At 40.8% G+C, this 57,098-nt stretch overlaps 2 protein-coding genes across 3 annotated transcripts; both read right to left on the reverse strand.

The window, feature by feature from the left end:
• Positions 1–871: 871 nt before the first annotated feature.
• Positions 872–31,027, reverse strand: plcg2 (phospholipase C, gamma 2). Its single transcript, XM_070830261.1, has 33 exons — positions 30,919–31,027; positions 21,211–21,402; positions 20,150–20,299; positions 19,173–19,266; positions 19,044–19,091; positions 18,630–18,714; positions 18,235–18,315; positions 18,091–18,134; positions 17,884–17,956; positions 17,324–17,425; positions 16,975–17,093; positions 16,271–16,356; positions 15,992–16,109; positions 15,452–15,620; positions 15,225–15,320; positions 13,565–13,651; positions 13,249–13,418; positions 12,551–12,751; positions 9,691–9,813; positions 9,416–9,596; positions 9,190–9,258; positions 8,978–9,087; positions 8,742–8,838; positions 8,572–8,644; positions 7,452–7,624; positions 6,208–6,310; positions 4,854–5,057; positions 3,506–3,645; positions 3,264–3,372; positions 2,981–3,148; positions 2,104–2,192; positions 1,822–1,988; positions 872–1,731 (listed from the first exon to the last, which is right to left on the reverse strand). Exons 2-33 carry the CDS (start codon positions 21,392–21,394, stop codon positions 1,689–1,691), a joined length of 3,756 nt encoding a protein of 1,251 aa, XP_070686362.1. The 5' UTR covers positions 21,395–21,402; positions 30,919–31,027; the 3' UTR covers positions 872–1,688.
• Positions 31,028–32,095: 1,068 nt separating this feature from the next.
• Positions 32,096–43,913, reverse strand: meak7 (MTOR associated protein, eak-7 homolog). 2 transcript variants are annotated; one of them, XM_070831098.1, is made up of 9 exons: positions 43,851–43,913; positions 40,781–40,964; positions 39,721–39,984; positions 39,417–39,561; positions 39,110–39,321; positions 37,523–37,709; positions 35,868–35,986; positions 33,909–34,088; positions 32,096–33,410 (listed from the first exon to the last, which is right to left on the reverse strand). In XM_070831098.1, exons 2-9 carry the CDS (start codon positions 40,949–40,951, stop codon positions 33,282–33,284), a joined length of 1,407 nt encoding a protein of 468 aa, XP_070687199.1. In that variant the 5' UTR covers positions 40,952–40,964; positions 43,851–43,913; the 3' UTR covers positions 32,096–33,281. The 2 variants fall into 2 exon arrangements, with proteins under 2 accessions (XP_070687199.1, XP_070687200.1); XM_070831099.1 differs by lacking the exon at positions 43,851–43,913 and having other exon boundaries at positions 40,757–40,879.
• Between the last annotated feature and the right edge of the window lie 13,185 nt (positions 43,914–57,098).

The raw sequence follows: 57,098 nt of genomic DNA on the forward strand, positions 1-57,098 counted from the left end.
TAATTGGGACATAACACGGCACCTTTAACTCTTACCCTCCCGCTCATGCCATTGCAGTCCTGTCAGATGATCGATAGACAGTAGAACATCCTAGTGTGTTTGGCATACTGCAATTTGACATACTGTGTATTGGAATATCCGCTATTACAAGTCCAAATCCCTGCTGTTAGAGGGCAGATTTACCATGTTACCTTGCATCAATTTAATTGAATTAAAAAGTGAAATGTAAATCAAACCAATGTGCTGTTAATGGTAGAAATACGGAACAAGTTGTTGATAAGTCGGGTGTGTACCATCACAGGTGTCGCTAGGTTCAGCTTCAGTCCAAAACTAATCTGTGGACTATGGACTGTAGTGATATAGTGACTTTCTAGTCTTCCTGACCACTTAAGGCACTATCACAAGTAGGATTCAAATCCATGCCTTCAGGGGAGATTGTGGCCTGATCACAGTGTCTCAGATGGAAATATGCAGGACCGGATGATTGATCAGCCTAACAAACTTTGGAGTGAAGCTGGACCTATTTTTTTTTACAGTTTTTATAGGTACTGCACGAGGAAAGTGCCAGGTGGTGTCCCACTGCCCTACTTTAAAAAGTGGCAGGGCAGATAGCTTACTCCTGATGTCCTGTTTTACTTCCGTAGCCAACTTTGTTTTTTGTATTTGACACTTTTTCCACCAGAAGTGTTTTTTTTTTCAGTGATACACATTTACATCACACAGAAATTAATACAGCTCAAAACCACAGTGAAATACAATAAAATATATGGATATTGCGCCACGCCAAGTCTTTGGACAGCCTGCTAAATTATTAGCCCTTAAAATCCTACACAGCTTTAGGCAAATAGAAGGATAGAACAGAGATGTCAGGCATGGTTCATTAATTTATTGACTCAATTCATTCGAAAGTCAGAGGATTAATGGAAAGCTATAAACATCATTATGCTTCAAAGAAATACATGACATGTTCTCATCACACTGGATTAAGTCACGTTTTCATGAATCTGACTTTCAAAGATACAGCACATTACCACAGAGATAAAACGTCACACTGATGAAAATACACAGCAAAACAACTTTTCTATGTCATCAGACTCACACACGGTGTGTCACGCTCAGTTGATTTAAACTCAGGAGTATTTGAAAATGGACATAAAAGAGATTAATTCAACACAAGCTCCCTGGCAGAAGAACAACCTGCTGTACTGCAGTGAAACGATTATTTCAGTTAGAGGACAGTCCTCCTTGACTGAAAATAAATATCAGTGTTTCCCACCTCGAACATGATGCAGTTTGATTACAGACTGAATGCTGAATTGTCAACAACTACACTTCTGCAGGGATCCCGCAGACAAAATGTCAAAACTCCACATCATATTTGTCTTTGAATGATTCATCCTCCCTCAGACTTATTGGTTTCCTACATTTCCTGGAAGGTTTTAGAGGAATTGAAAAATTAAGGAACTTGAGAAAATTTAAAGACTACAAGTTTTTTTTTATCTTAATTAAACAGGGCAGGATTGGATTTTTCACATTTTTGTTATGAAAATGAAAAAAAATAACACGATTGGAAAACACGAATCCTAACAAATCACTGATTGAGCAGAGAGGTGATATTAACTTAGTAGTCTATAATTCTCCACCACTCAGGTAGGTAATATATGGACAGGTGAGATCCTGCTGAGTCTTCAGGAGTAGAACTTACTGTTGTTTATCTTCTTTTCTTTTGTCCTGAGACACAAAGAAAAGAAATAATTAGGGACTTAACACGTTTGATTTCATCGATCCACCTAGTTTACTCCCTGCGAGTCTGAGGCTAACCTCTGTTTCTCGGTGGTGCTGAACTCTCTCATGAGGTGGTTGTGTTGGCGAGGCGGGGCGGAGCGCTGAAGATTGGTGTGTGTGTCGTACAGGAAAGGTTCACTGCTGAGCTCAGCCTGCTTTTTCTTCAACTGGCTGGAGGAGGAGTACAGCTCCTCCTCTGCTTTCTGAGTGACAGGACTCAAAAGGATCACAATCACAGAACACCTCCATTGCAAATGTATGTATAATAAACATTGACGTGCGATCTGTGTGTGTGTGTGTGTGTGTGTGCTTACTCACCCCTGCGGGCTGTACATTGATGTAGACCAGCAGAGAAGCTAACTCTAAGTTTTCACTGTAGCCGTTCTTTAGAGGTATAGAGCGATAACCTGTTGAAACCAGAAACATGCAATCAGCTCCGCGTGCAAACAGCCTGTCAAATCCCATCCAGATAAACCTGCTCAGTGGCCCCAGGACGAAAGGGAACTGTGGGCCCCCCGCTGTCCTGTCACACTCACACTTTTACATTCATTTAGCATTCATCAGGCACCCTGCAGACTACACGCTGGGCTACTATCCTGCTCCACGTTTGCTGTGTCAGTAAACTTGTGTTAATATGATGAAAAACAAATTAAATTTAGAATATGCACCTTTTAACTATCATACCACAACAATAGCATTAAAAATAGATGTCATACAATGTTGATGTGTTCATCAGCGTCGACTTTCAACATTACCATTTGCTCGGGACAAAATCAAGCTTCATGAGCAGCGGCCCTCACAAAGCTACACCCTTCATCAAACTAGACTTGCTTAAGATATGAATGCAGAATGTCTGCCTGCTTTTACTGTCAAAGCCAAAGTTATATTATTGTTGTGTCATAATACAGAATGCTTATTCATTTTGCAGCAGAACTTCAATGAATTAACTATTTCGTGCAAGTTTCTACAGTTGATTTTTATACTGTAGTGAAACCAGTGGAAGATACTGAAATAAAATTCCAAAACACTGTTGCATTCTTTTAAAAACAGCTGGAGGTGATACTATATAGTGTGTACATTGCTGGGGTGAAAGTATTCACACTGTGTTTCAAATGAAGGTAGGAATATTTGACATCCTTTGACTTTACTCGTCACTCACAGCTCTGCCGCTCTGACTGTATGTGTGTGTTCCCACCTGAGCGGATTCCTTTGACAGGAAACGTGGCCTGAGCTAGAAAATTAGGATCCGAGAACATGTCCTCCTCGTTGACCACAAAGCGCAGGTAGGTGAGTTCAGGCTCATACACGGTAAAGACGACAGGCTCTGCTGGGGCTTTCCACACCGGGTTCAGACCATTATCACCTGCGACCGACATAATAGTGTTCAGTGTTCATGTGATCACAAAGAATCTCTCATTTCTTCCTCTTTCCGTCATGTACCTTTGACTTTCCCCCTCCCCGTTTCCCTTTTTTCTTACGATAGACGATGGTCTTAAACCTCTCTTCTGTGTGTCCACACAGCTCAATCTCCACAAATGGACTGGCGATGCTGCGGCCGGGTTTAGGAAGATGCCTGGCAGCAATAACCTGCAGATGAGAACTGCAGTTACACATTTCTCTCTGGACCAATGAGCAAAATATTAGCGTGTTTCTATTCATCCAGAATGTTGGAGATGTATGAGTTCTTCTTAAAAGTGTGCATGATTGTGTGAACACGTACCCTAACCACAATGTTGTACTTGACCACCTTCTTCTCCTGCTGAGGGTCGTAGCTGTCATAGCGCATAAGCTCTGGCTGCAGCACGTAGCCTGTGCGTCCATTCAGACTGAAGAGGGCGCTGTTCAACTGGGTGTATTTATCTGGGTGGACAAACACAAACGATATGCTTCTCTACTAGACAGATGAACACAGAGGGCACAGTTCTACCAAGCCTTTGGGCAGCAAGTGGTGAAATTACTCCTCCAGAAAGGATGATGGAAGTAAACTGGTTACTATAGCTGATAACATTAATCCAGATAAAACACTAAGGTAGTAAAGTACGGTCTGCTCTGCCTCCCAACTCAAGCTCTCCCCCTTGGCTTGCATTTTCATGAAAGTCTCCACACCAGGCCATTCCACATTTGCCCACAAGGTAAGGTAAGATCATCAATCTCCAGTCAATTTAATTCAAATGTGCAAATGTAGAAAAAAAACAAAACAGAGAGAAAATTTAGAAAATTTGAAAAAGAAATCTTAAAATATTGCAAAAAGTTGACCTCAACATCCACTGAAGAGAGAAAACAGTGTCAGATAAAAGAGCAGATCTATGTGGAGTGAAGAGGAGACTGTAACCCTTCTCAAGCTGACATGAAACAAACAGAAAAGCCTCATTTCCAATGTGTTTCTACATTGTTTGAGGTCTAACAGGTGCTCTTTACATTACGTCATCTCGTTGCACCCTTTTCTTCTACAATGACACCTGACTGGAGATTTGGTGCTTACCTATTGCTTATCTTAATGAACCAACTCCTCATAATCACATAACGATGATGGATGGAAACAAGTATTCTGTCAAATTTTCTTTCACTGAAGTTTGGTTACATTTTACATTTGGTTAGAACCCGAGCTACTGTTGTGCTGCCATGGGCCTGTTTCACACATTCTGACATGTGCCAGGTGCAAATAATAAAATGAATGATGGCTGAATTCATTGAGCTCTGTGACTTATTGGGACACTTGATTAGAAGAGCCATCATTATATTATATTATATTATATTATATTATACTGTATGGTATTGTATTGTATTATATTATATTATATTATATTATATTATATTATATTATATTATATTATATATGGATAGTGGATGTTGCCTCAACTCATACAGTGAAGAACACAATACAGTGATGCCATGATTGTCATTTCTGAAAAATCGGGCACAGAACACCCATGTGATCATGAAAACACCTCGATACAGATATAAACAGATAAAAAAAAATGAACCCCCATAGAGTTCATGGGTATCTACTACATGGACATTTAGACAGATATAAGTTATGGCTACTCAGACCAGATAAATTACTGTACCTGCAGTTTGGAAATTGAGAGCCACCATGTGACAGCCAACAGCCCACAGTGGATAAGGGTCATAGTTGGAAGACTCCACACGCTGGCCCTTGGGGTAGATCCGACTGAGAGCCTTCCGGTTGTACTGCAGGAAGTCCTTGGTGCGGCTTTTTCCTGGCATTTTGTTCTCGACGAAGGAGCGGATCTCTTTGTAGCTGTAGCTGTCTAGAAACAGAGACAGGAGCAGTGATTTGGGAGGTCCAGAGTCAGTTTATCATCATTTCAGGCTGTATAAGTTGATAACAGCAGAAAGAAAACTGCACAGAAACTGTGGGTACTTTGTGGTTGCATTGACTATCTTTAGCTTATCATGTTGTTAGTTATTTCTAGTTAACATTTTTCAGCTGATGGTGCTAGCTGGTGATGTTTGGGCAGTTGTCGTCATAGGTCCAACTCAACAAAACACAAGATTTTGAAAGGGTGCCCATCTGATGAGCCTGTGGACTGTGCTTTAACTATCACACAACCTCACCTTGAAACTATATTCTAGATGCCACATAGCCTATACTAATTATATTGTAGTAGCAGGTGGTTTGTGCAAATAACTGATAAATATGTGACAAACGTACTAGATCAGCAGAGGTTAAGACTTTACAGACTAACACTGTGATGTGGATGTAGGTCATGTATTCAGTGCATTTCCAAATTCAGACTGGCGTAACACAGGAAGCTGCCGAGTGTTTAGGTCTTTCTCTTTGGTCACATCCTGTTTGTTGAGTCATTTTGAGTTGTGGTGTAAGAAGAGTAAAAGTAGAGGTGAGGTGCCTCAGGTCAAAGCAGTCAGTTTTTCCTCTACGAGCAGGAGGTGCTGCTGTAGAATGCATGATGGAGGCAACGGGTGCATGTGTCTGCATTTCTCCATTACAGCTGAACTCCTGACTTTCCTGACTAACTATCAAATTGATCTTGATCAAACTACATACTGCAGATGAAATATGAATCAAAGAACATTTTCACAGTTTTACAATATATTTGGATTAAAAAAAAAAACCTGTAGTTTCACTGCCTATTTTGTCACTGGTCACCTTCATGGCAATGTATTACGTTTGTTAATACAATGGAGAGAATAAAACATTTCTTTGAGTATTTCATATTTCATTGTTTAAATTTTGGTAAATACACTTAGCTCTGATGTGTATATGTATTTAGACATTTTCTGTCATGCTAAAGCTAGCTTGCTCTCCAACTTAACACAGTATATATATTTCCACTGTCTTGCTGTGGTAAGGTTTGTCAGTGCAGGACCTTGCCACACTATCATCGAGCTTCTCTTCACAGGCCTTTGTGTTCAGTAAGCGCATCTGCATGTGTTTACCGAAGCGGTCCTTCTCCTTGCTGCGTGGCTGACAGTAGACCACCAAGTCCGACATCTCCATGGCAACTTCTGCCTTCTTCTCCACTTCCTCCTGCTGTCTGATCTGAGTTTGAAGAGAAAATAAACCACTTCCTGTTTGTATAGTGCTACTGACAGACCAGTGTGTGTGTGTGTGTGTGTGTGTGTGTGGTGGTCTTTCTTTATTTTTATTATTTTCTACATTGTAGATTAATACTGAAGACATCGTAGCTATGAAGGAACACATATGGAACTATTTAATAAACAAAAATGTGTTACACAAACCAGAATATGTTTTATATCTTATATCTTTTTCGCCTTTATGACTTCATTTTTGGAATTTCTTGCCTTCTTCATGTGTTTGAGACCATCAGTGGTGTTGTGCAGAGGAAGGGTTGGCACACAGTTCTACTGTTCTAAACCATATTATGACCACTGAAGAACCACTCAACAAGAACCTTGAGTGTTTCCATCAAATGCTCTCATGAGAGTCGCCCGAGGAAAGAAAGACCGTGAGCTACCTCTGCTACAGAGGATACGTTCATTGCAGTTACCAGCCTCAGAAACCACAAATTAACAGCGCCTCAGATTAGAGCCCACGTTCAGAAGAGAGGAGGAGTGAATCAGGACTTCATGGTTAAATTGCTGCAAAGAAGCCACAACCCCCCCCCCCCACACACACACACACACACACACACACACCGTCTTTATGAGACACAGAACAGCTGAGCGGATGGTTTCTAGACGTGTGGTGTGTAAATCACTGTTGGTGATTTATTCAAAATTCAAGGCACACTTAAGCAGCAGGGCTACCGCAGCATTCTGCAGCGACACGCCATCCAGTCTGGTTAGTGGGAACCATCGTTTGTTTTCCAACAGGACAATGAGCCCAAACACACCTCCACGCTACGTAAGGGCAATCTGACCAAGAAAAGTGATGGAGTGCTGCATCAGATCACCTGGCCTCCACTTTGTGGCTACTTTGAAGAATCTACAATATATACCTGGCAACTGAAGGGGCAGAACGAGACACGGATAAGTCAGAGCAACAGTTAAATAAGATGAAGATGTAAAGACAGTCAAACCACTGAGGTCCCACAGAAAAAAATGGTTCCCAAAATATTTAGAGCCAAATTGCATAACTTGTGTTACAACATGGTTTCGATGTCCCCATGAGGGTTTAACCACTACATATTTAACACGCCATGATATACTGATGTACTAACCTCTTGTTCCCTGTTGTACTGCTTGTTCATTTCTCTCTGAGTAATGTCCCAGGCCACCTGGTACCATTCAAATAACTCCTCCAGAGAGCCTGCTGCCAGGTCAAACTGCAGACTGTCCTGCTCCATGTCCTGCAGGGTCAACACGTGGGGCTTCCCATTTTTACCATTCTTCACTAGAAACAAGGAAAGCACAATGAAGATGGATTAGAGAAAGGATACGAAACTTTTAACAGGCAATGCAAATTCGAATCCCGAATGGGATTCAATTTCTTGACAGATGAAACCATAGACAGCAAAATTCATGACTGCAGCATGAGCAGCGGTCCAAAGGTAAAGACCTAATTCTTTAATCTGGGAATAGATAGCTGGAAATGGGAAAATGGGATAACTGGCTAACCCCATTTGTTGTTCTTGATTATGCTCAGCATATGAGAGTTGACTATAGTGGTGATTCCTTTAAGCTGTGGGAGGCTTGCACGCCGCATTATATGTTGTTCTGTGCAAGTCCACTTCTCCTCGAAAGTGGTGGTAAATGCAAAGTTAACATGACCCATAGCGTCACAATGGCCACATTTATGGGAAGTTAAACAGGTTGAAATATACTGGTCCTGTCTGCATCTCCACTGTGACCTGCACTATCTATTAAAGGCAAATTGCCAAAACACCTTTAAAGGTCTAAAGGTTTAAAAGTCTTTAAATCCTTTGGGGGAGTGGAGAATGCTTTGATGACCAGGTTGCAGGTTCATGTGCATAAAACAAAAAGGCAAACTCTGTAGTACTATTACAAGCACACGGATGCTGCGATACACACTCCTGCCAATCTTTTTATGCTACTCTGCTGATGCACAGATTGTGGTAGTAGTGCCAGGAAATGAAGCAATGTGCCAGCAAAGGGAAGAAGAAGAGTTTTTCTCTTCTTATTTCAAAAGGGTCATGAACAATATACTAGATGAAATGGCTTTAGACTTGTTTGTTGAACAAAATCAGATTTATTTGAGTTTTTTGTTTGTTTGCAGGCGTTGCCAATTCAACTACTAGGAAAAGTAACAACAGTGTACGAAGGATAGCAAAAACGTAAGTCTGAACTCAACCTTAGGGGCATGACACTACAATAACTCACAGTTTTGGATGTTGCATTTGAAGATGTCCACAACACCTTTACACAGTTCACCTAGCGGGTTGTCTTCCATGTCCTGTTTAAAGACAAGTCACACACAAAGACATTATTTTCAGTCAGTCTCTATGCTGATTAACCTCAAGTCAAACAGTGACCTAAACTCTCATCTTTACCTGCTGTTTGGTCTCAGGTTTGGTGTTGTTGGACACTTCCTCTACATAGTTAGATGGGAATAACAGCTGCAACTTTCCGCCATGGTCACCTCTCCACCTGTAGTGAACAGAAATAGGAGAACAATGCACAGTCTTCTCTGTTCTTTGTGAGGCCATGCGGGCCAAATATATGCAGCGTCACTGATCACGAGTCCTTGACATAGACTGCTGCTGTTCATACATGTGCGTGGACTCACCAGCCATCATTCTCCTTTGACACATTGTGTATCAAAGTTCCTTTACTGAAGCTGAGCTCATCGTGTCTTTTAGCCTGATAGCTGTATACGGCCCTAACTGTACTTTGAGGCTAAAGGAAACAAACACACACAATCATGAATGCATGTATCAAAGAAAACTGCACAAAATGACAGACAGCTGAAGTTGATGGAGTACACTAATGTGTACACACCAGTGAGGGCTCAATCTCGTTGGGTTCCACATACGTCTTCACGTCGTACAGAGAGGCACAGTCTCTCTCCTGTGAAGCACAACACACTATTAGGTGAGTGAGTCTGTCAGATTGAAATATCTCTGCAACTATTGGATGGATTACCGTAACATTTCGAATAGTGCTAAAATGACAGAATTTCCTGAACATCTTGTCTGATCTCTGCATGTCTCCTACAGTCACTCACTTTGCTGAAGCGGTCCACCAGCTTCGGGGTGACCGGGTAACGTAGCTTGATCTTGCGATACAGCGGCTTCTTCCTGAAGTAGCTGACCAGATCCACCAGGCTCTCAAACTCCGTAGTGGTTCCTAGCAGGTACATGCTGCCCTCCTTCTGGATCCGGCAGTGTTTCACCTTACCATCTCCTCTGAAAGAGAGAGAACTTGATCAATAAAAAATACATAAGTAGTAAGTAGTACACAAGTAGGCAAAGAGAAATAAAGTCATAAGTGTCACTGCACCTAAATGTGATGGCAAAGGAGTCTGGTTCTCCCTCTCTCTGTCGGATGAGGAAAGCTCCATCTCTGGGAATCCTCAGCAGGTAATCCTCAGCCTGACCTCTGCTCAGGTTACTGTAGAACCACCTGTACAACACACACACACACACAAGGACAGTAACATTATGTGTGTGTGATTCTCTGTCTGTGTATATATATATATATGTTTATATACATATACCCCACACGTATTTAGTCCTGTGAATGGTATGTGTCAGATGACACTACAGTATGCTGTTATGGCAAAACAGGTGTTTATCCACATATTGAAATGGGTTCAAAATGAAGTGAGGAAGAAGTGAGGAAGAGTGAAGGGAAAGCAGTATGCTTCTGTAGATGTTTTAAAATTTAAAGTGAAAACATATTGCCCAGCAACTTAAGAACCTCATTGAAAACGTCAAAGTAGTAATGTTCCAGAAGAATAAAAGCCTCATTTAAGATTCAATAACACAAGCCTTGTTACACGCTTTGTCTTGTACCTCACACCATGTGTTTATATACTGTAAGTGTGGCATTAAAAAAACAAAAGAAACATAACGTAGTTCCTCTCCTTTAGTGGCCTAAAAGGGGATGCAATTTTTCAAAGTCTATTTACAGGTCAAGTAATTAGCTGCAGTCACACTGCTGGACAGAGTGAATTTGACCTTTTTAAATAATTTCTAATGAAGATAACTTTAACAGTTTCTGTTCATGCACGTGTGGGTGCATTCTTCTGTTAGAGTTCAAGTATGAAAAATATAGTACATTTGAAGAACAAATATATATCTGGTTTTCTACCTGAGTATTCTGACGTGGTTGTGTGCCTTCACTTCACATAAAAGATGCTCAACATAACTGGCTATAGCAAATAAAAATAGTCCCAAACCATCTAAAAGTGTGCTCTGGTTTTTACACTGCTGGAGGCTTTTTGCCCATAAATCCAGTGTTTACTTAATTTGTGTATGTGCAATGTCTGTGTTCTCTTGTGCAAACCAACCCATGATTAACCCACAATTAACCTATGATTAACCCATGATTAACCCACGATTAACCCATGATTAACCCACGATTAACCTATGATTAACCCATGATTAACCCACGATTAACCTATGATTAACCCATGATTAACCCACGATTAACCTATGATTAATCCATGATTAACCCACGATTAACCCACGATTAACCTACGATTAACCCACGATTAACCCACGATTAACCTACGATTAACCCATGATTAACCCATGATTAGCCCATGATTAACCTACGATTAACCCACGATTAACCTATGATTAACACATGATTAGCCCATGATTAACCCATGATTAACCCATGATTAACCTATGATTAACCCATGATTAACCCACGATTAACCTATGATTAACCCATGATTAACCCATGATTAACCCATGATTAACCCACGATTAACCCACGATTAACCTATGATTAACCCATGATTAACCTACGACTAACCCACGATTAACCCACGATTAACCTATGATTAACCCATGATTAACCCATGATTAACCCATGATTAACCTATGATTAACCTATGATTAACCCACGATTAACCTATGATTAACCCACGATTAACCCATGATTAACCCATGATTAACCCACGATTAACCCATGATTAAGCCATGATTAACCTATGATTAACCCACGATTAACCCACGATTAACCCACGATTAACCCATGATTAACCCATGATTAACCCACTATTAACCCACTATTAACCTATGATTAATCCATGATTAACCCATGATTAACCCACGATTAACCCATGATTAACCCACGATTAACCCACGATTAACCCATGATTAACCCACGATTAACCTATGATTAACCTATGATTAACCCATGATTAACCCACGATTAACCCATGATTAACCCATGATTAACCCATGATTGACCCATGGAGGTAAGGAGGTCAAACTGATGCTCTGAATGTCTGATTCTGTGGCCCTTTGCTGCATGCTTGCTGTATGCTCTTTCAAATGTCTAATAAAGCCAAAGGGCCCAAAACAAAACTCTGCAGATAAACTACTGACAGCTGCACATTCTGAGGACAGACAGGATACACATATGCATCATGTGTGTAAGTGATGTTCAGCCCACACATATTAGATGTGTGTTTAAGTTTTTTTTCTTCCAGTGTTGCAGTTTTGACCAGGTCTTCAGCAGTTGAGCTTGTTGCAGGTTTGGATAATGCACATGCTTGTTGCACTAAAAATATGTTTCTGCATGCACGTGGGGAGTACTACAGTTGTGTTAAGTCTGCTAAATTGTCTCAGGTGATATCACTTGAAGTTTGATGGCTAGCAGCTTGAGGCTAAATTAGCAGCTACTAGAATAACAGGCGCGAATATCCTAACAATTTGTTGGCAGCAAGTTGCTTTGTGGGTAATGTAGGCGGCAGATGATGAGTAAGAGAAATGCATGGAATTTAAAAGCCGATGTATCTGTTTCTGCTGCAGAGAAGGCCATTATGAGTACAACGGTGTTATATGAGCGTAATTCTACATCAGTGGAGCACTCTTTTAATGAACATCATTTTCTATGAGCCCTAGACCATCACAAGTTAAAGCACACCATGGCAAGTCAAATAGCTGTAAGACAGAGAGAGTAAGACAGAGAAGACAGAATGTTATAGATGTTTTTAGACAGCAGAGGTTGATGATATGATAAAAATGCTCCCTATCTGTAACGTAATACATAGAATTTACGGAAAAAAATCACATTAGGGTTTCATAACCTATCACTATCTCACATTTCATAATGATTTTAAGCATGTACATCCAGTCCCCTGTGATGTTTTAGACTCATGTTTTGTTCATATAAGACAAACCCTTCATTCAGATGCGGGTTGGGCTGCGGCACAGCATCACTGAGGCGAAGTTCAAAGTCTTGGCATCGCAGTGGGCTTTCTCCGTAGTGCTGGATCAGGGCATACACACTCGGAAAGTGCAGGTTTGGTGTAAGGAAGAAATAAGTGTGTCCCCCTTCTGAACCTGAGCGAATACGAATGTGCTGGACCCTCCCACTGCGCCTGAAACACATGCAGATATATGTTAAAACAATTCTTCTAACCTAAAAGCAATAAAAGCAAAAAAAAAACCTCTTCAGTTTGGACTTTCTACATTTCAGCTCCTGACTGAAACTATACTTGAAAAAGATGGTCATCTTTTACATTTTTAAAGGAACATAACACTGGCTTATTATATGTAGTACCTGTATAAGGGGTGGGATTAACAAAAATGAAATTGATAAAAATGAAGGTGATGCATGTGAAATGAAAAATAGTGGTGAATTATCAAGTGATTTGATAAAACATTTGTGATATGATAAAAACAGTCATGTATTATCATTTTACCCATCTTGGATTATCATTCATCATTCACAACGAAAAATCAATCAATCATTAAGGAAAGTGGGCTCGAGGGTGGGAGCAACAAAAAAAAACAAAACAGAAAAAATGGCCGCCCCTGCAACAGGACTGTATATCACACAAAGAGCTACAGTTCTCAAGTTTTCGGTTGGTTGTACCAGAAGGAGAGGGTGAAGTCTGTGGCGTAGGTATCACTCCCTCGGACCAAGAAGGTGCCGTCTCTTCCTCCGGTCTCTGTACAGTAATCATAGATCACTCGCTCAGCTATCTGCCTGCCCTCCTTCATGCGACCATGAAACCACGGCTCTGAATAGTAAAGGTCCTGGTACTGAGAATGACAAGAAAACTCTTTACTGTTAATTATCAAATCTCTTTATGATCTTATTGGACTTCTGATATTTTACAATGAGCTACTGAAAGTTGATTGATTTGAAATAGACAATAATGAAAACCTTTCCTCTTTTTTCCATTTACCTTCTTGGGATCTTCTTCCTCTTCCTCGTACTCCTCCGCATAGTACAGCTTGTCGTCAGAGATCACGCAGTAGTGCCTGTTCCACCGCTGCCGAAGAGAAAGGAAATTCTACATGCTTAGCAATATGTGCAAGCAAGGTGCTCGCACAGGGAGCTTTACAGAGATTTTAATGTATTCGTTTTTCAGACCTTTTCGAGCAACAGTTCGGAAATGACTTGCAGACGTTTAAATATAAATAATTTCTCTAGATTGATATTGTTGAAATGGAAATCTGCAGTTCCACCTACCCATACAAGATGGATTAAAGAGGTGCTATATTTTGTTAAACTTGAGAAAATCAGGCTGACCCTGTCTGGTACTGGTAGTAAATTTGAAAGGACCTGGAATCCCTTTTTATCACATGTTAATGACACAGCATGTCATATTCCTGTGGACTGAGCACTGTGTAGTTTTTGATTCTTTTTCTTCTTTTCTTTACTTCTTTTTTTCTCCCATTTTATGTTATTTTTTATCTTATATATTTACTTTTCACCTGTGGTGATGATTCATTTTGTCCTCCTGATCAACTTTTTATTTTGGAGGGGATATGTGCCAGGGTGGGGGGGTAGGGGGTGTTTGTTGTTTGAATTGTTTGAATTACAATAGCTATACGTTATTGAATGTATGACTGTAATTGCTACTTTTATATGTAAAATTCAATCAACAGAATTGACAAAAAAAATAAATAAATAATTTCTCTATATCAACAAGGGAATCCCAACAAGATAAACATACATATAGGAAGTATATGTTCATAATGTCATGTAATGTTGAGGTTGTTTCAGCGATTATCTCCCTCTGTAGATCAGCAAAGTATAAGACTATCTCTACAGACTACTGATATAGTTAGGATAATCACCATTTACAAGTATGTTTGTTGCTCTAACACATCACAAAAAAATCTGTGACACTGCAGTGACATCACTGGGAAATGTTTGTAAAATCACACCTAAAAATTAAATAGAAAATAGTCAGAGCAATTTCTTGAATGAAAACAATTGGGTTGTTTAAATCAAAATCCCTTTGATGATCATGGTAATTATGTCATGATTATGTCTCTTAACAGCGCGAGGAAGAAGAATGTGACACAACCATGTGTCCACTCTGGGTTTAAAACAGGACTTCCAGCAAAATAGTTTACCACACTAATAGTCTTATCAGTGGGGATTACAGCTGAATAATTAGCTCATTAAATCATAAATGAAGCATAAAGCATTCATTTCTTTTCTTCATGCCTCTTCACGCTTTCTTCCTTTCCTTTGCTTTGGTAGCAGGAAGAGTCTTTACTTTATTTACTGTTCCAAAACAGCACTAAAATGTTTACTTTACACATTCACCCAAGACTGATGGAAATGTTAAACATGCCAACATGTTTAAAGCTAAGATCATTCCTACACTTATGTATAGACTTATTTTCACTTTTAACATTTAGTTATTATTCCTTTTTCGTGTGAACAGACCCAGAACTAGCTTGAATACAAAGCACTTGAACCTTTTATGTTATGGTGTGATGTGAACTCTTCAGTCGGGTCAGCTTTATGATAAGAATTACTGGTTAGCATGTGTTCTTGGTGTTAAAGGTGTGTCTGGTACCCGGCCCATTTGACCCCCCTAACATTACCTCGTCTACAGGGTCCCAGATCTCCAGGTCTCCCTGTTTCTGCCCTTTTCTGAAGTCTTTACTTGTTCCTCCTCCCTCCACGCTGAGTTTTTTATGCTGCACAAAGAGGACACAGTCACAGTCATTAGTAACGATAACGTACAACAAAACAAAACCTTTTCTCATTGATATACCAATTCCACTGACACATCAATATGTATACAAAGACACGCACACATACAGAGTACCTTTAGTATGATCTTGCCCTGTAGCTGAGTGGGTGAAGGCAGCTGCTCAGCCATCTGCTCCACAGGTTCAGACAGCAGTTTGTCTCCAAACACTTCTCTGAAGATACGAGCCATCTGACGCTGCTGGTCTAAGGGGCAATGCTCCTCTATGGACAGGATCACAGGGAAGCTGAGAGAGAGAGAGGCACAGCTATCATGATGTGTCTGACCAAAATGACAATGGATGGCTGTGGGATAACAATACTAACAGGGATATGTTGAACAGCTTTACTTGAGAATGTGCAAAAAAAAAGGAAAACGTTGAATATGTTTGATATCTTTTTTTTTCTTTTTAAGAAATGCATGAGCATTATAATTTACATAAAATAAAAAATAAGTAAGCTGACATTGACATTCAGACCTGGATGTAGCTCAGTACAAACGCAGCCCCACCGGCTATAAGAGTACCTGACCAGCTATCTATGAAGGGGATTGAATAATCAGAATGTGTGTGAAAAAGTCACACACAGATATAGTAACAGTGTCTTTTGTGATTCTTACTTAGATGTGACAAAAGCGTGTTCATTAATGGCTTTGACCACGTCCTCAAACTTGATCTTGGTTGTCCTGGTCCAGCCATGGTAGATGATTGGCTCCCCGGGCCCTTCCCAGCAGTCCACTGAACGGAGTCAATACCACACACAGAACAGGTGTTGTAGATATAAAATAAAGCACGTATCTTTTTGCTTTGTACTGGGTAATGGAACTGCTAAATGCTAAATGTGACATAGAACACAGCTTTACTCTGCATGTATCACAGAGGGGCTGTTATATACTGACGTTCAACACAGCGGCATCCCAGACGCAGACAGCGTACATAAGCCTCTGTGGATGACTCGCTACGAAGCTGATCACCCGTCAGGTAGCTGTTGAAGAACATACAAAACAGATTATATACATTTCAGAAAGTTTAAGTCTTGGTCTTGTGTTGTTACCCCCGCTATGGAGGTTATGCTCCGGTTCTGTTTAGTTGTTGGTTAATTAGCAGGAAATCTGCTACCGCTTTCTTTACTGTATAATATGTAATTAAAGGCTTTATACTTTCTGATGTGCATCTGATGGCTGATATCCTGACTTTTCTCTCCAAACATCTAAAACATTTCCCATAATGGAACTAATAGACCGTCTATGTTTGTTAAAAGCCATGTTTTGCAAACTCCATTGTGTACTTTCAATTTTGACAAGACAGAGCTCCAGACCACAGAAGACATTTTAGAACTGTTTTCATGGGCTGTGTATTACTCCTACTGATAATAAATTCAAGGTATTTTCATGAATGCAGCACGTCAGGTAGCTGTATAGGAAGGTGGCACTCCCATTCTTAATCCCTCCTCAAAGCTCTTACTGGTCAATAGTTTTTTCTATCTTGGGGAGGAAGCCATCAACGAACACGACACAAGGAAGGCCCAGACAAAATGAGACGGGTAAACAGACGCTCAGCTACTCTCTGTCTTTGGAACCTGTGTGTGTGGAACCATACTGACGTGTTGTGTGAGGAGCTGATCCAATAATGGGACAGAGGGTTGTTCATGTCCAGGTTGCTGATCTCCGAAAACTTCTCATCCCACACGGAGTTCTCCTTGGAAAACAGGAAACTGAGGAACTAGAGGAGGAGAAAGGCTTGAGATTAGTCCCATTACTTTTAGCATTCTTTTTCAATCAATAATTCTGCAATCACTGAACTGCAAAATTTAGCTCAGTGTTACATGTAGTGTAAAATGCAGTGCTGAGGCCCAAGGTGGCTGACTTGATGACAAGTATGCCAATGAAAGGACTTTCACCATACAATGGACTGTATCACAGTCTGTCACACCCTTGTACATTCTATAATACCTCGCTGACAGTGAACTCGGGGTCGTTGGTTTTTCTCATGGTGTCGTCGATGAAGGTGGTCATCAGTTCTCTGACCTGATTGAGATCACTGGCCCAGGATTCCTGTGGGATGAGGGGACGTAAGAGGCAGAAGTATGTTAAATCATGCCATTTGGCTATTCGAGGTCCAGAAGTTTGAGGTCAGAATTTCTTGCATCACTTTGTACCGGTTCTCAATCATGTCTCCCCATGGGCCACAACTAAGTTTGGAGTACCTCAGGGGTTAATTCTGGAGACTGGACACCATTATTTGCTGCTATGGCTTATCATTACATATTTATGCTGACAACACAAAAGTACAGCCTTCCTTTAAAGCGCCCTGAATGATATGCTGCGTTACCTTCAGGGCTATCTGTATATCATAAGTATAATAGTATATTAATAAATCGCAGCGCTCTGTGTATTTGTCACAATACAATGACTGGGAGTAGGATTGAGGGAATGGTTGGAGTAAAACATACAAACTTAGAATAACACCTCTCCTGTCTGGTGTACTAATCATTAACTGTAGCTTATTTTACCTTTTGCTGGTAGAGGAGGAATCTTTGGAAGTCATGGAGCAGAACTGCTGAGGCATCTGGTTTATCCGTGTTACTGTATGAAGAAAAGCATACACGGACAAGCGATGCTGACAAACTACAAATGATCGTTACAAGCTGCCCCTCATTTACATCAGGGTTTGTGTTGAGATCAAGTGTTTAGCAAAGATGATAAATACGGGAGCTCACCCCAGGATAAAAGCACATGATTCCTTTTTGAACTCATCAAGTATCTGAGTTTAAAAAATAACATGAATGAAAATGCTGGAAACACATCAAACACGTGCAATAATAGTTAGTATATATCATTTAATATGATCAATTCAGACTTACCTCATTCTGTTCAAACATTATAAGGTTGTACAATTTATGAAACTGCTCAAAGTCTAGGCGATCTTTCTTTGCTCCCACTTCCTGTGAAAGCAGAACACAAAAGCACTGATTGAGACAATGACAGCACTTGCAACGTTTCTAATTTCCAATGTAGACTGTGACTAATCAGTCATTGGTAATCTCTGATATGATAGAAATTACACAGTTTTCTTTGTAGAATACATTAATAGCCCACTGGTTGCCTATTTCTATGTTGTGTATGTTTAATCATGGAGTCATGTTTTAAAGACCAGAGAGAAAGAGGTTTCCAAGACAAGTAAAAAATCTAATTAATCAATTAAAATGAATTGCACACAACAATGATGAGGACATGAACAGAAGGAAAAAAAGAGTACCAGGAATTTGTCTTTGAGGACTCGAGAGCTGGGGGCCTTGTAGTTGAGCAAAGGAAGCAGAGCCTTCAGCTCCTTCATGGAGATGCTGGGAAGGACACGCATCATGCGTACATGTGTACAACTTCTTCTACCATTAATCATATATGTGCTCTTTATTGTAGTCAAAATAAAATAATATCATTAATAGTGAATGAAAAGTGAAAGTTTTCACCAGTTGACAAAAGATGTGATTGAGATCCTTCAAGTTCCCTCACATATTGAAATTTGAGTAGTTTAGAAAGTACTGTTTCCACCCCAGAGAATTAGCACAGTAAAAAGTATTATCAAGTCATATCATACCAGTCATATGACACAATATTGATGTTATCATTTACGTACAGAGCCAGTGTGAGGGAGTAACCAAATGATACATACCTGTTTGTTTTGGTCTGATTGACAGAATACATCTGCTTCCTGAGCCAACTGGAAGCAAAAGAACACACAGAGATCAATGACTGGCTCGTCTTTATCGCTATTAACTGTGTGACTGGGCGTTGTGTTTACCTCTCTATAAGAACTGGAGTTGGAGCTGCCAGGGTCTCCTGCCTCAGCAGTTCTAGTCCTACTAGCCATTTCTGTGCCTCTTCTACCGAATCAGCTGTAAGATGAGAAACACAGACAGTATTACTGGACTAAACAGACATTCGGTGCTTTGGGATGATGAGCAGTGGCTCTGCTTTTAGAATATAATGGACAACAGATCCGCCCTATAGAATATACTTTATATACTTATACACACTTCCTGCAGCAAAAGGTGCACTAAACAGAAATGTGGACATCATCTGTCTATCAAAGTACTTGATGAAATTACAACATAAAAAAAAAATATGCAAATAGATCACACAATTACATACCAACAATTGAGAATAATGTGAGAAACCTAAGAAACGGTGAGAAACTGCTTCATCGACGGACACTTTTTACTGAGATTTGTAAGCTTAAAGTGAAACTAACAACTTGCACATTACTACATCTAACCTCAGTTTACCGGTTTGCTCAGTGTTCTGAGTCTGTCTAACACGACAAGTACGCAACTGTCTCCTGGACAATGGAATCATCCTCTCGTCATGAAGATTTCTTAAGAGAATAGTTCAACATTTTGGTAAAAGTGCACTGTTGGAGTTAGGACTTGGTTAGCGTAGCTGGAGGCTAGATTGCCCTGTTCAGAGTGTAAAACATGCAAACCATCAACTCCAAAGCTGTGTTGTTTGCTTAACCTGTATAGTCTCTGGCTTTAGGTCGAGGTTGCCAGGTTTGGTACCATGATGTTAGACTAAATCCAAAACCTGCGCTCACTGACTGCAACCTGCACGGTCGACAGACACGTTGAACAGACGTGCTAAGCGAATGAAAAAATTCCAGATGTCAAGAAATAGTTCAAACCCTAACCCTAAATACTACGGAAATCCAGTTTTGATGGATTAGAACATTGCATTTCATTTGAAAACAAGGCTAGTGACAGATATAATTAAAGATCTCACCTCCCAGACTGAGAGTGCTGAGAACGAACTGTGAGCCATGGAAGATTGTGAAGCAGGTATTTTCATTGTGTTTGTCTTTGCCATCTCTGAAGCGCTCAAAATCCTTGGAGTTTCTCCCCGGACGAACCTCTCTGATCTCGAACAGGTCCACTGAAACACAGCACACATATTTCTGGCCGTTATTATTTTTTGAAGGGCATGATTTGCCATTTGTGACAAATACATCATCTCATCTGTAGTCAGAATCACAAAACACAAGTGATTAACAGTATAATAGATGTAATGTTGGTCTTTTTTTTTTTTTTACACATGTGCAGTTAGAGTTCTTCAAGGCATTATTTTAACATTTAGACATGCTTGGGACACACACAAGGAATGGACATTAAACATTAAATCTGTGCTTAAGTCTGGTGAGTCCAAATTTGAGACTTTTGGTTCCACCTGCCATGTCTTTGTGAGCCGCAGAATAGCTGAGCGGATGGTTTCTACACCATGAAACATGGAGGAAGAGGTGTGATGGTGTGGGGGGATTTATTCAGAATTCAAGGCACACATAACCAGCATTACTACCGCAGCATTCTGCAGCGGCATGCCATCTCATCTGCTTGGTGCTTAGTGGGACCATCGTTTGTTTTTCAGTGAACCCAGAAACACCTCCAGCCTACGTAAGGGGCTATTTTGATGGAGAGCGAGAGCGTCAGATGATCTGGCCTCCGCAAGCAGCCGACCTAAACCCAACTGGGATGGTTTGGGAGGAGTTAGACCGCACAGTGAAGCCGTCAAGCGCTCAGCACCTCTGAGAACTTATTCAAGTCTGTTACAACACCTTTCCAGGGGACGGCCTCATGAAGCTGACTGAGATAAAGGCAAGGGTGAGCAAAGCTGTCATCATAGCAAAATGTGGCTACTTAGAAGAATCTAAAATATGAAACATATTCTTGTTTGTTTAACACTTTCTTGTTACTAAGAGATATTGTCACTGTGTTTTGAAATATCTTACATAGAGTACGTCGATGATGATGATGATGGTTACTGTTATTTTTCATTAGAAATATACTCACAGACACCATCGGTCCTGTCTGAGGTGCGTGTCCATGCTACCTGCCGGGTCTCCATGATGACCTGCACAGTGAGCCGCTCCGCCTTCTGCCGAAACACCGTCATGACCACACCCATCTCCAAGTCCCGTTTGATCAGAATCTTCTTGTACTCCGTCATCTCACCCTGCTGCCCCCAGCAAGCCATCTCTGCAGCTGTGACAGGACAGGAGAGACACAGAGAGTCATTCACTGGCAGCTGACAAAGGCTTAGGTTAGCTTAGTCACACTAAATATCTTAAAGGTTACATAAATGTCAATTAACTAGTCTGAGTTGGAGAAAATAACCCTCATAAAATCATCAGATATAGAGATATAGATCAGATATAGATTAATAAATCAACTTGTCATGCATCAACACATGAACTAAAATACGTCAAGGTAATGTTTTTGTGTCTTCTAAAATGCAAAATGACCACATTTCTAGTCTTAGCCGTAGTACGAACAATGTTATCAACAATATCAACAAAATTTGGAGGGATAAACTTGAACTACAGTGAACAAACTCGGTTTACAGGGTATACAGTTCCAGCTCAACCTTGAGCACCAGAGGACCACATAATTTAGCAGCAAACCATTTATCATATTATCAGATTGTGATAAAAACACTCAAGGTTTTTGGCATTTTACAGTAACATCGACAGTGGTCATGTGATGTCATGGTCATGTGACATATCTATGGGTAAAAAACAGTGGAAGGTAGGGTTTTTTTTCAAACAAGCTTCCCCCTGTAGAGCTCTGAATCGAACTAAACTTCAGGCCTGACTAGAAAGGCGCTATACAAATACAGTCTTTGGATCCCCTAATAGTGGTTACCAAGAATTTGTAGGTTCTTGTTTTGGTGTCGCTGCCATTACGGCTCACAGGATCATAAATATCCACATTTCTTTCCTTATATTTTTTTAATTATTATTATAATTTCGTAACACTAAGGTCATCCTAAGGTGATGTCTTCAAGTTCCTTGTACAAAGACAGCAATGGTCGAAAAAACCAAAGATACTATCATATAATAGAATATATGAAATGATTAATAGATTATCAAGGTGATTGATCAATCTTCTCAGTTCTGACAGGCACAATCTGGTTTTGGCAGAGAAATAGAACAGCTGACCATCCCTAATGTAGATCATACTATTTGCAGATCACACCACTTCACCTTAAAAGTGACAAAACTGTAACTAAAGGAGATCCACTCTCATACAGATACGCTGCATTCACATTTGTGGAAAATCTTACTTTCTGTGCCTTTGTGATGTGCATAACCATAACCAAGAGAAAATAGAAATAACAAAGAGAATGGGTATTTGAATTTCAACAGTAAGTATTCAGTAGCAATTAAATTTCACAATTATGTATTCTGTTGCTTACTAGAGCTAAATGGGATTGTTGGGACATTTGATAAACCACACTGATGACTTGATCTATGATGACAAAAATTCAGCAGATTAATCAATAATGAAAATAAGTCCTTAAAGACTCTCCAGCTGGTCCAGAACGCTGCTGCTCGTGTTCTGACGAGAATTAAGGTACTCTCTCAGGTTCCTGCGGATCCTGGTCCTGGCCCTGCTGATGTGGTTCTCTGGTTCCTGTGGGTCCTGGTCCCGGTCCCGCTGATGTGGTTCTCTGGTTCCTGTGGATCCTGGTCCTGGTTCTGCTGATGTGGTTCCCTGGTTCCTATGGATCCTGGTCCTGGTCCCGCTGATGTGGTTCTCCATCAGCCAATGGATGTGCGTCTGTCCAAGGCTACAGCCTGTCCGTCCTTGGGAGCTGGATCTCTCCTTCACTGTGGTGCTCCCGAAGGTTTCTCTTTTCCCACTGGGTTTTTTGAGTTTTTCCTTCCCGAAGAAGGAGGGTCATAAAGGGCAGGTGATGCCTCGGACTGATCCACCGGACTGATCCATTGGCCTCATCGACTGCTGGACTCTTTATTAGATTGTTTGTTCGCTTACACTTGTTTATTTCAGTGAACTTTGTAAAGCACTGTGAGACACTCTGTTGTGATATTGGGCTATACAAATAAATTGAATTGAATTGAATTGAACTAAGAGAAGAGATCATGTTTCTCCTGTACTGGCTTCTCTTCATTGGCTTCCAGTAAAATCTAGAATAGAGTTTAAAATCCTTCTCCTCACCTACAAGGCTCTTAATGTTCAGGCTCCATCATATCTTAAAGAACTCATAGTACCGTACTACCCCACTAGAGCACTGTGCTCCCAGAATGCAGGCCTACTGGTGGTTCCTAAAGTCCTCTAAAGTAGTGATGGAGCCAGAGCTTTCAGCTATCAGGGTCCTCTCCTGTGGGACCTCCTTCCAGTTTGGGTTCGGGGGGCAGACACCCTCTCTACATTTAAGAGTAGACTAAAAACAACATGTCTCCTAGACCCCATTCCTACTGGACTACTTAAAGAGGTCCTGCCCCTAATTAACACTGGATATGACAAATCAGTCTTTACTAACAGGCTACGTACCACAGTCCTATAAAGTAGCAGTAATTAAACCTCTCCTGAAAAAGCCTACTATTGATTCAGGTGTGTTAGCTAACTATAGACCTATATCCAACCTTCCCTTTCTCTCCAAGATCCTGGAGAAAGTTGTAGCTAATCAGCATGTGTAATTTTCTAAACTCTAATAGTCTATTTGAGGATTTTCAGTCAGGTTTTAGAGCGAACCACAGCACAGAGACAGCACTGGTGAAGGTTACAAACGACCTCCTTATGGCATCAGACAGAGGACTTCTCTCTGTCCTGGTCTTGTTAGACCTGAGTGCTGCTTTCGACACCACTGACCATCACATCCTGTTACAGAGACTGGAACAGTTCATTGGTATAAAAGGAACTGCATTAAGCTGGTTTAAGTCCTATTTATCAGATCGATTTCAGTTTGTACATATTAACAATGAATCCTCTGTCCACACTAAGGTTAGACATGGAGTTCCACAAGGTTCAGTGCTTGGACCAATACTCTTTATCTTATGTATGCTTCCTCTGGGTAATATTATCAGGAAGCACTCCATTAATTTCCACTGTTATGCAGATGATACACAATTATATTTATCAATAAAGCCAGATGAACACAATCAGTTGGCTAAACTTCAAATCTGCCTTAAGGACATAAAGTCCTGGATGAGCAGCAACTTTCTGCTGCTAAATTCAGATAAAACTGAAGTTATTTTGCTTGGCCCCAGACACCTCAGAGACAGCTTTTCTACTACCATAACTGCTCTGGACGGCATTAATCTGGCCTCCAGCTCCACTGTGAGGAATCTGGGAGTCTTATTTGATCAGGATTTGTCCTTTAGCTCCCATATTACAACAGATTTCTAGAACTGCCTTTTTCCATCTACGTAATATTGTCAAAATCAGGCCCATCATATCCACTGATGATGCAGAAAAATTGGTCCATGCATTTGTCACTTCTAGGTTGGACTATTGTAACTCCTTATTATCAGGCTGCTCCTGTACTGGCTTCTCTTCATTGGCTCCCAGTAAAATCTAGAATAGAGTTTAAAATCCTTCTCCTCACCTACAAGGCTCTTAAGGGTCAGGCTCCATCATATCTTAAAGAGCTTATAGTACCGTACTACCCCACTAGAGCACTGCGCTCCCAGAATGCAGGTCTACTGATGGTTCCCAAAGTCTCCAAAAGTAGTGCAGGAGGCAGAGCCTTCAGCTATCAGGCTCCTCTCCTGTGGAACCTCCTTCCAGTTTGGGTTCGGGGGGGCAGACACCCTCTCTACATTTAAGAGTAGACTAAAAACCTTCCTTTTTGACAAAGCATATATTTAAGGGCTGGCTCAGGCCTTAGACCAGCCCCTAGTTATGCTGCTATAGGCTTAGACTGCCGGGGGACTCCTATGATGCACTGGGCTCCTCTATTCTCTATCCTCCTCTTCCTCTCCATCGTTATGTCTCATGTCAGCCAAATGTCTGCCTCTAACTTGCTATCTTCCCCGGAGCCTTTCTGTGCTTTCTCATCTCTCAGGTTCCTGTTGATCCTGTGGATCCTGGTCCTGGCCCAGCTGATGTGGTTCTCTGGTTCCTGTGGATCCTGGTCCTGGCCCTGCTGATGTGGTTCTCTGGTTCCTGTGGGTCCTGGTCCCGGTCCCGTTGATTTGGTTCTCTGGTTCCTGTGGGTCCTGGTCCTGGTTCTGCTGATGTGGTTCTCTGGTTCCTGTGGATCCTGGTCCTGGTTCTGCTGATGTGGTTCCCTGGTTCCTATGGATCCTGGTCCTGGTCCCACTGATGTGGTTCTCCATCAGCCAATGGATGTGCGTCTGTCCAAGGCTACAGCCTGTCCGTCCTTGGGAGCTGGATCTCTCCTTCACTGTGGTGCTCCCGGAGGTTTCTCTTTTCCCACTGGGTTTTTTGAGTTTTTCCTTTCCGAAGAAGGAGGGTCATAAAGGGCAGGTGATGCCTCGGACTGATCCACTGGACTGATCCATTGGCCTCATCGACTGCTGGACTCTTTATTAGATTGTTTGTTCGCTTATACTTGTTTATTTCAGTGAACTTTGTAAAGCACTGTGAGACACTCTGTTGTGATATTGGGCTATACAAATAAATTGAATTGAATTGAAATTGAATTAAAAACCTTCCTTTGTGATAAAGCCTATAGTTAAGGGCTGGATCAGGCCTTGGACCAGCCCCTAGTTATGCTGCTATAGGCTTAGACTGCCGGAGGACTTCCCAAGATGCACCCCCCTCTCTCTCTGTCCAACCTCCACCCAACACAGACCCTGACAGAAAGCTGCCCACCTCTAAGCCCAATGCTGTTCGAGGTTTCTTCCCGTTAAAGGGGAGTTCTTCCTCCACTGTTTCCTAATATAATATCTGATGCTGCTCATGTGGGGATTCTTGAATCCTTAATGTTGAATTCCTGGATCGTTGGGTCTCTCTCTAATTAAAGAGTTTAGTCTAGACCTACTCTTTGAGGAAACTGTTGTGAATTAGCGCTATATGAATAAAAATTGATTGATTGATTGAAATGAATCAATAAGAAGCCTTAAAGAGGTACCCCAGTGATTCAGTGTTATACTATCATTGAGTTGAGGCACTCACAAGAGACAGATTAAAAAATAATGGTAAAAACTGAAAGAGCAGGGGCGAAAATATCCTGACTTTTACTATCTTGTATGAGTCAATCTCTGGATCCTACATTTCCCACAATGCAACCAAGCATCCATTCATTAGACCTTCCCCGTCCAGTAAAACTCAATGCCACCTCTCTGGCTGATTATGCTCTTCTAGTTAAGCTCTTATTTAGTTTAAGGTATTAATGTTTCTTTTGTGTAAAAATCTGTAGAGAAAATATAAAATGAAAGGCATTCTGTCACCCCCTTACCGGGGGTGCATACACTGTGAGCCCCCTGCTGGTGTTTCTGTGTGTCCTCTCCAGCAGAGTGCCGTCATAATTGTCATTCACTTTTCCTCACACACGACAGCAGTGCTAATATCATATGCAAATGTTAGAGCTCAGATACATATCTTATTGTGAGCATGCTCCCATTCAGCCTTGTTCATTTTATTATCAGTCTCTGGCCTTTATTTAACATAAAGACAGTAACAATGTCTTCTGTATATCAATCATTTATTTATACCTATATTACATACTGTATTAATCTTCATATTTTTGAGGGGAAAAGGATGATAGGTGTTAATGAGGATGGTTATTATAATATAAGCTTATTTGAGTTGGGTAAAACTGATTGTTCAGATGGGTGTTGCTTTTCAATTGCACACCAACAGCTGCAGTAAGTTTACAACAATTTGGCTTCTCATGACAAGGTGCACTTGTACCGCTCAAATGGTGCAGTGACGGCATAAAAAGCATAAAAGTTGATTAGAAATATTGGGCCCACATATAGTACTTGTTGAGAAGGAGGTTGAACCTGGTATGCCACAGTACCTAATATTTAACTTGCAAATATCAACACAAAACAGAGCCAAGGAAGTTCTGTTCAACTGAATTTGAACTAAACCATGGACACACACCCACACATTTTTAAATGATTCCTTTACACCACCCCAATTCTTTTTTCATGGTTTTACCATGTTAAAAAAAACTGTGCATTCTTCATTAATTATCAAATCCATTTCACTTACTTATTTACAGAAAGCCCAAATCCATTCAATAGCACACTGTCAATGCTACCTTGCACCCAGGCAGCACATGTGGGTCAGCCCATGGGCTTTACCCAGACGGGTTCACTTATCAAAATATAACCCCCGGAGCCCAGGTAAGATCACTCTTACACCCTCAGAGGCCTGGGGGCCCCAATAGTCAGCTCAGTCTTTAAACACCACCAGATGAGCGCAGATGAAAAAACCCAAACTCACGCATTACTAATGCACACAGTTAGTTACACTGACAGCCGGATGCCAGATAGCCGAGTTAAGGTGACTGAAGATTTGATTGAAACTGAAGAAATTCATTACTAGTATTTACTAAGTATTATGTGGAGTGTCTCTCGGTAGTAGTGCTACGTGTGTTACAAAGCCACCGAGATATACAACAACATAATCTAGCTTTGGGTCCTGGTGATTCTATATAGTAGTAGAAATGATGGAAGGTGAAGGTAGTTCATTGGAGAACAAATGGGGGAACTTTGGGCTCCACTTTACTCATTCATTTGGAGGAAGAAATTCATTTACAGTTCAACTGCATGCAAGCATTAAAGTTTAGATAAACAATGCATGGTTATTACTAAAGATGGTTCTGAATTAGTCATCTAATCACTTTCTGTACTTTTACTATCTTCAAATATGTGATGTGGGGCTGATCACTTCCTGTGGATCAAATAACAAAATCCACACCTACTTTTTCTCATCCTTGTAAAGCCAGATAAAAGTATCAAGCCACCTATTAGAAGGTTCCAGAATATAGGAAATAACATCTACTCTGACCCCCGAACCCCCCATTAGGGTGGCCCACCCATGTTCTCAGTGCTCCCTACACTGAACTGTGTTATATCAATAAACATTTAATGTAGAGAGAAGAAAAATAATGTGGAATTAAAGACATGACAGTACCAAATAAAAAAGTAAAAAAGAATCCCATTCTTTCTATCTCGGTGGGAAAGACATTTAAAAAGACATGAAGACATTCATGAGAGTGGATACTTTACGTCCAGGGGGAATTTTAGAATTAAAAAAACAGCTTTATCGTTGCAAAAATGTAAAACAAGAATGACTGCACATCCCCACCGTGTGGAGATTCATTCCTTGGTTAATGTTAACAAATGTGAAACCAGAAATATTGACCATGTAAATATCCTCCTGCCTTCATCTACATTAATGCATATATATATAAAAAAAACTGAAACATAAACATTAAAAGACATCCCTCTATGTCGTGAAGTGACATTAATTATTAACCGACATTGTTACACAACTGTCCCTCTGTGTTTTCCAGCTGAAACCTTTGCCCCCGTGAAGGGACTGTCCCGATCACTGCAGCCTTATTTAGAATAACAAATTCATCTTCATGCTGATGCCACAGCGACATAACACATGACACAAGCACTGCACCGAGACAACCACGTGTCGCACATGCACGGACACGACCACTTCAAGAAAAAAACGGCGTTCATATGAAACGAGGACGTGACGATCAACTGTGCTGAATCTGAACATGTTTGCTCAGTTGGTGTGACTTTCCTCTGACACGCGATGTGGCAGTCACTACAGTGTGCTGTGTACACTCACACATACACACACCTGCAAACTCTCCGGTTAGGCTAACAAAGTAAGCAAGTTCATGGGAATTTCATTGGCTTTTTAAAATCGTCCTGGGTTTTAAACGGCATCAGGTCAAAAATGTGTGTGATCAAAATAACAAATGTGATGAAAAACTCTCACTGATTAAAGTAAACCAGTGTGAAGAAAGCATAATGCAGTAGTTAAAGTGACAATAAAGTGGTCCGGCAATTACGGTTTTAGATTTTTGTAGGCTAAACCAACCCCACAGTTCTGTACTACAAGAGCTTTTGAACACAGCCTTTGATTAAAGCCAAAAGGAAGCTGTTTAACACAGGTTTAGGTACTCCCATACATTATCGATATGTACAAACATAACCTCTGAAGACCTGGCGTACACATGCATGGACATCACATTTTGGCTTATATTACCATAGTAGTTAATTCTGCTTAGCTGGGGCCGTATGGACATGTATGTGGGCAAAATTGTTGATATTTCATATTGTTTTCTGCACCGTGATTTTCAAAACATGTTCAAAATATGTTTTGTATGTGTTATAAATACATGCAAAAGCAGTCAGGAAAAAAACTGCTATGTTCACGGTGGAAATAAAGAGTTTTGCACAAAGGTGACTTTATTGTGTTTTCTGGAAATTAAGACCGATTGTCCACATATGTGGACATCATTTTTCTCTAAAACTACACCATGTAAAAAGATGATGCTTAGGTTTTATACTTGTCAGGGTCCAATAAGCCCAAATAGCAAGGAGAAATAAAAAATGCATATCAAACAAGAGCTCGGGTGTTAAGAGGTTAAAGTTAATCAAACTTAAAACTACACTGATAATCTAAAAACGCTGAATAAAGTGTGTGATGGTAGAGAAAAGAAACATCAGCTGAAGAAGAGAGCAATGGTGCATGTGACTATGGTCCAGCAAGCGATGCAGCAAGTGCTCTACAGTGTTTACACCAGCAGAGGAGGAAACAAACACAAAAGTGTATCAGAGGATCATTCTGACAGATTGGGTGCGTGCCAACTGGATACTAACACTGAAGAAAGATTAGAATGTGGAATGCATTGTAAACCCACAGCAGTTATCTTATTTATTCTATTATTTCAGCCTCACCCACTGCCGTTGAGCTGCTCCACCTCGAAGAGTTTGCAGACATGTGCTGTAGATCCAAGGCAGGTGTTCAGGGGAATCATTGTTTGTCACTGACTGAACACTGCCTAATGCCTAATGTTCATTTTCAGGCTAACTGCTTAGACATTCAGAGTTCCCGGTTCAGTTTGGTTAGTTGGACTACCTCTATCAGAAAAAGGTTCTTGATACTTGGAGCAGATCCAGTTTTGGTGGTAACTCTGGCTGTAGAACCACTGGAAGTGAAGTCAAATGTTTCAGAGCCATGCGAAGCACCCTTTTTCCATCTCAGTATATCAGTCTCTGAAAGTACAACTATTAAAATGGCCAGAAGGTTGAATCAGCATCTCTAGAAAACATATGAATACATCAACCTTCACAAAGGCCGGAATTTTTGCAGGATTTTTTGAGTATAACAAGTTCTTATAACTTTGCATATGCTGCATATTGCACGTGATTTGGGCATTTCTTCTGATGATGTATTTTTGGGGAAATCGGCTTTCAAATGGTTACTGATGAGAGGCACACAGCCCTGTTAGTGTGTGGTGTGTGTGTGTGTGTGTGTGTGTGTGTGTGTGTGTGTGTGTGAGCATCATGGGGATCTGATGGTTTGTGAATTGACCGCCGATGTGACCGGTGTGGACCGGGGGGGTGTGGGGGCCATGCTGTGTCCCGCACACACACACACACACACACACACTCGTCCCATCATCTGCAGCCCAGCAGATACGCTGTCAGTTAAAAAGCGGATTTCCCTTCTTCTGGCTAACTTCACTTGTGTCACACCGGAACGCCTTCTCAAACAGAATAATGTTAGGCAAAGGAAGAGACTTACCTTTCAGGTGAAATCGATCCTGTTCGGCTCCTTGTGTGTGTGAGCTGCCGGTTGTTTTCTATCTGATCATGATTTCAAAGTAATGAAAAGGAGTTGCAGAGGATGTGGAGTGCTGGCAAAAAGAAAAAAAAGGGGCCAGGCGCAAAACGGTCAGTTCCTCTATCTGTGTGTACAAGGAAGTAAAAGTTAACTTGCATTACAAGCATAGCCTGCAAGTTATAAAAAGGAGGGGGGGGGAGCGGAAGCAAGGACGGTATCTATGCAAACTACACTGTGCAAGTGCCACTGGCGTTTGAGCTGCCACTTTATCACCATGATAAAGTTATTTCTAACTAAAACTATTCGACCGAGCTCTCTGCATTAGTTCACTGTGTGAGCCCGTGTTCTCTGAAGTGATGCTGCAAGTAGCCTGAGGGCAGAGACGGTGTGAACACCATCCATCACCATGCCAGGCAGGTGGTTCTCTACTGACTCACTACTGAGGGGGGGTCCAGGAGGTCCTGAGTCATTTTAATCAATCAACAGTTCCACCTAAAAGGAAATGAGAGTATGTTATACTCTAATCTGGTACCAGTGGAAGGAGTATTCAGATCAGTTACTCTGTCACCAGTACAAAAATAGAAATCCTTTCTGAGTCATATTATCACATACATAATATTGGAATATGATTACTGATGCATTAACACAGTGTACACAGCATTTTAATGTCGTAGCTGCTCACTTTATGCACCACTGAGTAAATCCACCACCACACTGCTGTCAGATAAACGCAGTGGAATAAAAAGTTGAATAAATAGAAATAGTGAGATAAGTAGCTCAAACATTTACTGAAGTGCAGCCCTTTAGTAAATGTAATGAATTAGTGGAGGAGAGTAGCAGTAGCAGAGAAAGCAATAATTTCCCAGTTTCTGCTTTCGTCTTGTCATTTACTGGCTAACTTTGTGTCTGTGAGGAAATCCTCTGACTCCAGAGTATAGTCACACTTCTGGAAATAAAACAAGAAAATCATTTCCATATATGAATATAGAGACAAGAATAAACTTTGTGTGTGGAACCGTGTCTTTCATTCCACTGTGAATTGCTGTAAGATTATTTAACAGATTTGCATCTGTGACTTGCCTCAGTAATTTGCATTATAGCAGGACGGGGGGGGTGAATACAGAGTTGCCTTTCAGTCTCTGAGTGGGTGAGATCTTTATGTTCATGACAACATTTTACAGCCTTGTCTAACAAAGTCACACATGATCAAATGAAAACACACTAAGCTAATTACCACAGTTCACTCAACTGAGAGACACGAGAGACCATACAGTTGGTGCACCCTCCAGGTGCAGTCGCCCCCCCCCACCCCTTCATTGTGCTTAAAAAAATCATGGACAACTTAAGCCAATGAAACAATAAAGTGACAACTCTGCATAGACAATACAGGTCTATAATAATGTTATATTCTACAGGCATTCCTCTATAGGACTTTAACCTGTTGGACTTTTTGCTCCGTGTTCTTTAGAAAACAGTCTAAAATCTCACCTGATGTCTGGTCCATCAGTTTTTGTCTGTTGTATAAATGAAGCTCCCATTTTGAGGAGAGGTGAAGTATTTAGAGTCTGTGGTATTTGACATTTGACTACATCACAGTTGATGTAGTGTCTTGTATTTGAGAAAGTCCCTGAATAACTCCTAAGCTTTTCTAATCGTTAAACCACTTAAAACATAAGATGTTGTCATTACTCATATGTTTACGCATAATAATAATAATAATCTGCTAGACGGACCAGCAGGTTCATGCAAGATCATGTTTCCTTAACCTGAAGTACTTTTTAAATATTGCAGTGATAAAATATTCATACAGAGCAATTCACAATTCTACTTTTCTTAAAATGGGTTTAAGAGGATCCTTATTTGAACCCAGACCTTAAGAATAATTCCATGTATCATTTACTCTTCATACATAATTTCTAATGGTGTAGTTTGCTGTTCAACCTAATACTTCAGTAAGTGATTTCATAAAGCTGATGTGGATCCATGGCATTCTGTTCGGCTGAGGTTGATGCTGATGGAGAGAGGATTGGGAGTTTTTTGTGACATTTCTTGAATTTTCATTCAAAACTTTTCTTCTATCAAATACCAGTGTAGCTTGGTGGAGATGAGTGTGAGGACAGCCTTGAAACATTGGTCCCTTTCACCCTGAAGATGAAAGCTGACAGCTTTCAGTTGTGAAAGGGTCAAATCAGACTTTACAGACTTATGAACTGCCTTTTGACCAAGTTATGTCACATGATAAAATTCCAACTTGTGTCAGTACCAGGTGGACCAGGGGCCTCATTAAGGTAAGAGTGTTTTGGTCCATTTCCCTGTTGTCCATTTCACTGCTCCTGCTCTTCCTCTGGCTCCCTCAGGCCCTGACTGTGTAGAGTCTTCCCTGCCATCTCCATCATCGCCTGGACCTCTGGATCCACGTCCAGGATACTCCTCTTGCCCTCTCCCTCCTCACCCTGAAACACAAATCAAACAGAAAGAAGAGCATGGATTTCATTTTTCATATTCAAGAGGAAACAGCTATATAATGTAAAAAAACTTGCATGTAAATGAGGTTCTCTTAATTACATGTCTGATGTGCATATTTTCCTCAGCCTAAAGTCTAAAAGTCTAAAAGAAAAATGGCTTTCAGGGTGGAGGGTTGATTTTATTTCACTCTTTCATTCCCACATCTCTCCTTAGGCTAACGTCAGTTCGCCCTGCTTTCCCCCAATGCAGCGGCATTAGCCCCTGCTTATTACTGTGACCTCTGTGAAACACTGCCATGAGCTTGCAGTGTAGGCTGAGGATTGTGGCTCTACTGAGTTTTTCCCAGTGTAACTGTGTGGAATTATTTTAAACAAGATTTCCTTGAAAAACAGCATGGATCTTCCTTAAAATTTGCAGGATGAATAGAAAAACTGATTGGGACACTCTGAGTGCTGGATGGTTTGAAAAACAGCAAGTCCTCTGACCTCCTCTGGTTCTGGGGGTTTCCCAACTGCCCATACTTCCATTGAGTCCAGGGTGAAGTCTTCATCTCCAGAGAGCTGAGGACTGCCGTAGGTGGTGCACTTGGGCCGTGCACGGCTGTGACCGCGACCAAAATCGTTGTCCAGCCACAGACCGAAGTAGCTATGCTGACCACCCATGCCCTGATGAAGACCACAGAAAGAATGAAGACGAGCACTAAGACCAATCTAATTATTATACCATCTTAAGTTTAGAAACAAGTTAGAAACAAGATTTCTGGAAGACTAAGTAATATTACTGAAAAACTGGTAATATTTTGTCTAATCAAACTTGAATTAGAATGGGACATTAATGATGCCAAAAGGGTTTCACTTGAACACTAAAACTGAAGCTTAGGATGATAAAAATAATAAAACCACATCAGAAAAAAATGACATTTTCTGCATGTTGCCAACCCTTTTCAAAGCTGCATTAACTGAATATGATGAAAACACAAAATTGACATATTACCATCTTCTAAGGTTTTTATGGCAAATGTGTCAGAAACAGTGGAAATGTTCAATGGTGTGTTCAGTATTCCCTCTCCCCTTTAGCTCTGTTTTAATCTCCACCAACTCCCGAGAAAAGCACCAGCTAGTCTCTTTCTGTGTCCGTCTGCAGTTTGGTGCTGAGCAGATAGTGTACAGTGGATTTATAACAGCTGCCTGTTGCTGCTGGAAACGACAGTGATGACGGCAGAGATGCAGGCCGCTCTCGGGTGATCATTCTGTGCAAGTTTGGCACTACAGTCAGCCACTACATGATTAAACATACACTGCTCAAAAAAATTAAGGGAACACATCGGATCTCAGATCTCAATCACACTGAAAATCAAAGTGAAAAACTGAATGACAGGCCGATCCAACTTGTGTGAATTTCATCACGACAACTCATAATGTGAGTGAATAGTGTGCATGGCCCCCACGTGCCTGTATGCACTCCCTACAACATCTGGACATGCTCCTGATGAGACTGATGAGGTGTCCTGGGGGATCTCCTCCCAGACCTGGATCAGGGCATCAGTGAGCTCCTGGACAGTCTGTGGCGCTACTGTGGCAGCGTCAGATGCACCAATAAATAACGTCCCGGAGGTTCTCAATTGGATTCAGGTCTGGGCGACGTGAGGGCCAGTCAGTGGCATCAATGCCTTCGTCATCCAGGAACTTGTGACGGCACGTACGGGCGCGCCATCCTGGAGGAGCTGGACTACGTGTGCATCCAGAATGGGCTGCAGGTACCGCCTCATGCTACCAGCAGTGACAAGGACACTAGCAAAACACAAAACTAGTCAGGAAGGATAAGGAGAGAGCGACTGTCTGTGGCCACCACCTGTAAACCATTCCCTTTTTGGGGGTTGTCTTGCTGTTGCCTCTCCAATGCACCTGTTGTCATATTCACAATCGCTTTGCTCCCTAACTGGACAGATTAATATCCCTGAAGATTAATTTGAGGCTTGGTGTCATACTGTGATGATTAAGTGTTCCCTTCGTTTCTTTGGGCAGTGTGAATAACTGATGCATTGTTACTAAACAAACACAGACTAGTACAGCTGATTATAGTAACACCACATGGCCAAACAATACTCTGTTTGTTCACTGTCTATTGTGGCTGCTGTTCCATCACCATGAAAAAGACAACCTGTAAATACTGTATTTAATACAAACACTGTATTCTACCCATAAAATGAAAGGTTGGAGTGACCGGGTGATACTTAAGAAGTTGTATAAAGGTTTCCTTCCCCTACATCAGAAACCTTATATAACAATGCAACCCTATTAATTAAGCAATATCTGACGTTTACACTAAGTGCACTGGCTAAATTAGGAGAAATGGATTTACAGCATGCTCGATGTGATCATTACGAGCCATGAACAGCAGCATTTACGTTCTTCTCTGTTGAACCTTCAAAGAACCCATCTCACCAGTCCGTTGGGCATGGTCTGCTGGTTCTGGTTGAGGTACATGAAGTGCTGGTTGTATCCTGTTGCTGTATACACTCTCAGTCTGGGGAGCACAGAGAACAGGAAGCATCTGGAGTCACCTGCACACAGACAAATATACAAATGATGGAGATCTGAGAGAAAAGTTGACTAACATCTCACTGCATTCAAAAACGTAGCATTACTTCCTCAATCTGTCCTTTTATCAGTGCTTTTATGGTACAACAGTGCATTTACCATACCAGAGCATCATGTGTTTAGAACCCTAAATTCACTGTTACTGTTTACTTATCAGAGAAAACTGTAGCTGCGTTCTATGAAGCTTTGTCCCCATGTGCCATACATTATCGTTCAAGACATCATTTCTGATCTTCACTCAGCAGTACAGAATCATACATTTTCATAAATTGTTCAACTGCTGTTAAATTGTAATTCAGCTGTACATCTTGATAGCTAAAGCACTGGCCCCCAAAGTTGGGTACCGCAGCACCCTGGGGTGGCTTAAAGGCCAGACATCAGTGAGGTACTATGGAAAAAAAACACAAATTTTGATCTACTATTGTTTGTATGAAGAATCAAGAAATAATTAGCTAAATGCATTAATTACAAAGGTAATACACAAGGATATATATATATATATATATATATAATGATATCAGTTATATCAATAATGACAGTAATCAAAACTAAGATATACACTACTCACAAAAAGTTAGGGATATTCGACTTTCAGGTGAAATATATGGAAAATGTAAAAAGTGAATGCTACAGTGATATTATATCATGAAAGTAGGGCATTTAAGTAGAAGCATGCAATGGTAATTTTATTCATCTTAAACAATTTATTGAAAGAAAATCTAACAACAGTGGTAGGTATACCACAACAAAACATTTTCAGTGTCTCAATAAATTGGGATGTGGCCAAAGGACGTCCACTCCTCTCCTTTCTGTGACTCTTCCAGTCTCTGTATCACTGTTACAACCTCCTGATGACACTCTGTGACCCTCTAAGCTCAGTGAACACCTCCGTTTGAAGCCTCCAGTGTTGAGGTGCTGCTGATCAACTGTTAGGTGTCGTCTTGGTCTCATGATGTCAGAATGTGAACATCACGATGAGGAGGACTGTTTAAATACCAATTCTAACTGAAGCAGGAAATGTATTGGTGGATTCATGGATCAAACCTGTTGTGAATGTTGCTGTTAAGCTTCTTGTTAGAGAACAGAAACTGGTGCAGAAAGTACTGAGACACTGAACAGTTGGACATGTTTAGAGAAGGTCACATTAAGTTCACCTGGAAAGGTTAGAATGCATTTTAGGTTCATCCTGAAATTTCACCTGAAAGCTGAATATCCCTAACTTTTTGTGAGTAGTGTATATTGTAGCACTTGCATTTGCTTGTTGAGATACATAGTTACATTACCTTAGCATTAGCATAGTAAATGAAATGCTACAAGTTGTTTCACTTCATGAGAGAGAGAAAGATGTAGGCTAATGTTGCTGTGTTCTCTGTAGAACTGTTGAAGGAAACTGAAAAACTGGAGACAGAATTCATCAAATAGCAAATGACATCTAAGGCATACAAGTCAGACACCATGAAAGTGCTGAGGGATTAGATGGAGCTAGACCTGTCTCTCACCCTGGAACTGAGGTTTGACCTCCCAGGCATGCGAAGCGAAGCCCCCGAAAACATGTCCCTTTGTGTCTTTGAGAAGCAGCAGGGTGGGCCCGCGCTTGCTCAGGCCAGCCACCATCCTTGTGAAGCTCTCCCCGTGCAGCTGTGTGGAAAACACAAGTCTCCAGGGGGCACTGTACCTGTCTGGCAACTGGAGAGATTACACAGGGGTGTACGGTGACAGCGGTGATAACAATACATACATTAGTATCGTAAATACATATCTGAAGTTTGAACATCAATCAGAAATTTAGCATCTCATGATCATTTTAATTGCAGATAAACTTCTTGACTCTATAAGTCTAGGGGGCAGGCCATGTTGACACATCGCTGCGGCGGGTAATGTGGTGTCTATGCGTGTATATCTATGGGATGATGCTGCATTACACTGTGCATTACACTGTGGCATAATTTGAGTCAGGTTCAACTTTTTTGCTCAACTAAATTGCGTTTTGGGCGGCTTGGCTCAGTGGTAGAGTGGGTCGTCCCTCAATCAGAGGGGGTTCGATCCCCAGCTCCTATGGGTCAACATGTCGAAGTGTCCTTGAGCAAGACACTGAACCCCAACTTGCTCCTGAAGCATGGCTTCAGAGTGTGAATGAGTATGAAAGAATAGTCTCCTCCAAATTACATTTCTCCTGTATGATTGATGTGTGAATGGGTGAATGAGGATGTCATGTAAAGCGCTTTGAGTAGTTGAAATAACTAGAAAGGCGCTATACAAATACAGACCATTTACCATTTTTTTGCCAGAAGCCCGCTGCACTGATTTAAATGCATGAGGAGGCTGTGTGTAGCCCCTGCGGGGCTCAAGTCAGTCTGAACATAACCTAACACTATCAAACGTTAAACTCCCCCTACTGTATTTTCTATATATGAAGTTATGGTGTACCTGTTAACAAGTGGCACCTGTCAGTGGGACTAATGTGTCCTGCGGGTTTTATGTGATGTCATGTTTTATGTGAGCCAGTAGAAGAGCAGTAGAAGAGCGGTAGAAGAGCAGTGGCATATCAGTAATCAACGGTGACCACTGAGAAGCAACATTACCACTATATTGCAGTTTTTTCTTTGTGCTTCTAAGATCTGTTCAGTCAAATCACACATGAACACGTTTCCATATACAGAATGTCAGAATGTAGGCTCAGAGGCAGAGCGGGTTGTCCCGGTGTGTGAATGGGTGAATGTGAATGTAGAAAAGACTAGAAAGGCGCTACACAGGTGCAGTCCATTTGCCATTAAAAGAAGCAGCTATATATTTACTCAGTAATGATGAGGCAGAGATATATTGATGTATTAGGGAGCAATATTGATAGATGACTGATACGGCTGCAAACCTTTTGGTTTTGCTGGTAGTTTTTTCTTAAACTGGCTTAAGTAAAATAGTCTGAAGATTTTGAACAGCAATGTGCACAGAAACATGCAGATAATTATCCTGATGGTGGCGCTACAGCAAATGAGTTACACTATGGTTTTTGAATTTTCACCATATATTTGGTCAACAAAGAGTAAACCATTTTTGGTCCACGATGACCTGTACATTAATATTCTGACCTGTGGTGCCAGAAACATGATGGTGGGAAGGTCCAGCAGACACCTCAGCTCTTTCCAGGGGGTCTCCCTGCAGGGGGGCAGCAGGGTGGGGGTCGGTCGTCCACTCAGGGACACATTAAGGCCCTCAGCTACTAACATCTCCAGGTACAAAGATATCTGAGAGACCCTGAAGATGAAGTCCTCCAGAGAGGAAACATCACAAAATCCCTGATCTGAGGAGCGAGAGAGGAGAGGAGAGGAGAGGAGATTCAACAGTCATATCTCCTTACTATAGATAAGTTCAAAAACCTTCAAATCAACTGTTTACCGGAGGGTTTGAGTTCAGAACACATCTGCTCAGCCAGGAGTTTGACACCCAGGGAGCCATCTCCCATTCTCTCTGGCTGCCAGCCCTGCAGACGCCCTCTGTGGACCACAATCTGAATTACAGTAGAAATCAGGTCCCGTAGGAACTATGGAGGAAGCGAAAACGGCCAGAGCAGGGCGCGAGTCAGGAAGGATGTAGGAAGCAGAGTGAAAACAAAGGGTTGTGACCAAAGAAAAAGTAGAGAAGAAGAGAAATGACAGAAATATATTACTATATTTCCTATTTGATGTTACTCCCTACTCACCTCTGCTACCTGCTCACATGTTACAGCTGCTGCTGCCTCTGTTCCACACTGAGACATAGCCATGATGAGAGGAGCCCGTTCTTCTGCAGTGCCTCGCAGGGTGTCTGCGAGGAAGATGACCAACTGCTCTCGGCTGACCCCAGAGGCAGCAAAGGCGCCAGTCTTCGCCGAGGCTGTGGGTGCTTCCAGTCCGGGATTGATACCACACATGCACCTGTAGACCCTCCTCACCATAGAGTCTGGTGCCAGGCTGCCCATTGAGGACTGGGAGAGACAGAAAGAGGGATTGATTATACACACAGGCAGAAACAACCTTTCTCCGACAGATGTGCTGGTCGGACACATTGGATAATAATGGCATTTGCTCAGTAGAATAACAGCCTATAATATAGTTGAAGGCTAAACATGTTTTTGAGTACTGACAGTTGCACTGAAAATTATTCAACCCCCATTGCTAATTAGGTGTGTTGGTAAAATTTACAAACTTTCAGCTGCATTCAATGAACAACTCAAACAAGACACTCCACACGACTAATATTACAGGTGGTTTCTCCAAATTCAACACAAAATGCCACTTTTAATAACTACTGCAGAAATTATTCAACCCCCTGAATAGAATCCCTCATAAGAGCACTCATTTGCAAATCAGGTGCCTCATTTTGCCAGTACAGCTCATTTGCAGTGGGGGTTGAGTAATTTTGAGTGCAACTGTATACATACTGCAGGTTTAAGAATCAGTGAAACTAAATTCAATAAAAAAAAATAATAATAATAATTAAAATAATGTAAAAAGAGACGAGGTCCACATGCAGTGCAAACACACCGAAGAAGTAATTTCAAGCAACTGCATTTCTGACATTTTCCTGCTGGACTTCAAATTTTGAAATTGATAATTTAATAATTGACTTAATAGATCTCATTTTACCTGCGGATAGTTTCATCTGGTTACCCACTGAGTAATGTGTAATGTTACATTGACAATATCTGTTCCTGCTAAGTTGCTGGGATGACAACTGTATGCACTAATTATACATACTCTTTTCCACTTTAACAGTCACACCTGCAGCATCTCTAGCGTTAGAGTCTTCCCTGCTGGCGTTTTCCTTCGGGTTCCTGAAGGGCCTCCAGCACCGTCCTGGAGCCTGTCAAAGACCCCCTCAACCGCAGGCCGCTCCTCAGGGCGGAAGCGAGCCAGCCGCTTCTGCACCAGCACACTCTCTGTGTTACCCATGGTGCTCTGCGGTCTGACACATAGCAAGGCAGAACACACACACCAGAGCAATTATGGTTAAATAAAGTGGGGTACGAAGACAACTCCACCCTAGACCTACTACATATAGTGCTATGCTGATTTCATACATCAGGTTTACATACAGTTGTGGTCAAAAGTTTACATACACTTGTAAAGAACATAATGTCATGGCTCTCTTGAGTTTCCAGTTATTTCTACAACTCTGATTTTTCTCTGATAGAGTGATTGGAACAGATACTTCTTTGTCCCAAAAAACATTCATGAAGTTTGGTTCTTTTATGACTTTATTATGGGTTAACAGAAAAAGTGACCAAATCTGCTGGGTCAAAAATATACATACAGCAATGCTAATATTTGGTTACATGTCCCTTGGCCATTTTCACTTCAATTAGGCACTTTTGGTAGCCATCCACAAGCTTCTGGCAAGCTTCTGGCAAGCTTCTGGTTGAATCTTTGACCACTCCTCTTGACAGAATTGGTGCAGTTCAGTTAAATTTGTTGGCTTTCTGACATGGACTTGTTTCTTCAGCATTGTCCCCATGTTCTCAATGGGGTTTAAGTCAGGACTTTGGGAAGGCCATTCTAAAACCTTAATTCTAGCCTGATTTAGCCATTCCATTACCACTTTTGATGTGTGTTTGGGGTCATTGTCCTGTTGGAACACCCAACTGCGCCCAAGACCCAACCTTCGGGCTGATGATTTTAGGTTATCTTGAAGAATTTGAAGGTAATCCTCCTTCTTCATTATCCCATTTACTCTCTGTAAAGCACCAGTTCCATTGGCAGCAAAACAGTCCCACAGCATAATACTACCACCACCGTGCTTGACGGTAGGCATGGTGTTCTTGGGGTTAAAGGCCTCACCTTTTCTCCTCCAAACATATTGCTGGGCATTGTGGCCAAACAGCTCGATTTTTGTTTCGTCTGACCACAGAACTTTCCTCCAGAAGGTCTTATCTTTGTCCATGTGATCAGCAGCAAACTTCAGTCGAGCCTTAAGGTGCCGCTTTTGGAGCAAGGGCTTCCTTCTTGCACGGCAGCCTCTCAGTCCATGGCGATGCAAAACACGCTTGACTGTGGACACTGACACCTGTGTTCCAGCAGCTTCTAATTCTTGGCAGATCTGCTTTTTGGTGGTTCTCGGTTGACTCTTCACCCTCCTGACCAATTTTCTCTCAGCAGCAGGTGATAGCTTGCATTTTCTTCCTGATCGTGGCAGTGACAAAACAGTGCCATGCACTTTATACTCACAAACAATTGTTTGCACTGTTGCTCTTGGGACCTGCAGCTGCTTTGAAATGGCTCCAAGTGACTTTCCGGACTTGTTCAAGTCAATGATTCGCTTTTTCAGATCCGTGTTGAGCTCCTTTGACTTTCCCATTGTAGCGTTTGTGGGCATTTGTATCCAATGAGCCCTATTTAAATGGCCTCAGAGAAGTCACCAGCTGTAGTCACTCATAATCACTCACAAGAAGTTAAGAGGCCATGCTATGAAGCTCATTTCATTGACACAACTTTCTAAGTCACTAAAATTGCTAATTCATGTTGCTGTATGTATGTTTTTGACCCAGCAGATTTGGTCACATTTTCAGTTGATCCATAATAAAGTCATAAAAGAACCAAACTTCATGAATGTTTTTTGTGACAAAGAAGTATCTGTTCCAATCACTCTATCAGAGAAAAATCAGAGTTGTAGAAATAACTGGAAACTCAAGAGAGCCATGACATTATGTTCTTTACAAGTGTATGTAAACTTTTGACCACAACTGTATATCTAAATAACATAGAGATGGCTGTTCAATAGAAATCCCATTGTCAGTACTTAAAATGATATAATAAATCTGTTTGTAGTTTTGAATTTGCAGGCTCACAGAAGTTTGACATATTCCAATCATGTTCGTAACAATTGAATTTTGCCATTACAGCGATCAGAAAGTTGTCCGAATTTCCTGTCACCTGTATTAAACTGATTCATTACTCAGTATGGAGAGAAGTGGTTGCCTACCCTCTCTGGCACGTGACACATTAAAATGAAGCAATATCTATTTAGGACTCATTACAGGTCACACATCTTCACCAATTAGATAGATTAGATATTTATTTATTGATCCCTCAGTGGGGAAACTTTGCTGTTACAGCAGCTCAAAGGGACAGATAGAAAAATAAAAGCACACAGTTAAGAATTAGAAAAATTAAATAGCAGAATATAATAGAATTAGAAAAATTAAATAGTTTGGTTTTTATAGATGCAAGAGAGAGAAAGGTTGCCGCCAGTATTTTACAAGAGAAAATTATTAGGAATCATTTGTTCCATTTTGTCTGACAAATGTCTCTTTCTTTCTTTAGATATTGTGACCAACCCCCTGACCGGGAACCAATGATCTATGGAGCAGCTTCAGTCTCTGTGCCACAGCCTGGGCCCCTAAGCTTTGCTGGTAATATTACAGTAATGTATCATTTAATCAACTCTATACTAAGGCTGACATATGACCAAAATACTGTACGAATAATATACAAATAAAGGATCATTAAAGCAAGCAACAACCTTCACTGTCTTTCACTAGCAACACATATAACAATGTAGAATACCACTTTAATTCAAGTCACGTTGTACGCAATGTAGACGTTTGCTAATAATCAATAAAAGAAAATAGAATCTGGTAATAATAGTACAGCTACCCTACAGATGTCTCCGTGGTTAAATAATCTAACTTTTTGAAAGCTCACGCTAGCTAGCAAAGAACAGCATTGGTTTCATTGTATCCCGTTGCAACTGGCCACAGCAATTTACAAGTACAAGGCTTTATACGGGTGACATCCTTCTCAAAGACAGTCAGCTTCAACATGAAAATGGAAATGTGTACTGTGTGCTGCAAACCTCTCAGAGGACAACAGCTAGTCTTTCCATCCTGCAGCTGCTGACAGCAAAATGTAAACTTCCTGGTGCGAGTGGTTGACGACGCCAGTAGCAGCCAATCAAATGATCAGCTGCTTTCATTGTGACTGGTCCATGATGTCTAGAGGCGGGGAGAAAAACACATTTCATCGCGTCTGCATTTTTCTGTGTGACACTTATAATCAATAGTTAAACCTCAGAGCGCACTGAAAAGATCCGTCCGTCTTTAGAGAGAAATACAGATAACAGAAATACTTAGAAACACAAGGAGATATTCACTGCGCGTGTACATGACGTTGGTTCTGGCCAGAGAGGCGTGGTCTGCTACCAACACTTGGAATCATTAGAGTCATTAGAGCAATTTAGCTCTCTTGTACTATCAGTGTTTTACTAGAGTACGGCCATGGGTCATTTTAAAAGATTTAAAATGGTATTTAGAAAGTTGATTGTTCTATGTTAAAAGGAAAAGAGGGGAAATATTGAATGTTGTTACCTTCAAAAACAGCATGAAACACACTAATGACATCACTAATCCTTGCTCCATTATATCTGATAACTGATTTCACAAAACACACAAATAACATACACAAAAATACATGTGAGCTGACACTAAAACCTAGTCATTTCCACTAACACGAGGAGGAATTGTAATGTCATAGTCTTATCCCACTTTTCACCAGTAGAGCCTGCACAGGAGTAACTGAGGAGAGACAGAGCCCAGAGCAGGAACTGTAGGCAGTTGAAAAAACGCCTTTTAAGGGCATGAGAATTACATTGTGAGTGCACTGTGCTGGGTGTGTTGCATTGTAATGAAGTCTTGTAGGACAGTGGATGCATTCAAGTCGGCACAGCTGTGTGTGTAGGTGAGGAGCACCCATCTGCCCGTGTCAAATAAACAGACTGGTATAATCAATGTGCAGCATAAGATGCACCTCAGAGCCTTCTGGGATGCATTACAGTGAAAGAATTTACAGTGTTGATGAATAGAACATATTCTGAATGAAATAATGAATGCTGTTTGACCACGTGCCATTTGAATTTAGCAGAGATGGTAGCTAGACTGCTAGTTTTTTAGTCTAGATCCCCCGTACAGTGAGCCTGGTGTATTAGTTCTCTCCGTGTAACATCATAAAGTTTACCATCTCCTTACTGTACCATATGTATGACCATGTTCTGTAGAACACACCGTTGCTGAGCTATAAGCTACTTATTCTTTTAAGGACTTCAAGGAAGAGTGCACCAGGCACTGAAGCGTTTTATTCATCATCGTGTCATAACACAGGATATACTGTAGATCAGAAATAAAAATGTTGAACCGATGATACTCTATCTATATATTTAAGAATGCAAAGAGTTGAACATCGTGCAAGATGTGCAAAGTTCAGTGTGTTATATTTTTGGTGAATTTCTAACAGAGGTCTGTCGAACAATAAGACAAAGAGCCCAAAGTGAAAAAGCGGTCAGGATCATAGGCCTATTGGCATTATTTTGAGAGGACTTTATATAATCTCTTGCATAATCATTGTGCTATTGCACAAGCAACATATTTGCTTTTGGCGTCACTTAAAACACATTTCAAGGTAAAACACTTAAACCACACTTTTTTGTTTGATTACAACCTGCTGAAAATGAGAAGATGTATCTGCAAAGTTGAGTCATAGTGACCCCCCCCCCCCCCCCCCCCCCCCCCCCCGTTTTTTTTACAAACTCATATAGCCCTTTTATGCCAAAAAGAAGGAATGATAATACCAAACTGAGTTACTCCTCCGACACTGTAACTTTTGTTGAATAGTGGCCATAAATTCATAAATGTCACTGCTTATGATACGCCCAAACACTGCACAGCAGTTTAGAATTCTATGAGAGGGGAGGGGAGACACATTTTCTCTCTGAATATGTGTCACGGATGCAATCTTTTCATCTTTTCATTGGAAGATCATTGGAAGTGTAAAACAACATTTATTGACCTCAGCAAGTGATAGAGAAGAAATTCCTGAACATTCAATACAGCTTTCACATTACAAAGTTATGTGCCACCTGTGTTTGTTGGACAGTTGCAAACGTTGCAGGCGTAATCAGACCAGTTTACAAGTTAGGCTGCAGGCCTGGATCTGTTAGTTCTGCCTCATTGGTGTTTCATGCAGGTACAGACAGAACCAGAAGATACGTGGTAGATTGTAATATGACTGTGTATTTGCACATGTTCCAAAAAAAAAAGAGACATTTGGCTTGATTCTTATGAGCTGTGACCTGAGTGCTGTTCCATCTTCTATACTGATACAGCTGTCAACAAGTTGAGACTTGAGAAATGAGTCAGTCAGTTCTTCTTTCCTCTTCCCTTTGCCCACTAACCCTCCGCTCACTTGCATCCCTATATGGTAAAAGCCTCACCGCTGACAAACTGCACAGGAAACTTACCATTTGAATATCAAGTTCAAGAAAAGAACCACACGCACACCATCTGATCATGACGACATACACACAACCCGACTAAAACTGTCACCTGACTTCAAAGTGTGCATATCCATTTCAAGACACGCTATTCTTCGCTGGTTTGCTGCATGTGATTGTAGTGTTTTCTGTACTTTGTCCTTGTTCTCAGTTCAGAGGCAAATATAATAACACAGTCTCATGAGTGTCCAAACACAAAGCATTTATCTGTTGAGGTTTTCACATAAATGGCATATGAGGCGTGTCACAAAGGGAACTATGTAGTTCCCAGGCCTCACAGTAAAACAACAATACCAGTGGGTTCCTATACCTATTTTTTTTCTGTGCCTACATCTTTATGTGTGGACTGAAGGATTTCAATAAGGCAGTCCAATCACAAACATTTTATTTTCCTTGTAGGTAATTTCTTCAAGTGTTCTGGCTTCTGATGCCACATGGTGAGAGGATTATTGGCCACATGGAATTTAATCTTTTGTGGAATCATCTTTGTGAAACTGAGAACTGTGCAAGGCTAACACAAACACACTGAGAATGACCCACCACGCAGTTCACCTAAAACAAGCAAGCAAACACTTGCATATATATATCTCGTATCTCTCTCTGTCAGCTGCAGTCAAAGACGGCTTCCTCATTCTGGTCTCTGTGACAGGTGCTGATTCATATGCTGAAATAATCAAGTATGTTGTCACATCTTTTATGTGGGTGCTGGGACTTCTTGCTTGCTGGTTGTCTGCAAGGTGCAACCTTGTAAAACAGACCAGGTGCAGAAGGCGGCTGCAGTCCACTCATGAGGTGGAGGAGCTGAAATATTTCATATAAAGCCAAGTAAAAATAATTCCTTTTAACGTCTGGAGGCACACACACATACACACACACACACCAACAACAACAAAAACAACATACAAGTAAAAAAAAAATAATAATAATGATGAACTAATTAGTCCATCAATGCTTTTGAGACCCCTAGTTATTATTTTAGACCCCTAACTTGTTAAGTTGTTGTTAGACTTTACATACAAACATTATGACCCTATAAAATATGATAAACTTACATGTGCATTTAGTCAATAATACTTGTACTTCTACTTAAGGAATTTCACTTGTAATGGAATATTTTTACATTTAGGTATTGCTACTTTTACTAAAACCCGCGTCAGAGATGTCATGCCACATCCCTTACTGGGGCTGAATGTTGGGGAAGTGTCACATCTCTGTAACGACAAAGGCCCACTGCTGGTCTACTTTGACATTTTACATAGCATGATGAGCTAATGCTGTTTGAGGATACATTTGGTGAAAGCAAATAAGTAGGCACAAATCTGCTGTTCAAGTGTTGTTTGTTTTACATTGCATTTGTATTACATTTTCATACATTTGGATAAAAGTTAAGCCTACGAATCTGTGTCCAGTCCGAGCTCCCTTCACAATACAACAGACATAACATCAGTCAGGGAATCAAACAGACGTAGCCATAGCTTACAGATCAGTGCCCAATTCTCTCCTGCTCAGTGGCTGAACCGTGCCTTAATTTACTGTGTTGTTACAAAGACTGGTCTTCGAGTCATTCATAGTGCCATTAAAATGCACAGTCACTCTCATTTTTATTATAAAGGTCTGTGCATAGAGGCGCTTGACCTTTCACTATAGCCTCATGGCTATGAAGACACAGTGCATTGTGTCAGAGGGGAAGGTTCAATAAACGAACAACTGTTTTACTGTTTGTCGTTGATCCATGCAGAGCAGAATTACAGTTAAAATTATACAAATACAGTGATTAAAATGAGAGTCGAATCTTCAGCAGGAAATAGACGTGCACAGTGTACACAGTAACTGGAGTGGGGGTGCAAAACTGAAGAGAAAGAGAAAGATAAAAGAGAACAGTAAGTGTTGAAGACAGCAAAAACAGGGTCAGAAAGCAGAATTATGTAAGACGTCGCTGTCGACGGACAGAGACAGACAAAAGGGAAAATGTAGAAGGGAGAAGGGAAGCAGATATGTGTTGCCTCAAGGTATAACATTGAGATGAGGGCGAGTGGAGCTATAGTAGATGGTAGTGTGATGCAGACATGTGACACTCACAAGAAGACACTTGGCACAGAAACAGTTCTACAGACTTGATAAGCAGATGTGAAATGTTCTGCACGGTTACTGACCTGATGCCATGACACAGTGTAGCTAAATAATATATGCACAGTATACAGTTTAAACAATATCATGCAGCAGAACCACAGCAGCACACGCACGTATATTACAACACAATACAAGACACAAAATACAAAACAATATATGAAAATGCACAACTGGGATACATTAGATCCAACACAATGATATACCGATCCAACGTGTCACAAAATGATCCACTATACCATAATATATGAGAGGATATCAGATATGATTTATTACATAATGTAATGTTATACATTACCATGCATCAGAACTCAATACAATTCAAGAGACGATAAGATAAGATACAATATAATGTATGTTGGTAGAGTAACGTGTAATATAAAACTATATGTTGCACATACATGATGATCCTATTTTATACAGAACACTATGGTTGGATACACTACATACAGTGCAATATAAATATTCATGATATAATAGTTTGATGCAAAATATGAGACAATGATCCTGGATTGTTAGATTCATCATGTATTGTAGGTGTTCACAGAGCTAAAAGAAATGGTAGTGACAAACATATTTACAGTGATTCTATAAGAGCTCAGCCTTTTTTACAATTGTAACTTACATCCTCCTTTATATGTGTGACTTATTTTATCTTGGACCATCTGGGAGCAGTTCAGCTGACCCAGACTGACTCCTCTCCCCCTTGCGTTGGTTCCTTTGCTCAAGTCTGGATGAATCAGCAGTCTGAAACAACCTTTGGAACAGGAAGTAAGCTGAACATTTCAACTTCCTTACACACAGACACAGATAAGGACTTCTGCTTAGTTTCAGTTGAATTATACTTAGGGTTAGCGTTAGGGCGAGTCAAGCCCTAACAAAGGCATTGTAAGAATGCTGAGACAGAAAGAAGAGGAAACACATGAAAAACCATGTTTTTTTTAGTTTTCTTCCATCTATTTTCTAGTGTAGTGACACTCTAGCTTGGTAAAACGTTTTGGGGGCTTTTCTTTGAGCCAGACCTGATGACATGATTTGTTGCACTGACAACCTTCAACAAGGACTTAATGTTAGATTAATTTTTGCATTTAGGTTTGAATGTAAACCACACACACTGAAACTCTCAAACATGAATTATGGCATTAATGCTAATACTATGACTCCATGCATCTCTACTACTCATCCTACAACTATCAATAATGCACTAAAATTGAGGATAAGTCAAACTAAATTACATGAAAAGACCAAAACCATCACCACCATTGTTAGTGGATCCCACTAACAACCTCTGTGCTATAGAACAGTCATTAAGATTTCATTAGATCCACCAAATACATTTCCAAGTACCCCACTAGAGCACTGTGCTCCCAGACTGCAGGCCTACTGGTGGTTCCTAAAGTCCTCTAAAGTAGTGATGGAGCCAGAGCTTTCAGCTATCAGGCTCCTCTCCTGTGGAACCTCCTTCCAGTTTGGGTTCGGGGGGGCAGACACCCTCTCTACATTTAAGAGTAGACTAAAAACCTTCCTTAGTGATGAAGCCTATAGTTCAGGGCTGGATCAGGCCTTGGACCAGCCCCTAGTTATGCTGCTATAGGCTTAGACTGCCGGGGGACTCCCATGATGCACTGGGCTCCTCCCTCCTCCTCCCTCCTCCTCCTCCTCCTCCTCTCTCCTCCTCTTCCTCTCCATCCTGATGCTTCATGTCTCTTTAATGTCTGTTACTAACTTTGTATCTTCCCCAGAGCCTTTCTGTGCTTTTCTCATCCCTCTGGTTCCTGTGGATCCTGGTCCTGGTTCCCCTGCTGTGGTTCTCTGGTTCCTGTGGATCCTGGTCCTGGTTCTCCTGCTGTGGTTCTCTGGCTTCATGAATCACTGCTGAGGATCGTCATGTTTTTCAATGCTACCATACTGCTAATTATTAGTCACACTCCGATTGTTAGTGCTATAGTTGCTGTTAGTATGTTGGTTGCTGTTTGTGTTGTCTGTCTCTCTCTCTGTGTCTCTCTCTGTCTCTCTCTCTCTGTCCAACCTCCACCCAACACGGACCCTGACAAAAAGCTGCCCACATCTGAGCCTGGTTCTGTTCGAGGTTTCTTCCTGTTAAAGGGGAGTTCTTCCTCCACTGTTTCCTAATATAATATCTGATGCTGCTCATGTGGGAATTCTTGAATCCTTAATGTTGAATTCCTGAATCGTTGGGTCTCTCTCTAATTAAAGAGTTTGGTCTAGACCTACTCTTTATGGTAAATGGTCTGTATTTGTATAGCACCTTTCTAGTTATTTCAACTACTCAAAGCGCTTTACATGACATCCTCATTCACCCATTCACACATCAATCATACAGGAGAAATGTAATTTGGAGGAGACTATTCTTTCATACTCATTCACACTCTGAAGCCATGCTTCAGGAGCAAGTTGGGGTTCAGTGTCTTGCTCAAGGACACTTCGACATGTTGACCCATAGGAGCTGGGGATCGAACCCCCGACCTTCTGATTGAGGGACGACCCACTCTACCACTGAGCCACAGCCGCCCCCTCTTTATGGAAAGAGTCTTGAGATAACGCTGTTGTGAATTGCCGCTATATAAATAAAGATTGATTGATTGATTTCCAAAATGTTTCGCAAAGATCTGTATCTACAGTGCACTTTTGGGCCGTATGAGGGAGCCCATTGGCATTTCTACTTTTACTTCCCATTTATGAAATCTTTAATATTATACCGATGAGAGGAGATAAAAACAATGAGATAGATACATTTATTTGGACTCAAGTGTTTAACATGTGTACATATTATGTAAAACACAGCAACAGACTGACATCGCAGCGAACAGACACCCCACTGTCAGCTTGCATAGAGTGTCAATGTACTCAGTAAACTCGGTAAACAGATGCTCATTTGGGTTGGGAGAATGAAGTGGCCCTCAGCTTGTTAGTCTCTGACAAAAGCATCACTGTGCCAACACTGTGCAGCGCTGGCACACAGGACCAGTGAGAGCTGACCCATTCACGCTCACATTCCCTCACCTTCCCTATTCACATGGCCTGGAAGAATCTGAATAGAGTCTGCTCCACCTCCCACCCCCACTTGCTTTACTCAATAGTGCAAACTTCAATTTCCATGTGAATTGAATTCACAAGTCCAATTTTCACTCCGCTCTAAGCTCTGCTATGGTATCCATGGACTACTGAGCAAAATATCCTGCTCTTTACAAATTCTAAATTCTACACTATGTTCACCAGCCACTTGTTAACTGTGTCTGTCTGCCGTTTGGTGCTGAGCAGGTAGCGAACAATGTTTTCATTAGAGCTGTTCGGCTAGAACAGAAGTGTCAGTGAGCTGTCCTTAAAACAGTAAAGGTGGAGGCTGTAAAACCAAAATAAAGATGCTCTGACGGCGTTGATGCTGAGGAGAGCTGAAGAGTCGATGATAATTCTCTATGGGTTTGTCACAAAGGGCCTTTTTACACCTAAAAATACAATCTAAAGTTTTAATTTAATTACATTGTGTGCATTTGATCCAGTACATTTTGTTTTTGCATTGCAAATAGACTTACCTTGTTGTTTGGATAATGTTGACAGACGGCCGTGCATTTGACACTGATGTGTTGTCAAACCTCTATCATCCTGGAAAAAGTGCTGGAATTTTTTTTTATTCAGTTTATTCCAATTAGGTCTTTATTAAGTTTTGAGACCAAATGTCAATTAAACAATTGCTTTCCTCCTCTCACCATGTGCTACCCACTTTGTTTTATTGTGTTGTATTGCAAGAACTTTCTGTAACTGGTCCAAAAGACCAAATGACCCAAATATTGTTTTCACAGTAAAAACGAACTGACAACTGGCACGAACTGGCATTTAGGACCCTGCTGAGCTGTGACTAACCAAATTGTTACATCAGTCAAATAGCTGCAGCTTAGAAGTGAAAAGAACCAAGTTTCAAAGTCTTTTATGTCAAACTCTAAAGTGTTTATTTTCTGAGTCCATGGCTTAGAATTATACAGACATGATGCATTTCAGTATTGAAACAAGACTCCATCGACACCAGATATATGGCTGGACCGCTGATGTGTTCCTGAGGACACGACAACGCCTCGCTGTAAAGCTTTGTTCATGTTGATGCAGTGTGCCTGCACCAAAAAGTGTCAAAATTGCACCTCTTGTGTCAAGCATGTAGGCTCCACAATTTTTAAATACTCCAAAAACCAGGGGAGAACTGCAAAATATGCATTTGATTTAATATTTTGCCAGCAGAATTAACTAATCGTCTAGAGGATATTCAACCTTCACATCGGTAGAACATTGGATTAAATTTGTTGTTCCGAATGTTTGACAGCAATAAAGTAAATCCATGAATAGACATGAGTATGTGAGATGGAGCAGACACACACGTTTACACATTTAGAGCAGTGTTCTGTGTTTGTTTGTTCTTTCTTTTCTTTTCATCCCACCATCTGCAGTAGAAACCCAGCCCAAAATCTACCATCATCCTGTCTGTGTGAAGGCACTTTGATTCTCACATATAATAATACAAGATTGTCAACACACAAACATTTGGAGGCTGAAAGACAATTCATGCTTTTCTCTCTCATTCTTTCTCTTTCTTTTGGTCTGACACAATCACAAACACACACACACATGCAAGCTTAGACAGAGCACATGACTTGATGTGGGCTGCAAAATATGCTGCTGTGTTGAGTAGGTCTGTGGAATGCAGGAAGGATCTGAGGGGTATTGCTCTGCAGGAACTGATCTGATAGTCCTTGTTTGGACACTCCTACAGGTCCCATCTGGTAACATTTCTCTCTCTCTCTCTCTCTCTCCTCCAGTGCACACCAGTGTTCACAAACAGATTGAATAAAGGCCACATTAAGACTGATACAGCTGCCAGCATTCACCGTCGGTTATGCTGACTGGAGCTGTCAGGACATGCAGGATACGGAGAGGACTTTAATGTGAAATGAAAGGTCAAGGTTCCAAATTAACCAATGCGCTTCATATAGCTAGTATTTTCCATTTATGGAGTGGAGTAATTATTAGAAGCATAGCTTTATACTGCATAGTTAATGATCATAGAACAACAGAATTTCAGCGATGGGTTTTGAGCCTGTTTAATGATGTTCAGAAGTACACTCACTGCCTTTGTGAACCTGTGAAGACATAAAATTACACAGCGTCTAAACAGGCAGTGAAAACAGCACATTAGCAGAGGCAGCAGCAGCAGCAGCTTCAGCCCTTCAGTGTCTACACAGAGTTGGAGAGCGTACATGTGATAATGCTGATGCTGAACCCAGATGCTGTGGTGTGTGAATGGTTTGTTTCCTCCTGAACATGAATTGTCTGAATGGGTGAATGTGAATGTCATGTTAAAGAAGAAGGGCACTTAACAAGTACCGTCCCTTTACCATTAACAATACAACTGAGAACATGACTGCCACATACACTGATAAAGGCAAATAACATAAATTAAGAACTAAAGTAATAATTTACTAATGATATGTCTCAAAGATATAGTAATCAGGTCAGCTTGAAATGAAGGCATGAATACGTTTTTCTGCATCGTGTTCAATTTATAAATGGTATTACTTTAGCAATGTCTCCAAAGTGGAAAGAATGTGTTTTCATCACCTTGTTAAAGTATGACTTAGATCTGAATCTAATGTAATATCAAAACTTGCAACCTCAGATTTGATCCAGGGACTCAATGTCCCAAGATTATTAAACGTTTCTTGTTTTGTTTTGGGAGCAACTAGTAAGATTTCAGTTTTGTACTCATTTAACTTACTTTTAGAAATAATTGCTTATCCATTTATTTATCGCCAAAAGACAAGTAGTAATGGAGTTAATAGCTGAAGCATCATTTGGTTCAGCAGAGATGTACAGTTGCGTGTCATCTGCCTAACCATGGAAACATACATTGTGCTCTCTGATGATGTCACCAAGTGGCAACATGTATGAGGATAATAATGGACCAAGGCAGCTCCCCTCTGTACACCCCCAAAGTTGTTGTCATGTTACTCAGAAAACGATTCCCAAGACTGACATAAAATGTTCTTCCTTTCATGTTTTGATCCTGTTAACACGCAGCGTTAACACACAACCAGCTTTTCCAGAGATTAACCCGAGTTCAATCTGAGGTCACTAATTATTGTAGTGAGAGCAGTTTCAGTGTTGTGATATGTTGTAAACGCTGACTGAAACTCCTCCAGGATTTTTTTTTATGGATCTTGCTAATGAATGGAACGTTGGATATTGGCCAATAGCTGGTCAGTGCATTATCATCTAAATTGAATAGATGTAATCTTCAGGACATGGCTATAAACACTGTTGAACACCTCATAGGACATGCTGAGATCACCTGTGTTAACATCAGCAGCAACACTGGCTCGAACTGAAGTTAGCAAAGCGAGTTCTTCACATTTTGATGCAGATCGATGCTAATTTCCAATGTTCTCAGTTGTAACCTTGGAAAAGTTATAATTTCTTGTCAGACATTTTGCTTTGTTTTAGGCTACATTGAACTGTAAGCCAAGTTTTCCTCCATTTTCTTTCAGCTGCCAGGCAGTTTCTTTTCATCTCGTTCGCATTGTTTTTTTTAACCTCTTTAACAGCTCAAATGATCTCATAATATTAAAAAAAAAAACTACTTCTACACCTGCCTCACCACCAAGAAATCTCTTTTGAACCAAAAATGTCCTTTTTTAAAGTTGATTGGCACCAACTTGGTAATTCAAGTACTGAAACACTATCAGTGTTTAACCCTTTTGTTATTACCAAGTGTTACTTTACATGTTGGGTGAGCTCAAAGCTGTTCAGTAAATTCATTACCTCCATAGCTTTGGGGTTATTCTTATGAATATGAATATTCAGGTTTTCATTCAGGATTAACCTGCAATATCGTATGAAATTAAGTTAAATCATCTGTGAGAGTTCCTTAAGAAACAGTGATGAATATTTGGGTGACTGATATAGTGCAATGATGAGCACTGATAATCCTGCTTTGAGTTCAAGAGCCAGATGTTCAAATGATGTAAATTTCAAAATTTAAAAAAATGAAGTTTTGGGATCCTGTTCTGTGGAGAGATGAAACAAAAGTGGAACTTTTCGGGTCTATGGATCAGCAGTATGTCAGGAGGAGGATGAATGAGGTATACGTTGAAATGAATACCCTGCCTACAGTGAAGCATGGCGGTGGCTCGGTGATGCCAGACATATCAAGATATCAAGACAATCCTAAGTGCCGTGCCGACTGTGAGGAGGCTGAACCTGGTGTCTGACTATGCATCACGGTATTGCAGCAGAAGGGTGCTCATGGTCAGCAGATGGTCCCTTTTATCTAGCATGTTGAATGTTTTGAATGTGACATGGTCAACAACATGCATTTTGATTGGTGTACATGACAGAGGGCTAAACTCAAAATAAAAAAAATGATAAAAGCCAAAATATTGCTCTGTTAAATTCCACCAAAAAATATTATGAATGTGAATTAATTGCATGAAAAAAGTTTGGTATGTAAAGGCCCTAAATCTCTTTTTCTTTTTCAAACAGTTGAGAACAATAAAGATTAAAATCTGGTTGCAGTCAGAAAATTTGCTGTCTGGTGTTTTTTAGGCATGAAAAACAAGTATTCTTAGTTGTTTATCATTTCTAAGAAAGGTATTATGTGTATATTAAAAGACAGTGTCATCAGCTCATTTTTGGAACAAGGACAAAATAAAAGGCAGAATAATGCTGACACTGATTTATTTTTTCACTTGCCCCAAACTGATATGAACTGTAGAAGATGACAATCTAATCTATGTAAAGGCATTAACCTCATAAAAATTGCCCTTGCAACACACCCCCGTCTGTGTCAACAAGCCTTAGCTCCCACATACATTCAAATAGTGTAACATGAGCTTAAAACTACATGCCAACAGCTCACTTCCTCACAGCTTTTAGTCACAGTGAGCAACACCACAGCTCTGTCATTATGCAACCTGCTATTAGTCCTCATAGATCACTGTAACCACCCAGCCAGCCCAGACACACACTCACTCGACAGAAGTCGTGTGTGATCAGCGGCTGAGTCATGCCAACAAAGTATTAATCCATTCATCTGACAGCTGTTGTGGAATAACACACAGCACACACATGCTGATGGCGTGTGGGTTTGAACAGCTTTGGGCCATCAGCTGACCTGATACAGCCAGCAGCCATCAATCGCATTGATAACCCGATATGACATGACAGTCGCAAGAGAACATGCAAATTAGGGCTCTTTATTGGAAATCACTGACCAGTTTTGGATTATTCCAATGACCGTCCCCAGCCTCTATGGGCATGCAGACTTACCACATGAAGTGCAAGAGGCTAACTGACCGTGCATTCAGTCATTAGGAAGCAATGTTTACTCGTAACACACTTATCAGTTATGCATTTATTTATCTTGGAGAACACTATTAAAGGAAATAACTGTTTAAATTCCTGGCAGTGAAAGAAAAAAACAGGAACACCATACTCAATTGCAGTACAACCCTCGATTATTAATAGGTAACCTAATAACATTGCCTTTGAATTGACACAACATCCAAGAAGTGACGTGTCAATTTATTGAGATCTCATAAAATGAGTTTGGCTTCCACAGAGGGACATTGTCAGATAGTAGGGACCTAA

The sequence above is a fragment of the Pempheris klunzingeri genome, chromosome 5, assembly GCF_042242105.1.
Source record: "Pempheris klunzingeri isolate RE-2024b chromosome 5, fPemKlu1.hap1, whole genome shotgun sequence".
NCBI classification, from domain to species: Eukaryota; Metazoa; Chordata; class Actinopteri; order Acropomatiformes; family Pempheridae; genus Pempheris; species Pempheris klunzingeri.

Excerpts from the sequence above, each read along its gene's own strand:
- plcg2 (XM_070830261.1), bottom strand. The coding sequence starts at position 21,394 with ATGGCTTGCTGGGGGCAGCAGGGTGAGATGACGGAGTACAAGAAGATT. Across the intron at positions 17,957-18,090 it reads TCATGTGCTTTTATCCTGGG|TAACACGGATAAACCAGATG; the intron begins GTGAGCTCCCGT and ends TTCTTCATACAG. Across the intron at positions 5,058-6,207 it reads CAAGGAGAAGGACCGCTTCG|ACAGCTACAGCTACAAAGAG; the intron begins GTAAACACATGC and ends CTCTGTTTCTAG.
- meak7 (XM_070831098.1), bottom strand. The coding sequence starts at position 40,951 with ATGGGTAACACAGAGAGTGTGCTGGTGCAGAAGCGGCTGGCTCGCTTC. Across the intron at positions 39,322-39,416 it reads TTCTGAACTCAAACCCTCCG|ATCAGGGATTTTGTGATGTT; the intron begins GTAAACAGTTGA and ends CTCGCTCCTCAG. Across the intron at positions 33,411-33,908 it reads AACCCCCAGAACCAGAGGAG|GGTGAGGAGGGAGAGGGCAA; the intron begins GTCAGAGGACTT and ends TTTGTGTTTCAG.